General features: G+C 39.3%; 2 protein-coding genes across 5 annotated transcripts; both read right to left on the reverse strand.

Annotated features, from left to right (window-relative positions):
* Positions 1-2,945: 2,945 nt before the first annotated feature.
* On the reverse strand, positions 2,946-19,820 carry LOC131236989 (spindle and kinetochore-associated protein 1 homolog). Of its 3 annotated transcripts, none has more exons than XM_058234599.1 (10): positions 19,584-19,820; positions 19,381-19,505; positions 10,961-11,070; positions 10,776-10,854; positions 7,039-7,106; positions 5,999-6,104; positions 5,884-5,913; positions 5,632-5,745; positions 4,172-4,286; positions 2,946-3,271 (listed from the first exon to the last, which is right to left on the reverse strand). In XM_058234599.1, exons 1-9 carry the CDS (start codon positions 19,684-19,686, stop codon positions 4,209-4,211), a joined length of 813 nt encoding a protein of 270 aa, XP_058090582.1. In that variant the 5' UTR covers positions 19,687-19,820; the 3' UTR covers positions 2,946-3,271; positions 4,172-4,208. The 3 variants fall into 3 exon arrangements, with proteins under 3 accessions (XP_058090582.1, XP_058090577.1, XP_058090591.1); XM_058234594.1 differs by having other exon boundaries at positions 2,946-3,243; positions 19,584-19,819; XM_058234608.1 differs by having other exon boundaries at positions 2,946-3,243; positions 19,662-19,816.
* A 13,336-nt stretch (positions 19,821-33,156) lies between these two features.
* LOC131237009 (equilibrative nucleotide transporter 3-like) lies at positions 33,157-42,166 on the reverse strand. 2 transcript variants are annotated; one of them, XM_058234620.1, is made up of 10 exons: positions 42,058-42,166; positions 40,461-40,524; positions 40,237-40,341; positions 39,630-39,785; positions 38,983-39,126; positions 38,749-38,854; positions 36,774-36,949; positions 36,533-36,693; positions 33,843-34,101; positions 33,157-33,375 (listed from the first exon to the last, which is right to left on the reverse strand). In XM_058234620.1, the coding sequence occupies exons 1-10, from the start codon at positions 42,090-42,092 to the stop codon at positions 33,268-33,270; spliced, it is 1,314 nt and encodes a 437-aa protein (XP_058090603.1). In that variant the 5' UTR covers positions 42,093-42,166; the 3' UTR covers positions 33,157-33,267. The 2 variants fall into 2 exon arrangements, with proteins under 2 accessions (XP_058090603.1, XP_058090611.1); XM_058234628.1 differs by lacking the exon at positions 42,058-42,166 and adding an exon at positions 41,949-41,967.
* Positions 42,167-72,089: the final 29,923 nt, after the last annotated feature.

Genomic DNA, 72,089 nt, shown 5'->3' on the forward strand with positions numbered 1-72,089 from the left:
GCAACTTGTGCCTGGTGTGGGTGGGCCCCTGACAGTAGGACTCACCTCAATGCATGCATTGTATATCCACGGTATACATCTGTTTTGCCGGATCATTTTATGGCTCGGTCTCAACAACGAAGCAGGTACAAATTTCAGATAGACCACACAACATGAATCATTGTGGTCCCGAAATTTTATCTACCCCACCTTTAAAATAAACTGAGAAAGCATATGGAGAGCGTGGATATCCAGTGCATACGTCAAGGTGGCCCTTACGGTCAGGGTCCTACCGACATCGCTAGGGTCGCAGCCAAGTCCCGCTCCAATGGGACTGCCAATCTAATGGGCCCCACAATGGATGGAAGATAGTTTGCAAGACACGTCAATCAAAGAGCCTCGTCATCCATTTCCTGGGCTCGCATTCACGTGTAAAATATAAAGAATGGGTAAAGCGGCGGACGCGGATTTCCTGCGAAAGCCTTTCGCAGGAAGTTCCTGCGCTGGAAACCTGGATGGGGCCCAACGTGATGTTTTTGAGAAATCCATCCCGCTCATCCGTTTTCCAAGATATTTTTAGGATAATAGGCCGAAAATGAGCGGTATCCAATACTCAAGTGGACCTAAAATGTGAGTATTGAACGTAGACAGTTGAAATATTCATGGGCCACAGAAGTTTTGAATCAGGCTAATATTTGTGTTTTCAGTTCATCCAAGTAGGAATGACGTTATTAACGGTATGGATGTCATGTAAACATCACTTTCTACCCCAGAAAGTTGTCAACGGTAGGAATTTTCCAACCCACCTTTTACTCTAGTGCGGCCCACTTGAGTCTTGGATCCTTCTCACTTTTTGTCTCAACTCCTAAAATGAGCTCAGAAAACGGATGTACGGATGGATTTCTCAAAACATCACGTTGGCCCCACCCAGAATTCCAGCGCAGGAACTTCCTGCGAAAGGAATCGGGGTCCGAAGCGGAGTACGGTGTCTATCCACGTGTTTGACTAGCAGGCGCACGCGGTGAGGGTCCGCTTACGACTATACATGCACCAACCACGGTTTATTATTTTTTCTTCATACCTTTGTTCATTTGTTTGAAATTAAGTTGTAAAAATGTACCATTTCAATTCACGAAATGAAAAAAGAAAAAAGAAAAAAGAAGGGTTTATACAGATTAGTGGGGACCTTGACTACTATGTCAATTCACAAATGTGGATGGTCTCTCATGTAATCATAGTAGGATTTATACAGATTAGTGGGGACCTTGACCACTATGTCAATTCACAAATGTGGATGGTCTCTCATGTAATCATAGTAGGCAGTTTTATTGGGAAATGCATTTCTCATGTGACCGTTGCTCGTTTCTCATCCCAATGGAGAAAGGAATTATAATTTATAAGGTCCTCAAGCAGCAGACCTACAGTTTTCCGACGTGCAGTGTCCCACACATAGGGGGGCCATGGTTCGGCCATCTAAACCATTGGTCTAATAGACCACAGTGCGGATGAGAGCTGCCTTGACAATCTTTTAGGAGTCAAGGAACCATGGGCTACTTCAATCAATCAGACTGCCATTACAAACCAAAAGGTTGAGGAAAAATGATTTTCAGTCACAAAGCCAACCGGAAAATGATAGAGCGAGCATGCAGTACCGACACAGTAACAGGATCGAGCAACATTCAGAAGACTCCATGTGAAGTTTTAAAAGCATTTTAAAAAAAATCTAGAGATATTTTTTTTGAATAATGAATTTTTGGACTCCACATCCTTCACTGATTTGTGCTTTACCTCGTTACGGTATTTCATAATCTATTATACCATTTATGTCTCTAATGGACAGTAGGTTTAGTCGATTTCCTGCTTATCAAGTATCATACACCACTGGAGTATAAGATAACTCTTTTATTAATATCTCGTGGATCATCACATGGCTCAGTGGTTAGAACGTCAGAGCCACCCTTTTTTTTTCCCATTCGGGAGTACCGATTAAGCTTGAGGGGCAGCCTGTCCCGAGCTCTGCACAGGCAGGCTCTGAGGGGCCTACCATGATGTATGGATTTTATCGCCGTCCACCTAATTTAGTGTATAAGAAAAAATGAGGCAGATCCAAGGCTCAAGTGGACCACACGGTGGGGATTAAACGGCTACCATAGAAAATTTCTTGGGGCCATGAAAGTTTTGGATCAAGCTGATCTTTGTATTTTCTCTTCATCTAAGCCTATGACCTTATGAATAGGCAGATGGCAAATAAACATCCCTATGGCCCTAGGAAGGTTTCAACAGTGGATATCATTTTCAATGCTGCTTCCTGCGGTGTGGTCCACCAAAGACTTGAATCTGCCTCAACCTGTTTTGGATTACACCCTAAAATGATATGGAAAAATGGATTGATGGTGTGGATAAAACCCATACATCACAGTAGGCCCCTCAGAGCCCCACCTGTACCCAATCCGCATCCAGCAAGAATATGGACGATCCAAATCATCAAACCATCTCAGCATGTGAGCCTCAGTGGGTGGTTGGATCCTGAATCACCAGGGAGGCAAAAGAAACTCACAAGATATTGATACGCTGGCGTGACCACCAAAGGAATGCACGTGTATACACGCAGCGAGAATGACCTCATTTTAATCCCTTCAAACCATAGGCCCCACTGCAGATGGGGCATTTCCAAAATGAAATTGAATGAACAAATCCTAACCCTTGATTGGTGGATATTTGTTTGTCGAATAAGTGAATTTTGAGAGTCCACCTTTTCGCATTCTGACTGTCGCTTTGTAGACAACAATGGGACAGTCTACGTCTTCATTGTAGTGTGATTTTTCGGTTGAAAAGATCCACAGGAGCCCAATGGTTTGGATTGAGATTCGTCCCCTAGATGTGAAATTGGTTGTGTGCACGAGTATGGTTTTCTAACCTTTTCAAAGCGAACAAAAGAAAACAAGAGCAATTAGGTAAGAATATAGTTCTGAGAACATGAGGTTTGTTCTCTCCATTAGTGCAAACATGGCATGTCTAAATCATCAGAGCAACACATCAGGTGAAACAATAGGCTAGTGTACACATTCACGTGGCTACCCTGATACAAAAAGAAATGAAGGACTTCAAAAGGTAAAAAGTAAAAGGCTTTACAACAGCCTACGCATGACTTACACATCTGGCTTACCTTATCAGGACCAGCATGATTTGTATGCGTGACCATCTTCACGTTGGGACCCACCTTAGCCTACAGTTAGATGTCCCAGGTTGGATGCTGCGTGCAAACTGCATGTGGAGAGGGGTAGGTCTGATGCTAGCAAGTATCAAATTACAAGTTAAAAATAAATAAATAAAATTAAACAAAAGAAGAAGAAGATAGTGTTACACTGAAAGCGAGCATAATCTAGTGCGAAAAGCAGATACCTATGTTAGTTATCAAGTATTCAATGGCCACGCAAGTGGCACATGTGTATAAGATCTGGATATGTTCATCTACTGCGCCTACCATAGATAGGCCATACATGAAAGCTGCACCAACCAAATGACCCATACAACAACTGAAAGATTTTTGCTAGAGGAACCTAGGCCGTTGATTGGAATTGTTCGGAGTCCTCCAATCAGTGACTAGAATCACATGACTGGCGTGAAAGTTCTAGATCTCATACACATGTACCACATTCACAGATATTGAATGCCTGGTAACTTTTAGATTGATATAACCGGATCCTCTCTAATGAGATGGTAGTACCTTAGTAGGACATTACATTAGTTCGGAGGAATTATATCATCCTTGACACAAGGATATGCAAAGCATCCTTGAGCTTTAGTTTGTACAGTGTGGCCCATGTCTCACTGATCCAGGCCATTGGTCGGCTGCAATCATGGACAGCTCATTACCTAGAATTAATCTAGATAAGATAAGTGTAACCATCCAATTAGGGGCCAGCAAATAGATGGTTAAAAAGAGAAATACAGCAATGGTCCACATTCAAGTGAAGAAAAGAGCCAAGCTTTTGTCTATGATCCTTTAATTTTGGGAGATTCTTGGTGCATGGTTCATCGATATGGGTCTCACAAGACAATGGTTTAAATCACTGAACCATAGCCCATTTGTGCAAACTGAAAACTAGGGCATACGATCCACAACTAGAAAAGAGCAAAATAAAAAACCTACTTCTATTTTAACTAGTGGGAAAGTCAAAAGAAGACCTACAATGTTTCTGGTTGATTCACATATACACAATGACCAATCAGTGTGGCTTTGAGAGGGTGATCACACGATGATGCCCAATTCGAGTCTCATGGACGCGACCAAGATGTCGAAGGACCTGTCAAATACATTAAGGAACTGTTGAAATCCAATATAATCAATCCAATGTATGGGGTCTCAATGCATGGCTCAGTGGCAGACTCGCTGCGTTTCAACACTGAAGTCATGGGTTTGAGTACCCATGTGGGGCGTGTGTGTGGAAGGGCACGTGTAAAAAAGAAAAACTAATGTGTGCACATCTAAGTAAGTTCTAACTTGAGAATGACCACCCCTTGATTGATCCCACGAAAATGGACAAATTCATGGCTCCAAAACATTGGAAAATTAAATACCTTTGTTGCATCCAATTATCTGCTCTGATGACTTTAGCATGCATCTTAAGAAGTTAGTGGGGGAAAAAAAAAAACTAGGGATGTGTTGGATAAGTGAATTGAATTGTCAACCCTCAATTTAATCAAGATGAAATGTTGAAACTAATGAGATTACATTTCTTTCAAGTCCAACTTCATTCGATGATAATTTAAATGCAGTATGATTAGTGCATCCAAACATGCCATAGGAAAACATGTCTTTGTTAGAATTTTTGAGCATTACATATAATTGTGGCTTTCCTTGATGAATATTCCAGTGTGGCTTTTTGTGAATTTTTCCTAAAACTTGTTTTACATGCTTGTTACCTTCAGATGAAAGGATAATTCAGAAAATATTTAATTCAATGAAGGGAAATGATTGTGCTGAAGAGCTCATCTTATGTGTAAAGAGACCAATAAGCATATGCTTTTTTTTCTCTAAAGATGTATCCTCTCTTTTTGTTCCCGAGATCTCAAGGACCATAAACATCTAATAATGAGTGATTTTCCACCCATGAATTTCTATGTTTAAACATCATGTACCAGTTTTGCCTATATTGAAAATCACAGGTTTGACAGATGATTGTAGCCCTTCTTTTAAAGGGGAAAAAAATCGGCAGTCCTCGTCCTCATACCTCATCAATTCCTAATTATTTACATTAACAAAATACAATCCACAGCAATGGGATAAATATGGCCCGAACAAGACAAAAATGTGTGCATAGAGCAAACAGCAAGGGTTTTATGATTAATAGCTAGGCACAACATCAATACCATATATCTTGTAGGATTGAGCTACATACATGATTATGTCTATGAAGTAAACCAAAAGTCAGATAAGTTTTTTGACTTTGGATGCTTAATCTGAGTGCAACAGATTCCAACCATCAAGATCATGATACATGCACAAACATATGTCTTCATTGTTGTGTGTGCAATTCTCAGTATTGTAAACATGATTTGCTCATTGATACCCTCTGCATGTTAGGACGGCACTCATTGTGTTTGTATTCTCTCATATAGTTATTAAAAAAGCAATAAGCAAACACTCACGGTCAGAATTGCTTTTCCAGTGTTGTCAAGCTTCAGTCCTGGACCTTTCATATCAGTTTCAAGGAAAAAATGTTTTCCTTTTACAGCTTCTGTCATTGCAATGTCTCTTAGTTCCTGCATGTTTTCCATGGTAATGTTGTCATTGTATTTCAACTTTGCCATCTAATGGCAACAAGAATAGAAGTTGAATGCCTATAGAGTAACTATTCAAATGGACTTTGCAAATTGTGAGCTGAATTGAGATTTACTTACTAGAGCCCTTTCCCAAGTATCTTCTGCCAACTTCATCAACATAAAAGAAAGGAAATCAAGATAAATGACAAATCAATCAAAACTAAAAACTGGAAGAAGATGGCACAACACCAACCTTCTTTTTGGGGGCTGCAATAAGCTGGGCATTAGCATCTGCATATGTTGCCATGTCATTGACAGCAGCGTTCACCTTGTCCAGTGTGAGCCTCCCCCTCATATAGCTGCAACGCAGAAAAATTGAAACGTTGGATTGGTTGGGCAGCTTTGGCTGTATCTACTTAGTTGAAACATGCTGATGTAGAAGTTGAACAGCTTGAAAACATGCAATATGATGCCCTCAAATTGTGATAATAAAAATTCTCCCTTGTCAATTCAGATTTCCCTGCCCACCTTCCGACCACTTATAAGGAGAAATAAAAATGGCTGATAGAGTGCATTGTGCCCTTCTTGCTAAACTCGACAGTCTTTCTTTTCTCTGGTAGGTATGAGACAGTCAAGAATATATGAACATTAGATGCTGTGTGATCAATTAACTCAAGTCTGAGACTTATGTTACATAATCACATCAGTATTGCTGCTAGGCCCACTACATCTAGTAGACATCTGAATTCTCCACACAAATCTACCTGAATTTAGCCAGTAAAGAAGCTACTTGTAGCCTACCCTGTGAATTATCGCCAATTTATCCAACTGGTTTGACACTCCATGTTCTAGGAGTTCCATTTCGCTCCTATACAAATCCTAAAAATTTAGCGAAACTCAATCCTCTGCGGGAAAAGTGAGCATTCAATAGTATATGCAATGTATGTCCCTAATAATTAGATGCATTACGATAGATATGTTTCTAGGAACTCTCTTCACTCGTCTCTCACAACATTTTTAGAAATCCATCTCCATGCATATACTAGCATATAGTGGGGTTCACAGGGCAACCCATTATCAACAGTGACATATTGCCTTTAACTAAAGCAATTTCTTCCTTCCAACATTTAGTTGAAAGATCAACAAGTTGAGTATAGATTGGTTCTGGAGCAATTTGCTTCCACTACATACTCAAAAAATGGCTGTGAATAGTCCAAACAAGGGACATCATTGATTCACTATGATACTAAGACACCATCAAAATCACTGTTCAGATAAGGAATATCTACTCACGATGACAGAGAGTCAAGGTCCTCTGCAGTGATAAACCAGCGAGGTGCTGATGCACGGCCCTTTTTCTCCTGCAGATAAAACAAATCAATGTGTGAAAATTAACAATGATACTTTCATCAACCTAAATCAGAAATTAAAATATTAATGCACCAAATATATCACATGATATGTCCACTTAAACAGATTGAACATTCTGAGCTTATGCTTTGGGAGAAGATTGAAGCTCAGTAAGCATTTTCCATTTCAGTGTCGGACTCCTAAAATTAAGAAACTAATTAATCTTAATGTTAGTCAAATGACTATCCAAGAAACAGTTTCAATTGGGAACCATCGATTCCATTTGAAATGAATGTCATTGTCATAACTTACAGATTACTGAGCCAATGCCCATATGCTTTTATCTTCTTCACATAGAGTTGTGGAAGCTTCTCTAACATCTTGATGGAAAATGCAGGCATTTCTCATATGTCTACATATATGGCTATTTAGTTGATTAAGGAATTGCTGACAACTTCTTCATGCTTTCATCATTTGCTAGAATTCAGAAACAGTTCATCTTCGTTTCAGTCTGACTTGCTTCTGCACTTGCCTCAATTTAATCATGATATATTAAATTATATTGCTTTATTTTATACAGTGCTATATACAGGCCTTTTATTTTTTATTTTTACAGGCATTCATGCAATTAAAATTTCCATTTAATCTACGCCGTTGATCCTCAAGTCTGAATCAACACTCCAAAGTTGGTCTCCTAGGATTGGCATGTTATACTCGACTTCCATTTTGTAGGTTAAACCGTGACAAAGGATGGTGAGATGGATGAGAGCCTAGAAGAGGAAGGATAGAAATAGAAATGAATTCATTCGCGGGAACTTAGGAGTAGCACCGATAGGTAATAAGATGAGGAAAAGTAGACTTAGATGGTTTGGTCGTGTGCAATGGAGACCAAGAACTACACTGGTTAGGAGTGAGTTGGTACAAGTTGAAGGCTCTAAAAGGGCAAGGGAAAGGCCTAAAAGGACGTGTGGAGGTAGAAAGAAAAGACTTGATGACCTACGGTCAAACTGAAGTTATGGCCCTTGATAGAGTGGAATGGCGGGAACAGGATTCATGTAGCCGACCCCAATTAATTGAGATAAGGCTTAGATGATGAAAAACTAAGGGTGGTTCAAAAAAAAAAAAAAAACCCAAGAGGATCTTAGAGAATATTTCAACATCACTTTGAGATTTCCAAAATATATACCCCGGTTACGGATTGTAGTCCTAAATGGCATTCAAAACAACATAGAATAAAGATTCCATGCATGCTTCTTGTACGTATAATGATGTAGCAAGTAACAATACTGATGGCGCAAGGAGGAGGAGGGCCCACCATTGATCTGGATTGATGATGACGTCTAGGGAGGGCCTCCTAGTTAGAGGACTGTATTTTGGTTCCTTGGAGTGGACCCGATCGTCATGTGAATCCCACCATTGGATTTCATGATCGTGGCCCACTACTCTAGATGATCTAGTATTTTGAGTTTTGCTTATTATTGTTATTAGGAATATCATTGACAGTTTAGATTGCTTTGATTAGTTGTTATTTTTGTTAATTCGTCTCTAAGTAATAGGGTGCGCACATGACGCGGCTTTTAGGGTATAGGCTTTTCTTATAAATAGGCAACCTCTTGTAAGGTTTTTGGCATTGAATATTATGAATAAAATTCTGTATTTTCCTGCTTCTCTAATTCTTTGAGTTATGGAAATCCAATTGGGTGCAAAACCCTCCCTTCTTCAAAGGGCTAACTACCGTGGTGCGAAGCCACACATATTTCCTACCATCCATAATCATCATCTCTCACAGCCATCCACTCTTCAAATCCACCTTTATTTTGCAGCCAATCCTTCTATACAGCAGATTTCCAAAATCAGGCCCTGCAAGAGGGCTGAAACTTCGGCGGAGCACCGTGCTCAAACCAGTCATCTGTTTGATTTGAAAATTAGTGTGTGTGGGTGGCCCACCCCTGGTCGACCAACCCTTTTCTGACCCCTTTTAGGTTCGTGGGCCCCACACACGTGCAGGCCACAATCCACGCACGTGCATCAGGCCCGCTTACTGTCCACATGCGTGGACTGATCCCAGGTTCTCTCTTTCCTCTCTTTCACTCCTCTCTCACTATATTTCCCTAACCCTAACCCTAAATTATCCAAAATCCCAATTTCTATTCCCTTTTTTCAACCCTAGGATTTCCCGAATTGAAACATGTGAATCCCTTTGATTGGGGAAATAATCCTTTGCATATGTGGATGAATCTACTCTCCTTTGATCACTGTTTGGTTTATAATTTTAATTGATCCAGCCCTAGCATGTGTGGACTTGGACCTTTGTAGATTCCCCTTGATGGAATGCTTGACTTTATGTGGGATGTGGAAGTTTTGTGAATGTTTCTAAATTAGTATGATCTGAAGTCTGAAATCTTACATGTCATGTTTAATTTCCATGTACTACATCAAATACAGTTTGAAGGGTAGAAGGGTAGATAAATCCATGACTTCAGTACTCTTTTTCACGCTGGAGAATGTAGTTTTTCTGCTCTTAAGAACAGAAAAAATTATCTGGCCCCATTTATTTACTTCACATGTCAGTGTTCAGACGGGATAGAAGCATTTGGTGAAAGATGTATCTATGATGGCATTTTCATAAATTGTAACAGTCAACTTCTATGTGCATTTGTACTGGAAGATATCTGGAAAGGAGACAGCTATAAACTGCAAGTTGATTATCCACTCTTTATCTTATTTTATTTTCCTTTTCTTTCCTTTTTTTTTTTTGAAAAGAGGCCAATTCCCTGACAACACTATCTTTAAGCAAATGAAGAGCAGGGAGCTATTGTCACTCACTCAGCAATTGGCAAACCTCACCCGCTTTCTCTGTTGGTATCTCTCCTAAAGATTTAGGGACTGGCCAGGAGACCTGTTGTGGAAAGCATCAGCCTCCAAACTGACTAAAATCTTAACAACACAGTCAATTGAGTTATGGCAAGTTTGGGTATGCCACTTTCCAGTTTCCACATGAGAGGTGGGATGTGCCCCACCCAAATCACCACTGACTTGAAGGAAGAAAACGACTTACGGAACAATGCAGCTTTTGCATGTGGTTTCCAAGAGAAAAACACGACCCCAAATAGGCAGTTGAAAGGATTTTTATACATCTGTCAATGATCATCCCATGTAATGATGATTTGCGGTACACCCAAATTGGCCCTTATCTCTATCGACACTCATTTGGCATTCATTTCATAGGTATTGATGTCCGACTAGTGGCAACAACTGATGTTGAGAGCTGAAATTTTGAATTATTATCAACGTTCAAAATAAAGGTATATGAGAGAGTATCAGCCAACTTCAAAAACAATATGTATCGGACCATCGGTACATATCAGCTGACACCTGCTACCTGTTGGTTGTACCATTGTGAGTTTTGACTGATGAAGTGAACTATCAGCAATAAATATAATAAAAAAAGAAAAGAAAAGCTCACACACACCATATCATTTTTCAAAATACTGATACATGTCAGCTGATTTGATACATATCAACCGATATTTTGAATCATGATTATCATCATCAATCAGTTAGAAGTGGAAAACAGGGAATATTCTTCTTGGAATCAAAATTACATAATTAAATGTTTCGCTGAAAAGTTATCACTAATCTGAAAAAATACCACCCACCAGGCCACCAGTGATTCTTACCTTTGGCAATGCTGCTGGCTCCTCCTGGACTTTCATAGGCATAGAAGGGAGATTGCAGTTGGATGTTTCCTGCATCAAACTGAACCCAGAAAATCTAACTGCTCATCAACCCAACATGCAGCAGGCTGCTCTGCATATGGCAATTTCAATAATGTACTACTAGCCATGTTATCTATAACATTTACCAATTGGGGTTCTGGTTCAATATGCTGGTGGTTTCATGCAAGTGTGATGGCATATGAGCAAGCATGTGCTGCAATTTCCTTTGCTGATGCAGTGACTGCTCAATGAGTTTCTGCCTCAGAAAGATCAAACAAATTAAGAAAAGAAAAATATATAACTAAGGATGTGTGCTGATGCATAATGGATCCAATTACAAATACACAGGCTGCATTTGGATGCACTACTGAATTGAATTGCAATAATCCAGTTAAGGGACTGTTTGATTTTCCAATTTCCTATGAAATGCAAGGTAAATGAACCATCATTATCATTTCTAGTTGTTTGTTTAATGAGGAATTATGGCTCATAGACCGAGAGTCAAATGTACTTGTGAAAGAAGGAGGTAAAGTAAAATGTAATCATTACATTTTTCACATTACAGAACCACCATTTTTATAGTAATTTCTTCAAGGTGAAACAAACAATGTAACAAAATCATCATTACAGTCAAATGCATATGATGTGACCACTGAATTACAAGAGTAAATAATCATGACCCATTTACAAAGATTTACTGTTGTAATTGGAACACCAAACGGGCCATTATTTGGATGGTGGTAAATGGTTTAAGTTAAATCATTTACAGGCTATAAGCAATGTTGTCAAAAGCAATCGCATAATCGCATAATGCCATCCATATGACATATGTGATGGTTGCATATGCCATATGGATGGTATGCAATCGCATATTGTATAAAGCGATCGCATAATGGCATATGCAATTGCTTACTTTCCTCTTCTTCTTTTTTCGATTTTTTTTTTTTTTTTTCAAAAAAAAAAGCGCAATTGGTTATGTGATTGTGCGATCGCATAAGCAACCGGGCATAAGAGATCATACAAGAACGCTTATGCCATTTGACAACATTGGCTGTAAGGCTTTAAGTTGAAAATGATTTACTAGTAAGTCATTTACAATGTTTGGATAGCCCATAAATGGTTTACATCCTATAATTGTGTATTCACACCTGAGATAGTTTAGAGAAGTAATTCATTAAAAAACATTCAAATGGCATGCAAGAGTGGATTTTAAAGTGGATCATTGGGTTAAGCCCATCTCACTAAAGCTTATGGTTGATCCTCACATAAATCCAAGCGGTAGGTGAGCCATAGAAGTGGGCCCATGAATTCAAATGCTAGAGAGAGAGAGAGAGAGAGAGAGAGAGAGAGAGAGAGACATTGGAGTTCCTGGATACAATGGAGAGAGGGAGGTGTGTATCTCCCAAACTTAAAAAAAGGAGCTGTTGGAGGCTTCTTGCTGGTAAATCATTTGCTAGCAAATGAAATCCCAGCTTTTTGCTAGCAAATGAAAAGGAGAAAAAAGTGGTAAATCATTTACAACTTGCCTCATTTACCACCATCCAAACAACCCATAAGTAAAAGGGGAAATGATATAACATTTATGTTTTTTTTTTTTTTTTTTACCTAGCATTTGTGGTGAGGAAGTAGCCCCTTCCACGACCAACGTCAAAGTAGCACAATTACAATTTGGAGTCGAAACCTTCAATATCAACAATAAGGAACAGAATTACAATTTGGACATTTTCACCTTATCAGATTGATAATTATAATGTGGGTCCATTTGTGCATCCAAACATATAGTTTAAACAAGAGGAAAGGGCAAACTACTGATGATTCCTAATTGCAATTCCATTCCTTTCATGCCTAACTTCAAAGTAACCTAATTGCAATTTGGAGCCAGTCCTCAATACAGCCGCTCATGTAATTGTGATTTGCTTCTTTCACTTTTATTAGATTAAATTATTGCAATTCAATTGACAGTGCATCCAAACACACCCTAATTCACATGGGAAAGCAATGAATCGAATGTATTGGTAGAGATATTGAGAACATGAGAAATCTGTTGTGTTTTTTAGAATAAAAATAAATTTCAAAAATAAAAGTTATTTTTAGAAAGTAAATAAATATATTAATTATTTAAACTTTCCATAAATAGTGTGTATAGCCAGTCGGTAAGAGAAGGCGTTTTTGCTTATGCAACCAGTGTTCAAATCTCCTCAAGGACGGTGCTTCGCACCGTCCACGCATGCGTGCGCGTGGAGTGGGCTGTAGGGCAGCTTGGGCACTTTTTGGAACTTTATTAGGCGCACTTAGCACTTCGCACGTTCACATCGTCGCAAGGAGCAAAAAGAGCCTTAGTCTTTTTGGCACATGGTTTAAACTTTTTGGACCATGGTACTCTGAGTTTTTATTACCTTTTTTATGATTGAGAGTAATTGTGACATAATTGTACATGTGGCACCTATGCCACGTGTCGCTTATGTGGATATAGTTTTTCCTGTTGGATAACTGCTCCTGTTTGGATGGGTATAGAAATAACTACCATAGGACAGAGTCATGTCCTTTCATGGAAAGGCAATTATTTGCTGTGAATGGGTATGGATTTCTTGAAGAGGCTCTTTAGCACCTCTTCAGGAAGAAATCCATAACTTTTCAATTGATATAAATCCTGGATACTATAATCCAAAAGTAGATACTCTTAATCCTTACGATTATATCATCTTCTGTACAATTACTCTCGATCTGATCTCTTGCTGAGTTTTTTCTGAACATCTTAAGGCATATCGGTGTCAAAACTAGAGATCTATTGAACACTTAAACGTGCAAATTTTCGTGTTGAAAATCGGATTGAGAGTTCATTGTATCCTGAAGACAATTTGCAAATTACCTTTGTTTGCACTTGCTGGAGCTTCCAGAAAAAGGGCAGCAAATCTATCTTGAGAAATTGACTATTCAAGTCAAGCCTTGAACCCAATAGATCTGATCGTTTTGTTATCGTTTTCTTCTATCCTCCGTTGTGTAAAAGAAACTCTTACAAATCTAACATTCAAGATAGATTTGTATCTTTTTACAATGGAGACAATTCATTCCATTCAAGTTATGAACTAAGACTTTGTACGACTGGATCGTTTCGACGGTCAATTCTTCTCAAGATGGCAACAGAAGATATTTTTCTTTCTGACAACTCTGAAGTTATCTTACATTCTAGATGATGATTTGCCTTCTCTGACCGATCTAAAAGACGATGACTCAGAAGAAGTGAAGGTAAAACGGAAGAAAAGGAAGGAGGAAGATTTTCTATGCAAAGGTCATATCTTAAATGCCGTCTCTGATTCCATCTATAATTCATAACATAAAATATCCTCTGCTAAAAATCTGTGGACAAAATTAGATCAAAAATATAAAACTGAAGAGATCAGTACTCAGAAATTTCTGATCGACAATTATGTTTACTTCAAGTTTAAAAATGATCAGCCAATTCTCTCTTAAGTAGCTGAACTACAGAACTTGGTTGATGAATTGATGATTGGCAGTATAGATCTTCTTGAAGAATTCTTGGTCGGTGTAGTAATTGCAAAATTACCCTCATCATGGTTTGGTTATAAAAAGAAACTGAAACATAATGAGAGGAAGTACAATCTTGAAGGGCTTCAACGACATCTTCGTATAGAAGAAGAGTCCAGAAACCGAGACAAGAAAGAAAGTGCTTCGGAAAATCATTCCAAAGCAAATATAGTAGAAGATGATAAGCCAAAAATTCAGAACTCCAAATCTATTCCCCCAAAGAAAGATATAGAGTTTAAGAAAAAGGGAAAGAAAAAGGGGTAAGTGTCACTTCTGTAATAAGCCAGGACACTACATAAAGGAATGTTGACACAGGAAGAAACAGCCGAAAGCTCAAGCTAACATGACAGAAGACCAACTTGTAGTAATGGTTACTGAAGCTAACACAGTAATATCCGATGGTGGATGGTGGCTAGATACTGGTGCAACCATTCACATATCGAAGGATCGAAACATCTTCAAGACCTATGAAAGTTTTACAACTGGACAAGAAGTGAAGATGGATAATAACGTTCGTGCGAATGTTGTTAGAAAAGGAACAGTCGAGCTTCAGTTTACATCAGGTAAAAGACTAACACTAACAAATGTATTACATGTACCTGACATGTCTAAAAATCTAGTGTTAGGCGATCTTCTCAATAAGAGAAGATTCAAAATAGTGATTGAGTCTGATAAGTTGGTTATCAGCAAGAATGGTATGTTTGTAGGCAAATGATATTCATGTAATGGTATGATTAAACTGAATATTAATAATAATAATGATGATGTTTCCATTTATATAGTGGATTTTGTATCTTTATGGCATGCTAGATTAGGTCATGTTAATTATCATTCAATGAAAAGAATGATGATCCTAGGCTTTATACCAAATCATGAAATTCAACAAGAAGAGAAATGTGATGTGTGTGCCCATTCTAAAATAACAAGAAAACCGTTTGGAACTGGCATGAGAAAATCACAACCCTTGGAGTTAATTCATTCCGATATCTGTGATTTAAATAATACCTTAACTCGTGGAGAAAAAAGGTATTTTATCACATTTATCAATGACTTCACTAGATTTTCCTATGTATACTTGAAAAAATCTAAAGATGAAGCCTTTGAAAAGTTTAAGCTTTATAAGGCTGAAGTGGAAAATCAGTTGAATGTAAAGATTAAAGCTCTCAGAAGTGATAGAGGAGGTGAGTATTCTTCCAATGAATTCTGTAAATCAAATGGTATAATCCATGAATTTACGGCACCTTACACACCTCAACAAAATGGCCTAGCGGAATGCAAAAATAGGACATTAGTTGAGATGATCAACTACATGATATCAAATTCTGGATCTGAATTTGTGGGGGGAAGCATTGTTAATAGCAAACTGTATTATAAATGCTATCCCACACAAAAAATTGGATATCTCCCCATATGAATTATGGAAAAAGAAGAAACCATATCTTCATTACTTCAAAGTGTAGGGAAGTATAGCAGAAGTCAGGATTATTGATTCCAAGAGAGTAAAATTAGATCCTAGAGGAATCAGGTGTGCCTTTGTGGGTTATGGGATTAATAGTCCCGTATATAGATTTTTGGTTTTCGAACAATTTGCTTTTGCTGATAAAAATATGATTATAGAGTCTAGGGATGCTATATTTTTTGAAAATACAGTATACAAAGACTATATGAATAATCATACAAAAAGGTAAGTAGATGAAAATATAAGAACCAATGAACGAAGAACCTAATAGCTTTCATGATAAATTTAACACTTATCCAGAAGGAAATGAACCAAGGAGATTGAAAAGGGCAAGAAAAGAAACATCTTTTGGCCCAAATTTCTATATGTTCCTTATAAAAGGGGATAGAAATGAAATACGAAAGAAAATTACTCTACCACTAAGTATTGAAAGTGATCCATCAATACTTAGTGAAGCTCTCTCATCTCCCGATGCACAGTTTTGGAAGGAAACCATAGACGATGAAATGGATTCCATAGTCTCAAATAACACTTGGTATTTGGCCGATCTTCCACCAGGTTCAAAGCCTATAGGATGTAAGTGGTTTTTTAAAAGAAAGTTCAATCCTGATGGAACCATAAATAAGTTTAAAGCTCGATTGATAGCTAAAAGATTTAGACAAAAGGAAGGTATCGATTTTTTCGATACATATGCTCCTGTTGCTCGCATATCTACCATTAGGACTTTAATTGCTCTTGCTTTGCCTATACCAAAGGAAGGTATCGATTTTTTCGATACATACGTAACGGTAACGGTGGGGTCTGTTACGCAATACGGGTGCGTAACGGGCGATGCCTCAATTTTGCCACCGTAATGGCCGTTACGGGCGAAACGGCCGTTACTGACCCGTAACGGCTGTTACGGGCCTTAAAAAATAGGGAAAAAAAAGGAAAAAAAAATACTTACCTTTTTTTTCTTTCTTTTCCTCTTCTTCTTCTTCTTGGGAAGCTGCTCTGCTGCGGTTGCAGTGGCCTGCGTCGTCTTCTTCTTCTTCTTCTTCTTCTCTCTCTCTCTCTCTCTCTTCTTTCCCTCTTTTTTCTTTTCTCTCTTCTTTCCCTCTTTTTTCTTTTCGGTTTCCCTCTCTCCCTTCTTTTTTTTATTCGTAGGTGTATCGCGCACCAGCTGCTGGAGGTACGTGTCATGCTAAGACGAGCGCTAACACTCCTCGAGCTCCGAGTTGTACGAACGGTTCAAAGGAGATCAAAGTTACGTGGGCTCCACAGTGATGTATTTATTATATCTACACCGTTCATCTATTTTCAGAGATCATTATAGAGCACCACCAAAAAAATGAATTATATCCAAAGATCGTCTGGACCACATCAAAAATAGAAGCGGAGATAATGATTTTCACCGTTAAACAATTCGTAGGGCCCACCGTAACGTTTATTTTCCATCCAATCTGTTCAAGCCTTAAGACGAGCTCGTTAAATGAATGGACGGTTTAGATATAACACATGTCAGCTTGATCTAAAACTTTTGTAGCCCCCAATAAATTTTTAATGGTGAACTTTTAATTATTGTTGTTTCTTATGGTGCAGTCCACCTGAGCTTTGGATGTGCCTCATTATTGGGCTCATGCCCTGAAATTATTTGGCAAAATGGATGGACAGTGTGGATATAACTCATTCATCACGGGTGGGGCCCAAAAAACTTTGACATGTGTGCTACACTTCACAATCCGAGTCTCGCCTAATTCGGGCCCTTAAAAAATTGTACATAAGACATATATTAACTTAAAATTTACGAATTAAATTATGGACTGCAATTGCTAACTCACAATGCCAAAATCAAATTGTTTGAATAGTTTTAATTGTTAATTTGTGGACTTTTATTTTTTAAAATACGGCCTTTTGATTTTTTTCATGATTCACTATCCAATAAATGTCCACCAATTCATAAGTGGGATAATGGCAATAAATTGTATGAATTTGAGGCTAATTTGGGGCATAGATTGGTCCTCTAAGTCAGCCCTAAATTGGCAACGCCATCTACCTGAATTTATTTTCATTTTTTTAAATAACTATTCGGAGAAATGATATCAAATTGTTAAGTATATAAATTAGATATTTAGAAAATTAAATATATGAATTTTGTAGTCAAATTCAGGTTACCTGGTTCAAAAATTAATCAGACAGTCCGATACAACTTCTCACCAAAGAGTGGACCGTTACACCACCATAAACATGTTCCAATTTATAAATGAATGCATATTTGGAATGCTTAGAATATTCCGGATTTAATCCATATTTTTTCATATTTTTTTGGCAAAAAAATTTGCACTGTTACGGGCCGTTATGCCCCCGTATTGCTGTTACACCCCCGTATCCGTATCAGTTTCGGAGGGCACTGTTACGCCAACTGATACCGATATGGGATACCTTGATACTAATATTTGGACCAAATGAGGACCGTGTGAAAGAAACAAAAAGGTTTCTAAGTACCAACTTCGACATGAATAATATGTGTAAAGCCGATATAATATTAGGTATTAAGATTTATAATCTTAATGATGGAATAGCCTTAACACAATCTCATTACCTAGAGAAAGTGTTAAAGAAGTTTAACCATTATGATAGTAAACTGGCTTCAACCCCATTTGATCCAAGTATTAAATTGGTTAAAAATACTGGTAGATGTAAAGCACAACAAGAATATGTGAGTGCTATTGGGAGTTTAATGTATGCAATGAAATGTACTAGACCCGATATAGCATTCACAGTAGGAATGCTAAGCAGGTATACCAGTAATCCAGGACAAGTACACTAGAATGCGATTTCAAGAGTTTTAAAGTATCTAAGAGGAACCATAGACTATGGACTACATTATAAATCATATCTCGCTGTACTTGAAGGATATAGCAATGCAAGCTGGAATGTAGATAGCATAGAATCTAAATCTACAAGTGGCTGGATATTCACTCTTGGAGGAGGAGCAATATCATGGGCATCTAAGAAACAAACGTGCATATCTCACTCTACAATGGAAAGTGAGTTTATTGCACTTAGCGCTGCTTGTAAAGAAGGTGAATGGCTAAGATACCTATTGTTGGAAATCCCGTATTGGCCAAAACCTACTCTTGCCATATTTATCTTTTGTGATAGTCAAGCTACTCTTTGTCGTGCTATGAGTAAGACTTATAATGGTAAGTCTAGAAATATAGGTCTAAGGCATAACTTTGTTAAAGGATTGCTCAGAGATGGAGCAATCATAGTGGAATATGTTAAATCCATCCTGAACTTAGCAGATCCCTTGACAAAAGGTTTATCAAGAGATCAAATAAGGAGAACAACTAAAGGAATGAGACTAAGATTCATAAAGATATAACTTTCACTCTTAATGGCAACCCTACCTATGTTTTGAAATATAAGCTAGGTTCAAAGGGACAAGCAAGTCAAGTATGTGACTGAAACATACACTAGAAAAAGAAAATTTGAGTGTCATTCCTAAAAAGTCTAGTGCTCCGTTGTGTAAAAGAAATTCTTACAAATCTAACAAAATCCTAAGAGGGAGATAAATACCTTGGCCTTGGGGATGGCTTCTATCTCCTCTCGCAATCTGTCCTTGATCGCCTGCATCTGATATTCCATTGTCTTCACAGCCGTATCTACAGCGGAGAGATCGGCGATGCTGGTAGCTGGATACACTGCAAGAACGAAAAAGGTTATTTTCTTCGTTGGAGAGAGAGAGAGAGAGAGAGAGAGAGAGAGAGAGATGTTATTACTGTTGCGAGCAATGACGAGTTCCTGGAGCTCGACGATGCGAGTATTGAAGGAAGAGATGAGGGAATCGAGGGAAGAACCTGCTTGCTTCATGTTACTATCCATCGCGTCGGACGGACCTTACTGTTTGGGGTTTTTGGTTTCCTTGGCTTTCTTCCTCTCGAGTTTGAAATGAGCTTGTTGGGCGGGAAATGAAAGAGGCGAAGAACCCTTCGCGCTGGAGGAGATGCACGACCGCGATGGGGAGTTATATGATACTCAGGCAGCTTAGACGCTTGATACGCAAGCACTAAGAAATTGTACACGTGGCAACATTAACTCAACTTAATCAAATTTAAGTGTGGAACCCACTGTCTCTATATAAATCACGATTAAAAATTCAGGTTAGTTGAATGACCTTAACTTCTGATTCGCTGGACACTTCTTTGTTGAAAGAGGACCATTGGATTTTTTCGTTATTAACCGTCTAATAAATTTCCACCGATCCTTCGATCAGATAATTGAACAGCCGTAATTTCTGGTTCATCACACATCTAATTTGGGATCCATAATATGAATGGTTTAATCGACTTACTTATTGCCATGTGTGCAACTTCTACAGTGCCTGCGTATCATCCTTCACACTCCTGTTGCTGTAGTATCAAAGTTTTTCCTATTTGGAAATCGTCCACACGAGCTGCATGGCACACGTGTGAGAGTTATCTGTCGTTTCTTCGGTGCGGATTGGGTACAACCCCCACGAGGACCTTGCTAGGGACGGGATGGGACGGCCCCGTCAGGCGCTATGTGGGGCCCGACCGGTAACTGGGTCCTGGGGTTGGAGAGCGGACAAGGTGTTACCGGGTAACAGCTTAGTGGTTGTTTCCGGGTAGTTACCGTGGAGCCCACCTTAATGATGAGCTGTATATCTATGCCGTCCCTATATTTCTACAGATCATTTTAGAACTTAGTCCAAATAATTAAGCATATCTAAATATCAAGTGGACCACACTGTAGGAAACAAGGGTGATTAAGTTCCTCATCATTAGAAATTCCAAAGGGCCCATCTTAAGGTTTTCATAATGTTTATTTTCCATCCAACCCGTTGATAATATCAAGAAAACATGGATGAAGAAAAATACAAAGATTATCTTGATCCAAAACCATTTTGGCCTATAAAAAGTTTTTAATGGTCATTCATTACTTTTTTTTAATGGTATGGTCCATATGAGATTTGGATCTTCTTAGTTTTTGGGATCACGCTCTAAAATGATATGGAAAAACATATGGACGGAATGGATATGCAAAAAATACAGCAAGGTGGGCGACACACGGTTAGTGTAACACCCACGAAGTTGTTACCCGGTAACAGTTAATCCGTTCCCCGTGTGGGGTAGTACCCAGTCCGAGTCGACTCGGAAGCGTCACAGTCAAAGACATGGCTTCAAGTGGAATTCACCACCATTTTGAAAATGATAGGGACTTATAGCCTTACACACAGCACTCATGCATGGCTATCCAGACCATCCAAATTGAGCGAGAAATTGCGCATTTGACTATATCTCTAAAATTGGAATGATTAAGAAATCCCAATCATCCAATTGATGGTTATCAAATGGATGGCTAAAAAGAAATTTTTTTTTTTTTTTAAAATCCAAAATATAGAAAATGAAAAGTCCTCTTGCAGTTCTTAGCAAAAGAATAACCACATAATCTAAAAATAATTCTATTATTTATTTAAGAGTTGTTTTTTTACAAAAATATTAAAAGGTCAATAGTTAAATAATAAGATTTATCTCTTATAAACATAAAAATCATATTTAATAATTTTTTAGTGAAAATTACACTCAAACACATATTTATGATATACAACTATTTATAAAAATAAAAATAAATAAATAAATAAATAAACCTAATAAGTATTTTAGGGCACTTTTTTTTTTATATAGTTTAAGACCGGAAAACTTGGCTTAACTGGAAGCTCATGATGGTTAGGTCAAGTCGCAGGTATTTAATAACTATAATATTTGTACTTACAAAGAATATTTAAAATAATTAAATTAATGTAGGTATTATGAAATAAAAATAAAAACAAAAATAAATCTAACAGCAAAAAATTGTGTAGCTCAGTGGAAGAGTCCATCAGTAACTCTACAGAAGATGTGTTTGATTTTAGCTCCCTCTGCTCTTTTTGTTTTAATAGAAGATACGTTCCCCAGCCGAGTGACAGTGAACTGTTTCGAGTTTAGTCAGAGTCAACAAAGAAATTTTATTTTAAATGACAAAAGTACCCTTTTTAATAAAAGGGTAAAGCATCTCTCCCCTCTCTTGGAATCATTTAAAACACCTATTTTAAGCACCACATACAACACTAAAAATAAAAAATAAAAATAAATAAATAAACCCATCAGATGGGTCACGCCACTCGGAACTAAAATGTCTAAGTTCAGGGGGTGTGGACCATCCAAGTTATCATTTAAACCTCTTTTTTTTTTTTTCTTTTTTCTTTTTCATTTCTCCCTCATCCTCATGAGCCAAACCTGATGAATGGGGTTGATGGATTATACACTCCACGGTAGGCCCACCCAGAAACCTATGGTTGGCGTCCCATGCCAATTATTACTGTGCTGTGTGGCCCACCTGAGTCATGGATCCTATCTGTTAGTTTTTGGCCATGTGGCTGAGCTTTAGAGGAAAAACCTGACAAGCAGGGTGGATTCATCAATTTGAAGTTCGTTCCATCCACGTCAGCAAAATTCACACCTTAGCCTGACTATGTGGAATCTTATCTATATGCAGAATAGGCCCACGGATTTGTCTGTGCATGGGACATGGCGATCAGGGGTCGGATAGCTTACCTAGTTGTGACGCTGCCATGGAAGCCGGATAAGAATACCAGAATACCTGTAGAACTTAGGATCTTCCTCTCCTTCACACCCTTTCTGCAAATCAGTAAATGGGACTCGAATTTCTGCTGTGGTGTAGGATTGGGGACCCAGCTCTCTTTTATAGAGTCTGTGGAGAGGGAGTTTGAAACCCATCACAACTCTCTCTCCCATGCTCCACGTTGTAGCATCCTAGTTCAACTCAAACTGCTGTCTGCGTAAGACAGATATAACATTTCAGCCCTAGTACGCAGAGCTGTGCAGATAGACTGTGCAGCGCATCACCTGAAGTGGGGCCCACTGGTCTACTCGATCATCCAGTCCAACTATATAACAATCCAGACTGTTGATCAGTGAGGCCCATTAAATAGAGTTCTTACATTCTCCCACTTGGGCCTCAATGAGCAACGTCAATGATAGTCATATATATAATAATTTTGTAAACAAGTTTTGATATTTTAAGAAAATATCTAAATGGTTAACCAATGAAAACAGTTGGACAATATGAGTAATGCTATTCAATCTGGTCCATCAAAACAGTCAGTATCGAAACGCGATAGTCATCACAACATTTAATTTAGGCGAAGTGAGTCTAAGCGCAATCACAAATACTTTTAATCTTAATGACATAGACCACGAACTAGGAAATGTGGTATAAGGATTACACACTTTAGTGTGATAATATGTGCCTATCCTTAAGAGGTCCTGAAGCTTTTTCATATCTCCAACGAGACACAACTGTAGTTTCACTTATTCAAAATTTGCGCATATATACAAATAAGCAGAAATAAATCTTTATATCAAAATTATCTAAACAAACTGTATAAAACGAGATCTCTAAGTGTCTGTGAAAATCAAAGTACGCTCAACTCCCACTAACTGAAAACATCTGTGGGATCAATGACTCCCATGGATGTTACATGCTCCTGAAATGGCGTGATAGGGAGCCCTTTAGTGAGCGGATCTGCAATCATCTGCTTAGTGCCGATGAATTCCACGGACACTTGATGATTCTGAACCCTTTCCTTTACAACAAGATACTTGATGTTGATATGTCTCGACCTTGACGAATGTTTGTTGTTACTAGAGAAGGAAATAGCAGCCGAATTATCGCAAAATATTCTCAACGGTTTCGGGATATGCTCCAGTACCCGCAAACCTGAGAAGAAACTCTGTAACCATAGTGCCTGATTAGATGCCTCATTGCATGAAATAAATTCCGCTTCAGTAGTGGATGAGACTGGTAGATTGTTTCACGCTTTTCCACGACACGGCTCCTCCCACCATCATGAAGATGTATCCTCAAGTAGACTTCTTAGTATCGACGCAGCTGCAAAGTCTGCATCTGAATATCCGATCAACTCTAACTGATCAGACCTTCTGTATATGAGTCCGAAGTCTTTCGTTCTCTGAAGATACCGTAATACTTTCTTCGCAGTTATCCAATGTTGCATTCTTATATTAGATAGATATCTTCCCAACATTCTAGTGATAAAGGCAATGTCCGGTCGTGTACAGACTTGAGCATACATGATGCTCTCTACTATTGATGCGTGCGAAAATTCTTTCATTCGATTCTTTTCTAAATTATTCTTTGGACACTGAAATAAACCAAATTTGTTACCCTTCAAAATTGGCGACTTTCCTGAAGCACAATTTTGCATGTCATACCTTTCGAGTACCCTAGTAATGTAGGCCCTCTGTGACAGGCTGAGCAGTCTAGTGTTCTGTCACGGCGAATCCCAATGCCTATGACGTAAGAAGCTTCACCAAGGTCTTTCATTTCAAACCTTCGAGATAAGAATTTCTTCGTGTCGCTCAATATCCTGGTATCACTGTTAGCCAATAGAATGTCATCAACATACAAAATCATCATAACAAACTTACTCTCACTGGTTTTAATGTAGATGCATTCATCTGCAGTGTTTTCTACAAGTCATATGAGGAAATTACTTCATGAAACTTAAGGTACCACTGCCGCGATGCCTGTTTCAACCCATAGATGGACTTCTTAAGTTTGCAAACCAAATGTTCTGCGCCAGTAGCTACAAAACCTTCGGGCTGCAACATGTACACATTCTCATTTAAATCCCCATTGAGAAATGCAGTCTTTACATCCATCTGATGTAACTCTAAGTCCATATGAGCTACAAGAACTATTATGATCCTGAATGAGACTTTCTTAAATATCGGTGAGAAAGTTTTCTTAAAGTCAATGCCCTTACGTTGATTAAAACCCTTGGCAAAAAGTGTGGCTTTATATCGTTCGACATTACCTTTGGAGTCCCGTTTGGTTTTAAATATCCATTTACAACCAATTGGCCTTATTCCAGTGGGTAACTCTACAAGATCCCATACTTTATTGTCCTGCATGGATTTCAACTCATCTTTCATGGCATTAAACCAACGAGAAGGACCAGCACTTTATTTGACTTGTGTAAAGGATTCAGGATCCTTTTCCACCCCTATGTCAAAGTTGTGTTCCTGTAAGTATACGATGTAATCGTCTCGATTTACAGGCCTTCTCTCTCTTTCAGATCTTCTTAATGGTTCAGCTTGTTGGGTCTGATCTTGATTTTCCTCATCAGTGGTTTGTATATGAGGTTCTACGTGGTGCTCTGCAGTGACTGCAGAATCGACTGCATTATTAATGTCCACGTGATATGGATTGACTATGACAGGAATCACAGTCCTTTGTTCCTCAAATACAAAATTTCTTATGTTTGTGCTCCCACTGTATTCAGTGTCCTCAATGAATCTGGCATTCCCAGTCTCAACAATCCTGATGGAGTGGGAAGGACAATAGAATCGATAGCCTTTTGATCTTTCTGGGTATCCAATGAAGAAACAACTTATGGTTCTAGGATCAAGCTTCTTTTCATGCGGGTTATAAATTTTTGCCTCAGCAGAACAACCCCAAACATGTAGATATCGGAGACTTGGTTTTCTCCCATTCCACAACTCAAAAGGAGTTTTGCTTACTGCTTTGCTGGGAACTCTGTTTAATATATGAACTGCGATTTTGATCGCATCACCCCACAGAGATTCTGATAATGTTGAATTGCTGACCATACTTCGCACCATATCCATAAGGGTGCGATTACGTCTCTCAGCAACTCCATTCTGCTCTGAAGTACCAGGCATAGTGTACTGAGCAACAATGCCACAATCCTGTAGGTATTTAGCGAATGGCCCTGGATTGCGACTTGATTCGTCATATCTGTCATAGTATTCACCACCACGGTCAGATCTGACAACTTTAATTCTCTTATCGAGTTGATTTTCAACCTCGGCTTTATAGATTTTAAAAGCATCAAGGGCATCTGATTTCTCACTGATAAGGTATAGGTACCCAAAGCGAGAGTAGTCATCTATAAAGGTAATGAAATATTTGTGGCTACTCCATGAGGCTATAGGGAATGGTCCACAGATATCTGTATGTATAACCTCTAATAGATCTACACTCCTGGTTGCACCTTTCTTTCTCGTTCTAGTCTGTTTGTCTTTTATGCAATCAATGCATACTTTATAATCAGAGAAGTCTAGAGAATGCAAAATTTCTTCTCGCACAAACCTGTCTAATCTCTCACGAGATATATGGCATAGCCGCCTGTGCCACAACATGGAGGAATTCTCATAGTCTAGTCTTCGCTTCGATCCCACTACATTTCCATGCAAGGTATTAATATTATAGACGTGAAAGGCAATCAAGTCTAACTGGTATAAGTTGTTTACTAAAGAGCCGGTTCCAACTTTAATCGAATTAAAGTAAATACTAAAACTTTTATTTCCAAAGTGGAACGAATATCCCAACTTATCCAAACAGGAAATTGAAACTAAATTGCGCCTTATAGACGGCACACAGAATGTATTAACTAAATTTAAAAAATGACTAGACTTCAACTTAAGCCTATAGACTCCTATTGTCTCCACGTCAACTTTGACACCATTGCCTACGTATACTGAGAGCTCCGCATCAGTTGGTGGCCTAGCCTGTAGTAATTCCTGCATAGAAGTGCATATGTGAATAGTAGTTCCTGAATCTATCCACCAGGAATCTACTGACACATCGATCAGATTAGATTCAAAACAGACAAGAACAGAATGATTACCTTTCTTTATGAGCCAATCCTTAAAACCTTCGCAGTCTTTCTTTAGATGACCCGTCTTTTTACAAAAGTAGCACGGCTTGCCTTTTACCCGTTTACGTTTAGATCCATTTCCAGATTGATTCTCATGGTTTCCAGATGGAGGACCAGAGAATCCATTATTAGAACCTTGTTTCCTCTTCTTTCTACCTTTATTCCCTTGCCCATGCCCTTGTCCTGAAGTCACCATATTAACATTTTGAACCTTTATCATCTGTCTGATCCTGTCTTCTTCTTGGACGCACTGAGTGATGAGTTCATCCAATGTCCACATGTCCTTCAGAGTGTTATAATTTACCAGGAACGTGCCGAATTGGGGAGGTAGGTTGTTCATGATCAAATGAACCAGTTGATCATCAGTGAGAATAAGCCCTAGAGCACAGATCTTAGAAACAACTTCGATCTGCTCTACAATGTATTCACGGATGTTGCCTTTTCCATCGTAGGACGAGCGAGTCAATTTATTCAGAAGAATGCCTACTTCAGATTTATCAGATTTCTTGAATCGTTTTTCCATTTCAGTTAGGAAAACTTTAGCCTTATCTGTTTCAGGCATGGCACCCTTCATCGATTCAGAAATTGAATATTTAATGACTTTCAAGCATGTATCATTTTATCTAAACCATGCAACCCATCTATTATATTCAGCTTCTGTAGCATTATCAGATGGCTTTGGCGGTTCTGGTGTTATCAGGGCAAGATCTAATTGAAGACAGCCCAGTACAACTTCAATGGCGTTCTTCCATTGAGTATAATTAGACCCATTTAAGGGAGGGACTTGATGCGTATTAGTTGGAATTGAGACTGAAATATAAGAGATACACATATACTCACATTAGTTCATAGTTTCACAAAGGTAATGTTGTGAATGTAAACAAATATCAGGCAAAGTTAATCAATTCTTGCTAAGGGAGGCATCAATCGAATCATCCAGGATGAAAATGGGCCCAACCATCACATCCTAGTGAGAATCACATACATCATCATCATTCCTCCCGTGGGAGGAAATAATAACATGTTAGTGATCCTCCCGAACATGAAGCTAAGTGATGTCAGTGATGTAAATCTGAGACACTCAACACCTGTGGGTGAGATGAGTCTTTCAGTTTTACATTGCCAGCACCATTTACTTCACCCGTTCACGCGTTTGCCAAACGGTAATCATCTGTGTTTTCGTTACTGCATGCATGAAGACGTGAATGCAACTGTATGCAATCATTCTAATCCAATGTTACAAGTCTGTACTTGTAAAGTTTTCATCGATTGAGGTCACTATGGTGGCTAACACAACCGAATCCAACACTACAAAGACAGACTCAAGATTGCGATCATAATCCTGCCTCTCCATGAATTATATCTTAATAGTCTGATGCGGTCCATAAGTTAGTTGATTTTGACCTTTTGAAAATCCTTAAAGTGAAATAGGTTTCACCCGTTCACGCGTTTGCCAAACGGTAATCATCTGTGTTTTCGTTACTGCATGCATGAAGACGTGAATGCAACTGTATGCAATCATTCTAATCCAATGTTACAAGTCTGTACTTGTAAAGTTTTCATCGATTGAGGTCACTATGGTGGCTAACACAACCGAATCCAACACTACAAAGACAGACTCAAGATTGCGATCATAATCCTGCCTCTCCATGAATTATATCTTAATAGTCTGATGCGGTCCATAAGTTAGTTGATTTTGACCTTTTAAAAATCCTTAAAGTGAAATAAGTTTCACATCTTATATTCCAACGGTCCATATCAATACTTAAAGATGGGTGATGGGCCTAACTATATGGCCGAATCAAAGCTATTATTTGATCTGTACTAGTTCAAATGAGCGAAACTAAATCATGCTACTGTCATTCAAATGATAGATGGACTATATATCCTGATGGGCAGATTCATGTATGGTTGTTCATTAGTTGAACAGATCAACTCAAAGTCTAATTATAGATGGAAATTAGACAGCCCATATCAAAATAGACAGCTCATAACTTCTTGAATGTGACAGGCTAAATGCTCGTGATTGAACACGTAGATGGTTCATACCAAAATAAAACTTAATGTTGCTGTGTGAACCAGACACTAGGATTAATGGGCCTAGAACGATATCAGGGCCCATCAATCAATAGTCCGTAACCAGAAAGCTCCAGTTCGGGTCCTATATTGCAGACCCGACTATTATAATCTCAACAGCGCCCTAGACTCTTCTCGAGGCCATCTCCGAAATTTTCTCACCGAGAGAGAGAGAGAGAGAGAGAGAGAGAGAGAGAGAGAGAGGGAGGAAGAACGAGAGAGACGATCAGCAAGTCCGTCCGACGCGACAAGGAGAGATCAAGCTCCTCTCCTTTTTCAGGATTTCTTGCAGTCACAGCAACATGGCACTGTAAACGGTGTTGGAAACAGCGGTGGCCGCGACTGCCATTGGTGGTCATGAAAGCTCGAGACGCTGGTAATGGCTTCGGAAAGAGGGAGAAAGATGGTGATGAGCCATCACCTTCGTCTAGCTGTGACGCCATTCGTCAATGGCCGCCGATCCATCAGGTCAAGGTAAGAGATGAGGTCCGATGGGATCAAATCCCTAATATATTCTGAATCTGGGATTATGGAATTGAAATCCCTAATTTCTGATGCGGGAATCGGAAATCCCCAATCTGAAAAACTGGATTTAGGAATTTTCAAAAATTCCTAATATGGGTTTCTGTATTTAGGATTTCAAATCCAAAATTTGTGATCTGAAACTCTGAATTTAGGGTTTCGAATCCAAATCCCTGATCTGAAATTCTGATTTTAGGGATTGGAAATTGAATCCCCTAATATTTTAATTTGGGGATTTGAAATCGAAATCCCTAATCTACTCTGGATTTTGGGGATGGGAATCTGAAATTCCCAATTTGGGATATGGGATTCGAAATCCCTAATCGCTGTATTTGGGATTAAAATCCCTAATTTCAAAATTTGGGGGTTCCAAATTGAACAACCCAATTGATCTCTGAATTTGGGGATTCAAATTCTAAATCCCTAATTCTGGATGTGGAAATTGAATTTCCTAATTGCTTTATTTGTCTTTAGGGTTTTCGAAATTCAAATCCCTGGCCTTAATATTTCTGGATTCAGGGACTCGGAAATCCCTGATCACAACTGTTTCAGGAATTCGAAAAATCCCTGATATGATCAGATATAGATGAATGTGATCATCCATACCTATGCACAGATCGCTCTGATACCAAATGTGGAATCTTATCTATATGCGGAATAGGCCCACGGATCTGTCTGTGCATGGGACATGGCGATCAGGGGTCGGATAGCTTACCTAGCTGTGACGCCGCCATGGAAGCCGGATAAGAATACCAGAATACCTATAGAACTTAGGATCTTCCTCTCCTTCACACCCTTTCTGCAAATCAGTAGATGAGACTCGAATTTCTGCTGTGGTGTAGGATTGGGGACCCAGCTCTCTTTTATAGAGTCTGTGGAGAGGGAGTTTGAAACCCATCACAACTCTCTCTCCCATGCTTCACTTTGTAGCATCCTAGTTCAACTCAAACTGCTGTCTGCGTAAGACAGCTATAGCATTCCAGCCCTAGTATGCAGAGCTGCGCAGATAGACTGTGCAGCGCATCACCTGAAGTGGGGCCCACTGGTCTACTCGATCATCCAGTCCAACTGTGTAACAATCCAGACTGTTGATCAGTGAGGCCCACTAAATAGAGTTCTTACAGACTATGCATGTCATGGTTTTTTCACTGCTCAGAGGATTCCGACGCCTCTTAGAGGCAGTAAGATATGCTCCCTGTAAACGAAAAAAATCCTCTGAAACACTTGTTTTAATTAGCACTCTTAAAACGCCTCTATTCGGGGCCACGTTCTGGTACATATATATGAAATCTACTCTGTCCATTACGTGCACTCAATGCTTAAGCCTTGGGGCCAAAAAGAGCCAAATCCAATGCATGGCCATGCCAAGAGGCTAAAAATGGGAATAGTACCCCAACCTTGGGTTTGTATGTACCATCACCATGGTGTCTATATTTCATCAAATCTGCTCATCAGGTGTTGACTTACAATTATAGAAGGAATATACAAAATTCAGTAGACTCACGAGGGACGAGCATAGATTATTTTTTTTTTCCTTTTTCTTTTTTTACACAAGTACTCCACACATACACCACAATGTGATTTCACCAAGATGAGTACTCAAACCCATGACCTCTTGTTAAAACTATTGTGAATCTACCATTGAAGCATGAGTAAGGACCCAGACAAAAATAAAGATTTTGTGTAATTTTACATAATGCCTTTAGTGCCTCCCATCTTAATTAATTTTTTAATCCCAAGTGCTTTGCGCTCTACCTGCTCCATAAATAGACTGCATCAGGTCCCTGTTAACAAAAGAATAACTTTAGGTTAAATAAAATGGTATTTCTCGTGGTGGAAATTAACATCATGGCATTGGCGGATGGTACTGTTGTGTTTGCTGCAGATGGGTTTGATATAAGACTTCTTGCCGATAGCTTCTCCAAGCAGTCTTCTGCAACTTACCTGGAGAACTTTCATGGCAGCACAGCACTTGCTAAAATCCTAGCCTCTAGCTGCAACTCGAGAATTTCCCATTTGGGGTCTTTCTGGATGACTTCCTCCTTTACCAAACCAATAGAAGGATGAGTAGGCAACTTAGTTGACAAGTGCCCGAAAGTGGGAGGCATTCTACTTTCGAAAGACATGGACTTTCTCGCCATTTTACTCATCTTGTTCCTGATTTCTTCAAAAAGAGCTGCTTCCTTTGTGCAGTTTCCTGATGGTGTCAGTTGGAGAGAATCAAACAAGTCATCGGTCTTTCCAGTTAATGCAGCAAAATTCTCAGCTACACCATTTTGCCATTCCATTTCAGTGAGTAGCGACGCCTTATGTTTGGAAGATGTTCCTTCTTTACGTCTGGAACGAGGTCTGAGATTCCTTTATCTTTGGCTGATGACAACTTCTACAAAAGAGGTTCAAAAGGTTTATTTCTCGCAGAAGAAATAAAAGCTAAAGATCGGGAAGTCTCTGGAGAGAGAAGGGAAGAAAAAGAAGGTACCAGCAAAGAAGAGGGTGATGACGAGTGCGACAAGCTTAAAGGGTAATGATTTGGATATGCTAGAAGAAGAATAAGACTACCCTGATTTTGAAATATGATTACGGAGAAGAATAACAAGGATAGGAAGAAGAAGCAGCAGCAGAGAGGGCAGATGATTTACATATGCTGGAATAGAAAGAAGAAGAAGAAGATGGTGATGAACTAGGAGTCTACAACAGGTTTAACCCACTGTATGCTTGTCATTGTAAATTCTATGATACATTTGGGTGTTCTTATAGTTGTCTAGGGAGCTTGAGAACCTTGGCTTACTTCATCTGTTAGCTCTATCTTACTTCAAGTATCTTAGAAAGTTAAAGGTCCATCACTTCACTTCAAACATGCTCGACTTGAAAGAAAAAGCAGACCACACAAAAACACATGCACAGGTAGATGAAATTAATCTCTATGAAAGTTTGCTTGTGGAATACAAACTGTTGATTATTTTCATGCTGACTGTCCATTAGATATCAACTAATCAACTAGTTAGGGCATCACTACAGTATAATTGTCATTTTATAAACTGTCCATATCCAGGCTCGCTATTTGAAAGGTTTTATTTTAGTTAGAAATATGTAACATGTACAATTTCTAAGTGCCTGCATACCATCCATCACACCCTGCCAGAGTATCAAAGTTTTTCCCATTCATGTTTTTTGTTTTAATACAAGATACTTTATTATCACTCTTAAATTTTCAAATGGGGAAGAACGTTAAAAATACTAATACTTCATATTACAACAGTGACTTTTGAATGAGTGACCTGTTTATTATCATCCCGTCCACCCAGCCACATGATATTAAATTAATTTCTTCTGGGATATGGCCCAACCCACATTATACTAATTTTAATTTCTTGTGGAGGATGACCCACCACAGCTGTGCTTGCTGCTGGGGTCATCACATGTGCGTTGCACTACTGCACGGGCCTGGTTCATCCCAACAAAAGGAAGAAAAAAAAAAGAGTGGAATTTACATGAAGGATATTGTCATTACTTTCTAAACATACATTCAGTATATAAGATTTCCTTAAATAGAAATTCTCATCACTTAAAACCCCTCTATGGAAGAATCATCTCTGGACTGAACTATCAATTAAGTCCCCAAATGATCTGGGCTATCTATATTAAAGCGATTGATCAAATGGTTAAAATTTCTCATCTTGGGGTGATGCTTGCATGGTTGCCCATGAAATATGCATTGGACCTAATAAACAGTCTAGATCAATGGATTGGACAGCCCAAGTGCCCCAAAGAAACTAAATGAAACTAGGGAGCACAATTAAGTAATAGTTCTCTGAGAGCAACGGAGCATTTCTTGGGAACGTTTGCTAAGAATCACTTAGAGAGGAACAATGGCCACATGTGGGCAAAAGGATTTCTTGACAAAACTTGCAGCTACTTAATGCTTCTATTTTATTCTAGTGACATGATCAATTCTGAGAATAACAAATCCATGCAGTTTAAAATCTTTATTGGCATAACAATCAATTGAAAATGACATTTTTCTATGTACAAAGTAGCAGTTCCAAAAAGATTTTGGGAAAAATCCACAGTACAACAGAATCTCACCACCCTTTGCCTATGAGCCACAGCCAATCAAGTGTAACCCCTGCAAATATACCTGCCAGAAGGAATAATACAAGCAAGTTTCCCAATGCATTCTGCTCAGGTCCCTGGAAAACCAAAACCCACACATCCCACATAAGAGCCTATTCCCAATTTTTCCTAAGTTCGTGGTAATAATAATAGAAGAAATAGCAATGTAATGCTTCTATTATGCATGCTTCATGGAAGTTTTGTGGAAGCACACCTCACATGCACCTCACATGCCATGGCAAATGGACCGTTGAACTGGAAAACTACCATATGAATGGTCCATAGACCAAAAAATCGGGGATCAGAATATGCTAACCATTTTCAGATGAATCATCCATTTGAAGCTGCCTGAATTGATGGCTACCATGGTCCGAAGGCCTTGGCTTTTGGGGAATAGTCCATCTGGGTGCTCCAACAAATCAACAGTTCTGAACTTCGTATGCATTTGCCATTTGTATGGTGCAGATATTGTGGTCAGTGGCACTTCTCAAAACAAGCATGAAACAGGACATCATATCGAACAACCAGCACAGAATTAACAAACCTTGTAACCCTTGGGTGCTGCAGTTAAAACACAGACAGACAAGTAACCGTTGCTTAATCCTAAGAATGATGTCAGCATGATCATCCATCCTTGGTCTCCGTATTTGCCGGTGAAGTAAAATGCCGGGATGAGTAGGAAACGAGAGAGAATCGCCAGCATGAGGCCTCTGCGTGAGGCGATCTTCATGCATTCTATAAGGGGAATATATCTCCCGATAAGATCCCAAACATTATACATTGCTATCAAAACAAGCACATACCTGAAAGACAACATGAAACTAGACATAAGACCCATGACTAATCATGATTACATTTTATACTCCAAGAGCACTGATTTATGAGATCCTAATGTAAATATCACTACTTAATATCATTATGCCCATAATACAGATGGTGATAAAATTACAGGGGCTGATAAGGTAAGCATAGATATGACTCCATGGTACAAGTATCATATTCATATCTGGTAAGGGCCTGTTTGGATTCATGAAAAGCATGAGAAAGGAAATAGTGTTTCTTGGGAAACCCTATTTCCAGGAAACTGTGGGAAAGGAAATATTGTTTTCTTTGTTTGTTTTTCAACAAGATTTTCATTGAAATTTAGAATCTATTTTCAGAATTGTTATTTAGCAAGACAAAAAATTTTCTTGAAAAAAATAATTTTAGTAGTCAGTAGCATGTGCTAGATTAGCACGTGTGGCACATGTGGGATACTTAGAGATGAACAGTGGCACATGTGGCATACACGGTATACGTAGGCACTTTAAGCTAAATTGTGGCATGCATGGTACATGTGAGGTGCTTGAAGTTATATTGTGGCACACGTGACACAAGACACATTAGCACATATGACATGTGGGCACTAAAGCTAGATGATGACACTTGTGCACATTGGCACCATTGGCATGTGGTATATTTGGAGGATTGAAGGCGGACAATGGCATGTGTGGTATAATGGCGCATGTGGGGTGTTTTAGACATGTGGGTCACAAGTAAGATGAATGGTGGTACTGGTACATGTGGCACAATAGCACATGTGGGGTGCAAGAGAGGATGGATGGTGACACATGGCACATTAGCACATTGGGGGTTCTTTATACGTAGGGCACAAGATAAGATGGATGGTAGCACATGTGTCATAGTGGCATGTGTGGGGAATGACCAAAGATAGACAATGTCTCATTTGGCACATGTGACACATGTGAGGCGACTGAACATATATAGGAGAGCATTTGAGCTTTAACCCTTGAGAAACTCATTTTCCTTCCACCGTGCAAAAATGTATTTCTTAGGGGTGGAGGTGGGAAAATAAATTTATTTATTTTCCAACAAAGATAGAAAGTGGGAAATGGTGTTTCCCACAAATGAAGGCTTAACAAATAATGGAAAGTGAGTTTCATGGGAAACACTATTTCCTTTGCCATGCTTTCGATGAATCCTAACAGGCCCTAATTTAATATCATGGGAAAATCTCTATGAGTTTGGAATGTGGCGAGCTGAAAATACTCAGAGATTGATGAACCATGTACATGTGTCCATGAACTAATGTTAAGACACCCCCCATGGATTAAGCACAGAAATATTTCTAAATATACTTAATACAGGACGTTTTTAATCTTTGACACAGTATTCAGATTGATAATTTCTAGTATTTGAGAGAGCTTACGAAATATTTCCTTAAGCTGGAGAAGGTTGTTTGTAGATTTTCAGATGCCTTAACATTGGTCAAGTAACTTGAACCCAAGAATGCATCGCAACAGTGCTACTGTAACTTACGATACTTTTATCCTTCAAAGACAGTAGACTATACAGGTCAGAGATGAAAGTACATGTGTGGGTTCGTGTCAAGAGGAATTATATGGACATGCTCATTAGCAACCATAGTGCTTGCCGATGTGAGGATTCCATACTTGCTGAGCAATGTTTCCATGATCCAAACCGTTTATATGATAGGGCTCACTGTGGATGGGTACACTCAAAAAATCTCCCACATCGGAATATTTCAACCCTTTGATCATTGACCCATTTTCCATTGAATTATGGACAGCCTCCTTAACTGTCTTTTTCTGGGCTATTGATCGATAGGTTACAATATTATCTTGAAAGGCTCCAAGGAAACTCCCATCAGATTTTTATTTTTTTTCATCAGATCAATGGTTTTGATCACCAAAATATGGTCTCATATGTACAGAATCATGCGTGGCAGCACTGTACAGTTGCTGATGAATAGGACCCTATAATTCCTCCAATGTCAAACATTTATCAACCATACCCAAACATGTATTTTAAAATAATTAAAATTACAAAAACATACTCGAAAACATATTGCCTGTTTACCTACCAAGAATAGGACCTTCAATAGGAAATTAAGAATGATTGGTGAAACAGGATTCGGAAAGCCTACCTAAATAGCTTGGACGTATGAAATAAATTTTATTAAAATAAACTAATCTGTTAAGCATATATATTACCTACAGCTGTGTCCTCATACCCTAAGATTTGTTGGTCAAGGCAGTCACTTAGATCTACAACACTTCTATATCCAAGTCACGTACGTTATCACAAATGGATCAGCATCTATCTACTGTCACACAAAAATAAATAAATAAAGGAACTCTGTGCGCTCAAAAACACAAATTTCTAGGGAAAAAAAACACATAAGAAAGTTTTGAGTTAAATGCTATCATTTACCAAGTACCCAGGTTGTGGTTGCCAGTATCCTCAGATAAAAACCCGGGAAAAATTGATAGTGTCAGCACATATATCAGAAACATATCAGCTGCATAATCAATGTTTTGTGACAGCAGCTGTCTATTACTTAGGCGTTCAAGTTGTTTCGGATCTTCTTCTACCTACAATAAATCAATATCTGATTAGAAACTCATGCATCTTGGATTTCAAATGCAACAGATTGTGGATGAAAAGAATGTACTCTTGAATTAAGCTGCATTTGGATTCCACCGGCAGCAAGGTCAGCCGAAACAGTTGCAGATCCTTCGGAAGCTGCTTTTGAGCGATAGTATTTCACAATTGGCAGTTTGGGAAAGATGTATGCATAAAGGAGAACACATAGTAGCTCAAAGCATGCTGAGATTGCTAAGAACAACACTGCAAGAGGAGATTATAAGGAATGGTTAACAGGGAATCTTTCACAAAGTCTTCAAATTTCAAAACCCCTTGTAAAGCAAAGAAGATGTACAAATCACGCCATATGCCATGATGGCAAGCCTTATAAGAATTTGCAAATTCCGCAACTAGATCACAGCCATCTGTATGCTTCCATGTGTCCCAAGCTGGCAAATGGATGCAGAAAATCTGAGCTGTCCATCAGATGTGCCCACCATTTTAGATGTCTCACCCAAAAATAAGTTGGTCCATTTATCAGGTAGGTCAATGTATGGAAGAAACTAGCTTATAAAATAAACTTCGCCAAGTTTTTCTAGCTACCATTTGTTTCATATACTGGGGACCTGCTGACAGGCATAATTCTTGGGCTAAAGCAAGTACATAGGAATCCACCCAATGGAAGGCTTGGATATCACACACGAGCACCACGTTGGCACGGGCAGTGTGTACAAGGGCTCAGAATATTAATTATATTCACAATACGCGTGCCCATGTATGTCTGCTCAAGTAGCAATAAATATCTGAATGAAAAGCCTCTACTGAAGGGTTGATAGTAAAAAAATATCAACAGCCATAAAATACTATGAGGTAGCATGTTATTATCCATAGTAACATAAGAGATTGTGAGGGCCAGCACCTTCTTATAGAGGAAGTAGGGATGGTGGGGTCTGCACCTTTCCATTCATAATCATGACCAAACACAAATCAAAATTCCATGTGTTTCAAGTTCAAATAGTGATTGCAATTTGGAGGATTACTTCTCGAATATAAATAGAGTTAGACTAACCTGTTTTGATCATTTCAATAAAGAGGAAATGACAAGAATGAATGATGTTTCATTGTATTCACAACAAGCAAGCAGCCTCCAAATTGCAATTGAGTTATTCTTGAGTCCAACTTGAGATTGACATAATAGCATTTTGAAGCCAACCCTAAATGAGAATATTTGAAGCAAATTACAATCTGGTTATTTCAACTTTATTTGACAGGCAATTGCAATTCAATTAGATAATGAATCCAAATGCACCCTTAGGCTTTATTGAATTAAATAATTGCAATTAGATTCGATTGAGCCTCGAGATACAAATTAAAACTAACATGAGCTAATGCAGATCTTTCAAATAAACAGAGGAGAGCAGGGCAGGAAAGCAAAAATAATGAGTGGAACGGGATGACAACAGAACCTCTCAAGACTTTACTTCTGGGGGCTCGTACTTCTGGGGGCTCGTTTGGCAACATGGAATGGAAGGATTTCGTGGGTATTTGCTTTTTGGTTGTTTAGTAGCAAGGAATAGAGGGGTTTGGATTTCAGACGAATCAAAATCGCCAAAAGAACCCTTTTTGCATTCCCACCTCAAAGCCGATTTGCAAAAACCACTCAATTCCACAGGTTGCAAAATCCACTTGATTCCACAGGAATTAAATCCACACTAAAACAAATCCTAAGTGTCACAGCATGGCAGAAGTGGTGTAACACAAGTTCTCTAATTTATTTTGATACAAGCATATAAATGAAGGGCGCATTGGAAGGCTTTCTCGTCTTGTATTGACCAAAATGCATTTAGAATATAAACCAAGAGCTCATCGCAAGGCTTTCTGATCATGTATGGACCAAAACACCCTTCTAAAGGGGGAACATGGAGGTGAGATGCAGCCCACAGACACAGCACAGTCCATCAAGCTTAATCATATTATGACCTACTAAAATATATAACACAAACTTATATTACTAAATATATCTTCGGAGAAACAACATCTTGGATATAAGGCATGTTACATACTAGCTCCTTTCCGAAGACCGTCTTTGGAACTTTCGAATGCCGCCTTTGTAATTAACCTCAAAGCAGATGTTAGAGCCCCAGAAGCAGCCAAACCAGCCAAAAATGACTGTAGTTCCACAAGGACAAGCAAATTCGTACAGGTTGTGAAAACAATCTAATTAATTGAAAAGAGAGAAAAAAAAGAAAAGAAAAGTGAAGAGCACACCAAAGAATGTGTAAAGGCTAATATTGTACTTGGATGAGTTCCGGAGTCATGAAGGACAGATCGCCAACCATTCCCCCTTGCACATGAGCTTCTGCAACTCCAAAAGCTCCACTAAGGACACATAAACCAATATAGGTTCCGATCCCTCCTTTTACAGATGTTGCCAAATCCAACTATAAATGGCAAAAGAATATACGGAATGAGGATGTCATTGAAGTGATGATATAGTGCTACTTGCAAGGGTAGCCATCAAATTTGACTCTAAGCAGATGTGCCAACATGGCAGGTGGGCACAGGATCCAGGTCATTCATTTAGTTGGACCGGCTGATCATGTACTGTGGCCAAAAGATAGGGCAGTCCAGTAATCAAGGGAATCACGTGTGTCAAGAAAATGGACGGCTAAAAGAAATTGAGCAACAGTCCAATTCCACATACATGCCTGTTGAGACTGGACCAATTTCAAGCAGAATCGGGGCCACCTGATTGCTCGACCTTAACACACATGCCACATCAGCAAATCTGGGGAAAGCAGGATTCGAATTACTACAATCACAAGCAGCCATAGCACTGCCCATTTGAAAAGTCAAACAGAAGTAATCAGACACTGCTGGTAAAGTTAAAGAAAATGCAAATGATGTATCAAACGGAGGCGGAGATTAAGAAAAAATTACTTACAACAAGAACTAACAGCGAACTGATGAAGAAAAGAACATATCCAGTTAAATGGCGCCACCTGGTATTAATCTTCGCCTCATTGTATGCTAGTACCGCAATTGTTCCAAGTGCAAATGGTTGATACACAAGAGTAAGTACTCTAGCAGGGTGATACTTCTACGAAAGGAAACAAACACCAGGCATCATCAAATTCAGTGTACAAATCCTCTACTATCCTAAAGTACAATTTGTATTGGGTCCCTACTCATGCCTCAGTGGTAGACGTGAGTTTCAACACTGAGAGGTTCGAGTGCCCATGTGGTGTGTGTGGGTGTAAAAAAAAAAGTACAATTTGTGTTAATATGGCTACATTGATGAAAATGGTCACCCCCCAAATCAAGATACCATCTAAGATGATGGAAAGAAGCAAAAAAAAAAAATCCATAATGCAAATAAGGGTGTCATAAGCATATAAAAGGAATGTTACCATGATGTAAACAAGTAAAAGGAGCAATTTGCACTACTACATCTTAATGATTCATGTATCATTTAGCCAAAAGGGCATCACATAGAAAACACGGAAAAGAACAGTATAAGCAATTCTGCAAGAAAGGAAATGACTACATACTGGGAACAATTCAGCATGGTAATCTTCGATTGTCAATATGCTGTTCCATGGAAAAAGGCACCCATTTCCTAAAAGCCAACATACAACAATTGCGGTATACTTTCCCTGGAAATCATGGAATCTCAATGTTAGTGATTTATTCAAATGATTCTCAATTCATCAACAGCATGACAATATCCATTTTGCCCTCTGTATAAACTGACTACAAATTTTAAGTGACAAACCTCGTGTCTGGTAGCAAGCCCATTTTCATTGTAGGAAGACATGGCCACTTCCCAACAATAACACCTTTTAAAAAAAAAAAAAAAAAAAAAAACAGCAGCATGACTACTAGAATCTCACGTGATCTTTCAAAGTAGCACTCTTTCTATTGGAAATGAATTAAAACACTTCCTCAAGCCTTGATTATGCATGTTTGACAAAAAAAGCAGACGGTATAACAAAATTTCTAAAATTTATGCATAAAGCTTTTTATAATTAATCCATACACCTATGACATAACAACCATTTTCCAAAAATAAAAAATTAAATTAAATTAAACAGAAAAAAAAAAAAAAAGAAAAGAAAAGAAAAGAAAAAACCAACTGAATTTTGTCCTTAAAAGATATCAACTCCAAACTATCATAACTGCAGACCCTCCATTCCTCTACATTTACACGCTGTTTCTTTGAGCAGTGACAATGAGTTCATCTAGGCAGTGAAGAAATTCCATAGAATGACAGGACATAATGAAGCCATGATATCTAAATCTATTTGGGAAACATGTTCAGCTAAGAAAAACAATGTTATTTCCTGGACTAGAAATCATGGTGGCTCCCACATTTCCATCATCAGAACTGTCCACAGGTAGGGCCCATGATGCGCGGGCCACACCACCCAAAATTCATTTCCATCGGAAAATCCTGGTCCTACAAGTTGTGGATTTTCTACAATTGATTGCGGGCCATCGCAAAGTGTCCATTTTCAGTTCACCGATTGAATATCCAAGATCTTCCAATGGTGAAGTCATTTTGGGCGTCTCCCATCCATAATGGGCCCCACAAGACGTACACTCAGGATCTCCAAAACGTGGGACCCACCTGTACCATTGCTCGCCGGAGCAAAAAACACCATCCCATTCCAAATTTCCTGTAAGGATAATATAATAACCCAGCCTAATAATAATAAGAGGCTTTCCGAACAGGGAAATTTCCGATTCGAAACTTAGTTTGTACATATGGAGCCCATGGACGGTCTATCCAAACTATTGATCTGCAGGTCCCCATCATGGATAGACGATTCCCCCAAAATCTCCCAAATTGGAAGATCCTAGCCATTAAACCTTCGGCCTTTCCTGCACTGAATGTCGTTTGCCGGAGTATTTCTTTCTAACCATGTATTTTTTACGCCAAGAACGGGAAGTTTAGTAGAGCTGGCCAATCGAGATGGCACTCTGCGAATCATCCACCCATGATGGACCGTCAGATCAATGGCTTGGATAGACCTACCATGGGTCCCACATCTACAAACAAAATTCCGAACAGGGAATATAGGGAAATGTGCAAGAATACCACATCTCAACCCTTCAAAAGAAAGAAAATCAGAAATCTTTCAACACCCAATTCAAAAATCCAATCTCCTTCTCCACTAAAACCAAACAACAGAAAAAAGAAAGAAAGACAGAAAGAAAGCTTCTATACAAGAGATGTAGAAAAAGAAAAGAAAAAACATACAGAAATCAATATTCAAACAAACAGAACATGAAATTTCATGAAGAGGAGAGAAAATGAAGACTGAGAAACAGTTGATGGGTCGCAGAAGAGATGAGAAGAGCTTGCTTACAACAAAAGCCGTGTTGGTGGAGAATCTTGTTTCATTTGGATTCAAGAATCTCTTTTTGACTTTTAAAGCTGAAAGAGATATCAGATATGGAAGGGTCATACGAGGAATCCGGCAGCGAGAGTAACTTGATTCGCTGGCAGTCTTATGACGACAGCCACTGTAAATCAAGGCATGCATGTAACTTAATCTGGAATGTGGGGGCCGGCCACCATGTCGTGTATATTCCACCGAACTCCTTCATCACATTAACCACACCCTAATAAAGGGACATGCCGACTGATGAGTTTTGTGTAAGCTTATGAACAGATTGGATAGCAAATAAACATTATAGTGGGCCATATCAAGGTTTCAACGGTGGCCATTATTATCACCATTGTTTCCAGTAGTGTGGTTCACTTGAGCCTTAGATCTACCTCATTTATGACTGCGTATTGTAAAATGATATGGCAAAATGGATGGACGGTGTGGATTAAACCTACCCATCAAATTGAGCCCCTCAGAGGCCCAGCTTGTGCCGAGCTGGGACAGGCACGGATAGTACCCAATCTGGGTCTATTCTCTATTAAAGTGACGATGACAACCATTCCTCTGTTAAGAGGTACTCTGGCAGTCTTGATACTCCGGCATTTAAAAAAGAGAATAACGCCCCAAAACAGCATAAAATACCCAAACTCTGTGGGGTCCACCATGTTTTATATGCACCTTTCAAAAGTCGAATATATTAAACAATCCTAACCATGATTTTTTATTTTTTATTTCACTCTACATGGACTGGATTGAATTAGTGCTATATAAATACAATATAATAGAGAGAATTTTAGAAAGAATTAGATGCTTCTTTCTATTGATAAGTTTTAAATCTCCACCGTTGCTTTTAAGGAAGCTGAACGGATGGCTCGGATGATCTGCCATGTGTACCATGGGGAGATGACTCTACAACATTACAGTCCTTATCACACGTGACAACATTACTTGCAAGCGCCATTTTTTTATGGGAAGGTCCCACCATGCAAGCACATTGGATCAAAACTCTTTAGTTTACTCATTATGTGCACACGTAATCTTCAGTTCATGATTTTTTTTTTATTAATCATCCATCTATGGTGGACCCAACAAACCAATGGTCTGGATCACTGAACTATGGGCCCACTCATACAAGATGAAAAGCCCAAGAAATTGCACATATCCTCGAATCGAGGACGAGACCCTACTAAAAAAGACATCCTGTGAAGATTGCATGATTTTTTAGAAAATGACTCGGGTAGGCATGGAAGTAAAAGAAAATAAAAGTAGTGCACCCCTGACTTGGGTAGGCATGGAAGTACGTAACTTGCTTCGACTTAGCCCTAAATGAAATGACCATTCGTCGGATCTAACCGTCCATCAGGTGATCTGCCATAATTTCACCATAGATCTTAAAAATCAGTCTAATCCAATATTTAGATGAGCCACACTGTAGGTACTTCTGTGAAAGCATACCTAGGCCTCTAAATTCACATGTTGTGGCCCAATTGAGGAATGACCTGATTTTTAGGACATATTTTCAACCTGACTCTACTCATCAGATGAGTAGATTGGATCCCATGTACGCACCACAGTGGACTCCACAAACAATTTCGACGATTTTAACGGTGGGACTCCCCATCTCAACGGTTCTCCATGGTGTAGCTCACTTGACATATGAAAGGACATGATTTCATCTGGGACCCGTTTCACATACAATATGGCATCCGTCATGACCGTCTGCAGATCTGGATATCACGTTTCACAGTGAGAAAGACTTTCATACTCTGGCCAAGCTTTGATGAATGATACGCTGGAGTTAAGAAATTATACATGTGCCATATAAATAATTCTAATTGAACTCAGCCTAGTTATGTGATCCAGTGTATATGGATGTGTCATCAACCAAAATTACTCGATCACACAACTTGTGGATTGGATTGGTATTTGTTAGACGGCTGAAATTAAAAATATCCAATGATATTCTTGTTTCATGAGACAAGTGTCCATGAATTGGTGGTTAGGATTATACAATCATGCATTTTATTTCGACATTGACTCATAAGAGTGGGTTAGTGATGTGACGCATGGAAGGATGTAAGGTCCGGCACAATCCTAAAGAGGATAAGTATTCCGAATCCACGGAACTTCTCTGACTCCTACTCTTTGAACCCATGAAGAAAAGAACAAGAAAATAGAAAATAAATTCTATAAAATTCGAAATTAATTGTTGAATGAAATAAACGAGTTTACAACCCTTTAAATAGGGATACCAAGCGAGAGAAATTTCAAAATCATACAACAACTAAAAGCTCTTAGAATTTGTAACCTAATGGTCATGATGTCTACTAGTGTGCAATGTTTTCCGCTAAAAATTGTAAGTGTCCTATTTGGCTTCACCAAGCTATTCACCTAATTATTTTAAGCACTTTTCATGCTGGACATAACTTTTAAAGTCCAAATGAAGAGTTATAATAAAATAAAAATGGAATTAAAATGGGGAAATGATCGTCGATCTAGTGGTATTTCGCAAATGCGGTTTGCATAACCCAGCGTAGTGGGGTTAGTTGGCTAAAGTAGCTCGTTTTACCTCAAAAATCATATATTTTACGCCGTAACTCATTCCAGATTGCAAGATATACTCGATTTAAGGTCTAATGGTCTGAATCACTTTTGTCATCGACCGGGCCTTTTCTGATCCATCTTGGCCATGAAATTGCCCGTGACCCACTCTACATCATAATGTAAGGCATGATAATGGTACACCTAGAGTAGGATACGTGTAAGATTAGTGGGCTCATTTGGGTGGGCCATTTGAATGATAAGTGGAGGAGACTGTAAAGGTTAAGACAATCCACTTTTAGGAAGCTGTTGACAATAAATAATATTATCTTCCTAGCATTTATTGGAATGAATTTATAGAAAAAGAAGTTTGAAAACTTTTATAGCTGTTGAGAAAAAAAAATAGGCATTTGTTTGGAAATTTTATAAGTGTGAGGCTTTATGGGGCTCTAGGTCTATTTTACATTAAATTTGTATGGTTTGATGCAATTTCATGTAGTTTCAAGCCTTAAAACTTTTATAGCTGTTAATAAAATAATGGGCATTTGTTTAGAAGTTTTATTAGTGGGAGACTTTGTAAGACTCTAGGTCCATTTTACTTTAAGGTTATATGGTTTTGATGTAATTTCATGTGATTTTAAGTTAGATTTTTTTAAGTCATTTTATTTATGTCATTTTACTCTTGATTTTTTAGGACATATTAGTATCGATATTAGGAGATTTGTTCAACACTTAGAGATATAACTTTTTATGTTGAATTACAGATATGCTAGTTCATCGTATTTTGAAGATAATCTGTTATATCATTTCCTTTGCACTATTAGCTATGTGAGTTAAAACTGAACCCATAAATCTTGTCTGTTAGTATCTGATTGGTCATATATCAAATTTCATTTAGGTTTCATATTATTTCTACAAATTGAAATTTGATACAATCTTCTTCTTGGAGTTACTCAATCTCATTTAATGCGCAAGAGATTTCCTAGAGTTGTTTTAATGATTTTGATTAGATATTCTTTTATATGCACCTTTCAAAAGTCGAATATATTAAACAATCCTAACCATGATTTTTTATTTTTTATTTCACTCTACATGGACTGGATTGAATTAGTGCTATACAAATCCAATATAATAGAGAGAATTTTAGAAAGAATTAGATGCTTCTTTCTATTGATAATTTTTAAATCTCCACCGTTGCTTTTAAGGAAGCTGAACGGATGGCTCGGATGATCTGCCATGTGTACCATGGGGAGATGACTCTACAACATTACAGTCCTTATCACACGTGACAACATTACTTGCAAGCGCCATTTTTTTATGGGAAGGTCCCACCATGCAAGCACATTGGATCAAAACTCTTTAGTTTACTCATTAGGTGGACACGTAATCTTCAGTTCATGATATTTTTTTTATTAATCATCCATCTAAGGTGGACCCAACAAACCAATGGTCTGGATCACTGAACTATGGGCCCACTCATACAAGATGAAAAGCCCAAGAAATTGCACATATCCTCGAATCGAGGACGAGACTCTATTAAAAAAGACATCTCGTGGAGATTGCATGATTTTTTTAAAGAAGGGGGATTTTTTTATGCTCCGGCAGCAAATGATGCTTATGCGCACGCACTAAAATAGTGTGAACTCACACACGCTAGACTAAGTAAATTCTGTAATTGATCAAGCGAGTAACAGTGATACACATGTGGGAGCGGATCAAGCGAGGCTTTTAACGTGGGGCCTACCTTGATGTACGTATTATATATCCACACTGTTCATCCATTTTGAAAGAACATTTTTGGATACAAGACAAAAATTGAAGCACATCCAAGCCTCTGGTAAACCATATCATAAGGAAACAATGATAATTGAACACCACATCATTAAAATCTTCCCAGGGCATTAATAATGTTTTCGTAATGTTTATTTGCCATCCAACTTGTTAGTAAGGTCATAAGAATTAGGATGACGAGAGAAAACAAATATCAACTTAACACAAAACCTTCCGATAGTTTTAATGGTCCACCATCACTGTTTTTTATAAGTATAGTTGTCTTGAGATTTGGACCTATTTATTTATTTTTTCTCTTTTGGCTTATGCCTTAAAATAATTTGTTAAAATGGATGGACAAGGTGGATACAGAATACATACATCAAGATGGGCCCCATGGTAAGGATTACATTGTCTTGGGTGAGGCTTGGGCCACACTTAATCCACTCCCTACGGCTCATGTAATGGGTCATTTAAATTGTCATTGGATGAAACAAAAGATGGTCAAAACAAATTAAATTAAGAATGCTGTTGATAATAAATAATATTTCTTTCGTTGAAGAATCTATAAGGAAGAGTCTCAAGCATGAAAATTTCAGAGTAGTCATGCTTGGTAGAGGAACCTTTTTGTTGGAAACTTTGTCGGGTCCTTACTCAGGAGTTTCAACACTGGTTGAGGGTTCGAGTACCCATAGGTGGTGAAATCCCACCATTGTGTGAGTGTGTGGTGGTGTGTGCGCGTGTGTTTTTTTTTTAAAAAAAACTTCATTTTGCTTTAAATCTATATAGTTTATGTTATCCTAAAATATGTATTTAATGTTTATACTTCTAAGAGACTAGAGTCTTGTAAATGAGTAATCTTTTTAGTAGTATGTGTTGGGGGCCTTGCACAAAACCTTAGGATCTAGCCTCCCTAAACAAATCAGAATTATGGGATAATAAAGCAATGAAAATAAATCAAAGCATCAATCACACACCACACGAGATTTTTACGTGAAAAACCCTCAAAGAGGTAAAAACCACAGGACCTCGTTCAGATCAACAATCCACTATGAAGTAGAACGTTACAACTTTCTTCACTCACGTAGGAACGGATAATCAATAAGAGAAATAAAGAAAACGGAGAGATCTCACCGATTATGAGGACATAGAAGCGCTGAGATATCACCGATTATGAGGACATAGAAGCGCTGAGATATGGTAGATTACATCTACGAGCATAGCCTCCCTTCCACAAGCTTCCTCTATCTCTTTCTCTCTCTCTCTCTCTCGCTCTCTCTCTCTCTTTCACCTTTGATAGCCCCAAACCCTTTAGTAAACCCTTATAAAGCTTTAGAAAATCCTCTTGCGCCCTACCTTTTTCATACCCTAGAAAATCCTAGGGACTTCTTATTTATAGTTTAGGAAACTTTCTTTCGCACCCTTGCGAAATCTGCCTCAAAATTCCGCATCCCACATAAAATCAGACTCAAATCTGCGTAACCAGGACTGGTCGAGCAGGCTGCAGGACTGGTCGAGCACTGTTCACTCGAGTGGTCGAGCCGACCCTCGACTGGTCGAGCACTGCTCATAGAGCTCGCTGGACTTTGAGTCGAGTGACCCAGGACTAGTCGAGCACTGTTCACTCGACCGGTCGAGCAGGCTGTAGGATTGGTCCAGCAGCACAATGATTCCACTGTTTGTGGCATCTGAACCGCACCTCATCTCCTTTGACCTGAGGAGGAAAAACCCCATCAAATCTTTCCTTTTTCGACGCAGGAGAAATTTACCTTCTTCAAGCCAGCCAGGTTTCTACAAACCTCAAACTTGCCCTTGAGCAAAGTCTTGGTCATCATGTCTGACTCATTATCGTCTGTATGGACCTTCTCAAGCTGTAACACATTTTGTTCCAAAGTATCCCTGATTCAGTGATACCGAATCTCTATGCGCTTCGACTTGGAGCATTGACTTGGATTCTTGCTCAAGTGTATAGCACTTTGACTATCGCAATAGACCATGTGTTGCTCTTGCTTCAGGTTAAGTTCCTGTAGGAACCTCTTCATCTAAAGCATCTCTTTACATGCCTCTGTGACTGCAATGTACTTGGCCTCTGTCGTCGACAATGTTATGACCTTCTGTCGCTTGCTCTACCAAGAAATCGCTCCCCCTGTAAACGTGAACATGAACCTCGATGTAGACTTCCTGAAGTCCATGTCGCCTCCATATTTGCATCTGTGTAACCCTCTAACACAGGTTTTCCGTCACTATAGCATAGGCTCAACCTAGTATCCATTTCACCGCTGCCCAATGTTCTTTTTCAGGATTGGAAAGATATCGGCTGGCAACACCAATCGTATATGCTATTTCTGGGCGTGTACACACCATAGCATACATCAAACTTCGTACAGCTAATGCGTAGGGTATCTTTTGCATCTCTTCCACCTCTACCTTCGTCTAGGGACACTGTCTGTCGCTCAATCTGAAGTGATCATCCAATGGAGTACTAACCGGCTTCGCTGCATTTATATTGAACCGCTCTAGGACTTTCTCAATATACCGCTCTTGTGACAGTCAAAGCTTCCTGCTGCTTTTGTCACGGGTTATCTCTATTCATAGGATCTATTTAGCCGGGTCCAAGTCTTTCATCACGAACGACTTGCCTAACTCCTATTTCAGCCTATTGATCTTCTTGATGTCATGATGAGCATGTCATCAATGTATAATAGCAGAACTAAGAAATCACCATCTGAGAACTTGCACGTGAACACATAGTGGTCCGACTCCATTCTGTCATACTCATGCTTCAACATAAATGAGTCAAATTTCTTATACCATTATCGTGGAGCTTGTTTCAGCCCATACAAGTTCTTCCTTAGCCTACACACCATATGCTCATTGTCCTTAACTTCGAACCCCTCTGGTTGGTGCATGTAGATCTCTTCTTCTAAGTCACCATGGAGGAAGGTAGTTTTAACATCTAATTGCTCTATCTCTAGATCCATGCTAGCCGCCAACCCAAGAAATACCTGTATAGATGTCATCTTCACCACTGGTGATAATATCTCCTCGAAATCTACGACTTTCCTCTGACCGAACCCTTTTACCACAAGTCGGGCCTTGAACCTCGTCTGTGAATTCTTTTGCTCAACCTTCTTTCTGAACACCCACTTGTTGCTCAGAGCTTTCTTGCCCTTAGGCAATTTCACCATGTCATAGGTGTGGTTCTTATACAAGGATTTCATCTCCTCTTGTATAGCTTTCAATCACTCCCCCTTACGCTCGTCGGCTAGGGCTTAAGAATAATCTTCTGGCTCTCCTCCATCAGTCAGCATAACATACTCATGTAGCGAGTACCTCTTGGACGGCTATCTGTCCCCAGATGACCTCCTCACCTGTGGCTTAGTAGGTTAATCAAGTGGGGGCTGCTCCCCTAGTCCATCTTCTAAAGAAACTTCCTCGTCTATTGCACCTTGCTGTACTCCCCCGTTATCATACACTACGAAAGGAATAATCAGATCCATGTCATTTAGCTCACCTAAACTAGACTGGTTCTTCTCTAGCTTACCAATGTCTTCTATACAATGATCTTCAAAGAAAACCAGATCTCAGCTCCTGACGAGCTTTTTCTCGGTCGGATCCCACAATATATAACTGAACTTTTCATCACCGTACTTTAAGAACACACACTGCCTGATCTTCATATTGAGCTTGGACCTCTCGTCCTTTAGTATGTTAACGGATGCCGTACATCCAAACACCCTGAGATGACTATACGATGGATCTTGTCCAGTTCACACCTTCTCGGGTACTTCTCCATTTGACGAGGCTTATAAAGACATGTTTATCAAATACACTGCCGTGTGCATTGCTTCTCCTCAGAATGTCTTGGGCAACTTTGCATAGGATAACATGCATCTGATTCTCTCTACAATGGTGCGATTCATTCGCTCAGCTACACGATTATGCTGGGGGTCTTGGGAAGCATCTGTTCATGCTGTATACCCAGGGACTTACAATACTCGTGAAAGTCACCGATGTATTCACCACCATTGTCAGTGCGGATGCACTTCAATGATCTACCTGTCTCTTTCTTGACCATAGCATGAAACAATTTAAACACACCAAAGACTTCGCCCTTGGTTTTAAAGCATAAGCTCAAACCCTCCTAGATGTATCATCTATAAAAGTAACAAAATACAATACTCCACCCAAGGTTTTTGTCCTCATAGGACCACAAACATCAGAATAAACTAAATCTAATGCATGTACTTGATTAACATGAGAAGCAAATTTAATGAATGAAACTTTATGTTGTTTCCCTGATAAACAATCAAGACAAGTTTTGAGAGGCATACCTATCACGTTTGGAAGAAGCTGTTTCCTCGCGAGTAACTAAAATACTTTTTCACTCATATGGCCTAGACGCCTGTGTCACATGTCAATATTTGAATCTTCCGCTGCGTTCAACCCATCTTTACACACTCTGACACTTGTCTTGTAAAAGGTGCAATACTTCTTTCCTCTGGCTGCAATCAACGAACCCTTGATGAGCTTTCAATGCTCACAAACAAACCGACTTTCATAGCCATCATCATCTAACCTTCCTGTCAACATCAAGTTGAGGTGAAGGTTTGGGATATGCCTTACATCCCTGAGAACCAATGTGCAGCCCACATCACTCTTCACACAACTATCACCGACCCCTACAATCTTCGATACGTCAGAATTTTTCATATTCACGGTCCCATAGTCACCTGACTTGTAGCTTGTGAAGAAGTCTCTGCGTGGAGTCGCATGAAAAGAAGCCCCCGAGTCAATCACTCAGTCGGTATCCTGACTCGTAGCCGTGAGACAAACATCATGATCTGCTGAAAGAATAATTACAACGTTGCCATCTGAAACGACTGCAGTGGAATCTGATTCATCTTCCTTTTCCTTTCCTTTTCCTTTCTTGTTGTTCTTATTCTTACGACATTCATGCTTATAGTGGCCCTTCTTGCCACAATTCCAGCAATCAACATCTTTCTTTGTGCTCGACTTGCCTCTTGATTTATGTCGGGCCTTCCTGCCTTTCCTGTTCTTTTTTCTCCCTCGTTCCTATGTCACAAGGGCCTCTTGCTGAGTAGACTCCTGAGACTTTCTCCTTGTCTCCTCATTGAAGAGACAGCTAGTAACCTGTTCCATGTATATCTTTTTTTTCTGGTGCGGAGTTACTTAGAGACACCACCAATGTCTCCCAACTATCAGGCAACGAACTAAGAAATAGTAAAGCCTACAATTCATCATTCAGGACCATCTTCATAACGGAGAGCTAGTTCACTATATTGCTGACCTCATTTATGTGCTCGGCTACAAAACCACCATTATTAAACTTGAGATTCACAAGTTGCCTTATCAGAAAGATTTTGTTAACAGCTGTCTTCCTCTCATACAGCCCTTCTAAGTTCATCCATAAGCTAGTGGCTTAAGGTCTCCGTAGACACATGGTGGAAACAGAATCATTCAGCCATTGTTTAATAAACCTCACCGTCTTCCAGTCCAATTTCTTCCAATCATCATCAGACATATCCTTAGATTTTGCTGACATACTTAAAATTAGATAATATAAGTCATTGCAATAAAGCAAATCTTCCATCTTAGCCTTTCATATGGTCCAGTTAGAATCATTGAGGCTGATCATCCTTAAGGAGCCACCTTCCATAATTCCAAACCGATCCTACACCGTTTAATGAACTTGGCTTTGATACTACTTTGTTGAGGGCCTTGTACAAAACCTTAGGATCTAGCCCTCCTAAACAAATCAGAATTAAGAGATAATAAAGCAATGAAAATAAATCAAAGTATAAATCACACACCACACAAGAGATTTTTACGTGGAAAATTCTCAAAGAGGTAAAAACCACGGAACCTCGTCCAGATCAACAATCTACTATGAAGTAGAACGTTACAACCTTCTTCACTTACGTAGGAGCGGATAATCAATAAGAGAAACAAACAAAATTGAGAGATCTCACCGATTACGAGGACGTAGAAGTGCTGAGATATGGTAGATTACCTCTACGAGCAAAGCCTCCCTTCCACAGGCTTCCTCTCTCTCTTTTTCTCTCTCTCTCACCTTTAATAGCCCAAAACCCTTTAGCAAACCCTTGCAAAGTTTTAAAAAACCCTCTTGCCTTACCTCTTGCATACCCTAGAAAACCCTAGGGACTTCCTATTTATAGTTTAAGAAACTCTCTTTCGCACCCTTGCGAAAGCCGCATCAAAATTCCACATCTTGTACAAAATCGGACTCAAATTTGCGTAACCAGGATTGGTCGAGCAGGCTGCAGGACTGGTCAAGCATTGTTCACTCGACTGGTCGAGCCGACCCTCAACTGGTTGAGCATTGTTCACAGAGCTCACTGAACTTTAAGTCAAGTGACCCAGGACTGGTCGAGCATTGTTCAGTTGACCAGTCGAGCGGGCTGCAGGACTGGTCGAGCAGCGCGGTGATTCCACTATTTGTGGCATCCGAATCGCACCTTATCTCCTCTGACCTGAGGAGGAAAACCCCATCAGTACGATATAAGAGAGAGAGAGAGAGAGAGAGAGAGAGAGAGAGAGAGAGAGAGAGAGAGAGAGAGACCAAATTTTATTAATCCAATCCTCACTTTATAGTTGTAAACTTGTGTTTTAGTTGAGCTTGATTCTCTTGTAATAATCATTTGATGAAAATCTATGAATTGGAACCTCCTATATTTCCTCATAGTTCTTGTGACATTCTTTTATCTTTGCATATTCTTCTCTCCTGCTCTCCATATTATTTAGGATTAATTAAAGCTTGTCCTCTAATACCTTTGTAGGCAACACTTCATTGGCATACAAGGTCTTGCAATGGTGCCAAAACGCATTGGTCATGACCAAGGCTTTTGCATGAAGGATGATGCTAGAAAAGAATATCTAATCAAAATCATTAAAACAACTCTAGGAAATCTCTTGTGCATTAAATGAGATTGAGTAACTCCAAGAAGAAGATTGTATCAAATTTCAATTTGTAGAAATAATGTGAAACCTAAATGAAATTTGATATATATGACCAATCAGATACTAACAGACAAGATTTATGGGTTCAGTTTTAACTCACATAGTCAATAGTGCAAAAGAAATGATATAACAAATTATCTTCAAAATGCGATGAACTTGCAGATCTGTAATGCAACATAAAAAGTTATATCTCTAAGTGTTGAACAAATCTCCTGATATCGATACTAATATGTCCTAAAAAACCAAGAGTAAAATGACATAAATAAAATGACTTAAAAAAATCTAACTTAAAACCACATAAAATTACATCAAAACCATATAACCTTAAAGTAAAATGGACCTAGAGTCTTACGAAGTCTCCCACTAATAAAACTTCTAAACAAATGCCCATTATTTTATTAACAGCTATGAAAGTTTTAAGGCTTGAAACTACATGAAATTGCCTCAAACCATACAAATTTAATGTAAAATAGACCTAGAGCCCCATAAAGCCTCACACTTATAAAATTTCCAAACAAATGCCCATTTTTTTTTTCTCAACAGCTGTAAAAGTTTTCATACTTCTTTTTCTATAAATTCATTCCAATAAATGCTAGGAAGATAATATTATTTATTGTCAACAGCTTCCTAAAAGTGGATTGTCTTTACCTTTTCAGTCTCCTCCACTTATAATTCAAATGGCCCACCCAAACGAGCCCACCAATCTTACACGTGTCCTACTCCAGGTGTACCATTATCATGCCTTACATCATGATGTAGAGTGGGTCACGGACAATTTCATGGCCAAGATGGACCAAAAAATGCCCGGTCGATGACAAAAGTGATTCGGAGTGTATCTCGCAATCCGAAATGAGTTACGGCGTAAAATATATGATTTTTGGGATAAAATGAGCTACTTTAGCCACCTAACTCTGCTACGCCGGGTTGCGCAAACCGGATTTGCGAAATACCACCAGATCAACAATCATTTACCCATTTTAATTCCATTTTTATTTGATTATAACTCTTCATTTGGACTTTAGAAGTTACGTCCAACATGAAAAGTACTTAAAATAATTAGGTGAATAGCTTGGTGAAGCCAAATAAAACACTTACTATTTTTGGCCAAAAACATTGCACACTAGTAGACATCACAACCATTAAGTTACAAATTCTAAGATTTTCTAGTTATAGTATGATTTTGAAATTTCTTTCTTTACTCGGTATCTCTATTTAAAGGGTTGGGAACTCGTTTATTTCATTCAACAATTAATTTTAAATTTTATAGAATTGATTTTCTATTTTCGTACTCTTTTCTTCATGGATTCTAGGAGTAAAAGTAAAGAGAAGTTCCGTGCATTGGGAATACATATCCTCTTTAGGACTGTGCTAGACCTTACATCCTTCCATGCGTCACATCACTAACCCACTCTTACGGGTCAATGTCAAAATAATACGCATGATTGTATAATCCTAACCACCAATTCATGGACACTTGTCTCATGAAACAAGAATATCATTGGATATTTTTAATTTCGGCCGTCTAACAAATACCAATCCAAACCACAAGTTATGCGATCGAGTAATTTTGGTTGATGACACATCCATATATACTGGATCACATAACTAGGCTGAGTTCAATTAGAATTATTTATATGGCACATGTATAATTTCTTAGCTCCAGCGTATCATTCATCAGCTCGGCCAGAGCATGAAAGTCTTTCTCAATGTGAAACGTGATTTCCAGAACTGCAGACGGTTACGAGAGGGACCAAAAGAGAAATGTGCTTTGATGCGGTTCATACCAAAAGTCCACATTCATTTGCGTAGGCCCAAGGAGGGCATGACTTTCCCTTACGTGGAGGAATGAATTCACACGCACGAGATCACCCCGTCCATGAGGTATGCCATACTGTATGTGAAACGGGTCCCAGCTGAAATCATGTCCTTTCGTATGTCAAGTGAGCTACACCATGGAGAACCGTTGAGATGGGGAGTCCCACCGTTAAAATCGTCCAAATTGTTTGTAGGGTCCACTGTACTGCGTACATGGGATCCAATCTACTCATCTGATGAGTAGAGTCAGGTTGAAAGTATGTCCTAAAAATCAGGTCATTCCTCAATTGGGCCTTAACACGTGAATTTAGAGGCCTAGGTATGCTTTCACAGAAGTACCTAGGGTGTGGCTCATCTAAAAATTGGATTAGACTGATTTTAAGATCTATGGTCAAATTATGGCAGGTCACCTGATGGACGGTTAGATCCGACGTATGGTCATTTCATTTAGGGCTAAGTCGAAGCAAGTCACGTACTTCCATGCCTACCCGAGTCAGGGTGCACTACTTTTCTTTTCTTTTACCTTTTGGTCTGCACGTTACCAGTCATGAGTAACCACCGTATTCTTTAAGGAAATCATCACGTGCGTCGGGACAAATAGAAATTGCCAAACCGTCGAGCTATGCAGGGCCCATTTATGATTTTCAAGTGGCATCGAAACTGTTAATCTGGTGTAACTCCTCATTTATACCTGAAATCCCAAGAATCATCTCAGTCCAATCTCGGATAGGGGCACACCACAGGGAGCAATGCAAGATCACGCCTAAAACCTGTATATTCTCGTGGTGTGGTACACCGGAATTTTGGAATGGCTTGCGTTTCAGCGTATCCCTTCATTCTGATGGGCCGCACCAAGACAGGGGCAGATGAATGGACCCGACATTCCACCCCGACGTTTCTATGCTGTGCGTCTCCCTCCTTCATGTCTCCATTATTCCCTGTGGTGTGAACTACTTTAGTCATGGATCAAAATGGATTTTGAGAATCCAGCTCTAACATAGGTGATAACATCTAATGGACGGGTTGGATGGCACTTACGGTGAACACAAGGAGATGCACGGTTTGGATTCCATGCATAGCGCCTTATACAACTCGTTCCAAGTTCCAACGCATCTTATCATGAATATCTGGAAATGATTCAGTTGAGATTTTAGCTACGAATGATACATTCCATCCAAGTTGGTGCGCGTCGGACGCGGATTGGATACTGACAAGGTCAGTAGCCAAATAGGGAAACGGATTGGCTACTTCCCCTGACACCAGCCAATGGCTAGTGGTCGTGCTCTGTGGGCCCCACCATGATGTATGTGTTTCATCCATGCCGTCCATCTATTTTTACAGATCATCTTACAACATGAGACTAACAATGAGGTATATCCCAATCTCAAGTGTACCACATTACAGGAAACAGTGTTGAATGAGCTTCAAACATTGAAAACATTTTGGGGGCCATAAAAGTTTTGGATCAAGCTAATTTTTGTTTTTACCCTTCATCTGGGCCTGTATGACCTAATCAACAGAGTGGATGTCAAATAAACAGTACATTGGGCCTTAGGAGGATTTTAATGGTGGATATCCAATCACTATTGTTTTCATGTGGTGTGGTCCACCTGATACCTATAACCCGCTCTTGTTTTGGATTAAGCCTTAAAATGATATTTAAAAATGTATTAACGGAATGGATGAAACACATACATTATCGTGGGGCCCACAGAGCACCAACCAGCACCCACGGGGCTGGTGTGAGGGGGAGTAGCCAATCCGTTTCCGCCAAATAGCTACTGAAGTGACGTCACCAAGCTCAGTGGACCCTACCATGATGCGTTTGTTGTATCCATGCCGTCCATCCATTTGGAGAGATCATTTTATGGTATGATAAAAAATGATATAGATCTAAAGTTCAAGTAGACCTCACCGTAAAAAACAGTGGGGACAGTGACAACCATAGTTTAAAGCCTCTTATGAGTTACGGAAGTTTCCAATCAAAAGATATATATATATATATATATATATATATATGTTAACTTATGAACAGGTTGAATTTCAAATATACATTATGGTGTGCCCTATAAATGTTTCAACGGTGGGTGTTACTTCTCCTACGGTTTTATGTGGTGGGTCCGCTTGAACTTTAGATCTATCCAAATGGTTGGACGGTATGGATACAACACATGCATCATGCTGGGTCTACAGTGCTTGGTGACGTCACTTCAGTGCTAATTTGGCTACTGACCTTGTCTTGTATCTAATCCGCGTCAGTGCGCGTCACGGCCGCGACTTAGCTGTCAACCGGGATATGTGAGTGTATCTTTACGTGGGCCCCACCTTATATGTCTACGCTGTCAATTGAAATAGATACGAATCTTAGGTGTACACCCCATAATAAACGGTGGTTATTGAACGCCCACTCCTGAGAGCTTCCTAAGGCCCACGGTAATATTTTATTTATTTTCCATCTAACCTATTGATATTGTTAAGTAAATCGGTATAAAAGAAAAATCAAATATCATCTTTATCTAAAACCGTTTTGCTTACAAAATATTTTTAATAGTCATCAGTGGTGTTGTCCATCTGATATTTGTATCTTTTTCATTTTTTGTATCATGCCATAAAATGACTTAGAAAAACTGATGGAATGCGACCATGTGGACCGTGTTGCCTAGATAAACTTATTTTATGATTAATGTATTTGTTTGGCAGTGAAACTGCTTATCCAAATAAGCATATGAAATAATGTAAATCATTTAATACTCGATTCCTTCTCACATCATCATATTTGTGACAGATGATGTGTATTTTTTTCCTTTCAATCCATACTTAATTCAATGATCTGGACGGTTTTGATTGATTTAAAACATCACGGATTTACAAATATTTTTAGGGCCCGTTTGGCCGGATGGATTGGAAGGGATTGAAGAATGGTGTTAGGGTGGATGGCATGGATTTCTAGGTAATAATGGTGTTGTCGGTGGATTGTCTTGAGATCCATGGGATTGCTGTATCCCTGGATTTCTATATCCAGTCTGTTTGGCACGCCCGGCCAATCCCGGGATTAAACATTCTCATCCCTTCCAATCCCTCAAACCAAACACGTCCCAGGCACATTTGAACGGATTAGGGTGGATTGGATGGGATTTAAAGGTAATGATGGTGTTGTCAGTGAATTGTCTTGAGATCCATGGGATTGGGATCAGATCACCGGCCCTGTTTGGCACGCCCGGCCAATCCTGGGATTTAACTTCCAATCCCTTCCAATGCATGTGTATTTACTACCGTTCCACAGCCTCTCTCAGCCATTTTTACTTACTCAAAAGTCAAAAGTCAAGAGTCAAGAGTCAATAACCCTAAGCAACGAGGCTTGCTTTCGTATGGCAAGAGCTTGCGTATGGTAGGAGTTAATTAGGGTGGGGGTTGCTCATTGCCAAGGTGGGGGAGATGACTTATTTTCATATGATCCAAACCGTCCATCAATGCGCCAATTCATGTTTAATCTCAATTAAAAAAATATTAGATTGATCCAATACCCATGCAGGCGAAAATATATGAAATAGTTTAAAATTTTAACTTGACATGGTGAGGCCCACCTTAATTTTTCAAACAGGATAATATTTTTGGGATTCCATAATTCTAGTAGGGCTCATAAAACGAACAGAGTAGATGGTGAGCCCAAACATAACTAATGGTATGCATCCTAATGCCAACTATTTCAAATAGTGTGGCCGACTTGAATATTTGATAATCTTAATTTTTGGGATCCATTGTTAAAGTAGGTTGGAAAACTATATTGACGGTTTGGATTAGATAAAAGGTTCATCCCTATTTCTGCTAACACGACGCAACTAAAACGCCTCTCTTATCTAAATAGTTGAATTTGACAAATTTCTAGGAATCGAGGCTATCCTGCTATCTCTATAACGGACACGGATTCGGTGGATCCAGGAACCTCCGAGCTCGGTGGATCCATGATATGACTGTGGGGCCCACCGTGATCATCGATGTGTGTGGTTTATGTCCATTCCGTCCATCGTTTCGCCAGCTTATTTTTGGGCTTTCAGTGCTGGAGCCCAAAAATGAAACAGATTCAAATCTCAGGTGGACCACACATCATATAAAACTTAGCGATAATTGAATGCTACCATTAAAATGTTCTTGGAGGCCACATAAGTTTTGGATCAAGCTAATATTTGTGTTTTCCTTTTGTGTTTTCCTTATCTCTGTGACCTTATCTACAATTTGGATGAAAAATAAGCATAAAGGGGAATTCTATCACCATCTATTGGGGTGTAGTTCACCTGAGATTTTTGGATTTGCTTCATTTTTTGGATAATGCCATAAGAAATGGGGCAAAATGAATAGACCATGTGGATATAAAACATATATACCATTATGGCCCTATGGTCTGCTTCCATGCCCCCAAAGCTTTTAATGGTGAGCGATCAATCACCTTTATTTTCTATGGTGTGGTCTAATTGGGATTTGGTTTGCCTTCATTTTTAAGCTCCTGCCCTAGAAAAAGCAGATGAATGGAGTGGATATAAAACACATACATTGTAGTGGGCCCCACCGTCATGAATAAGTAGTTCCTAGATCCATTGACCTGAGGAAGTTTTATAAAGGTGGGCATTCAATGACCAATGTTCCTGGTGAGTCCATTTGAAATTTGGGTTTGATTTTTGGACTCATGCTCTAAAATAATCTGGCAAAAGGGTTGGAGTCCTTACCTCAATCCTAGACTCTTAGGAGTTTCAACACGAGGTCTTGGGTTGGATACCCATAGGTGGTGAAATCCCACTATCAGTGTGCGCGTGTGTCAGGTATGTGCGTGAACAAAAAAATAGCTGGCAAAACAGATAAACAATATAGATATAAAACACCTAGGTCATGGTGGGGTCCATAGCCATATGGATCCATTGGCTCTAAAAAGTTTTTAATAGTGGGTGAGTTACCTGTGGTGTGGTTTACCCAAACCTGCTTCGATTTTGGGTTCGTGCCTTAAAATAAGCTAGCGAAAAGGATGAATGATGTAGATATCAAACACTCATCATGGTGGGCTCCTCAGTCACAAATCCACTGGCCTCAAGAAATTTTTAATAGCGGGATCGAGCATCCATTTTTCTTGTGGGCGTTCACAAATCTATCAACTTTGGTAATTCCCAAGTCCATCAAAATTGTGTCCCTATGACACATCATTTAAAGAAGGAAAAATAGGACCTGGATTTGGTGGATCCATGACTGTGAAGCCATTGCAATGTATTTGTTTTATATCCATGTGGTCATCCCTTTTGCCAAGTCATTTAGGACATGAGCTCAAAAATCAATCAAATCCAAATTTTAGGTGAACCACGCTATAGGAAACAACCAGTGGGAAATAGATGCCCACCATTAAAAGATTTTTGGAGTCCGCAAAAGTTTTGGATCAAGTTAGTATTTTTGTTTTCTCGACTGGTTGAAGGACCACTTTCGACTGATCAAGCCTGTCCCTCGACTAGTTGAGCGTCCCAAAATTTCCAAATACACCGTTGATGGACTATGAGTCGAACTGTTTTTGACCAGTCGAAGGGACCTTCGACTAGTCAAGCCAATCCCTCGACTGATCAAGCATCACGGTGAACCAAGATTTAAGATATCTGTTTCACAACAATTGAATATATGAATTTAATTTATCGAGAGGTGTGTTGTGTTTTATAAAGTATTTGTTTTTTTTCAAAAAGCCTTTGTATTTCAAAAGTTTCTTCATAATCTTTTCATTCAAAATTTTAATTAAGTCTCTTTTATTCTATGATCTTCCTCTTTTAATCTCACACTAAAAATTTACTAAACTTACAGGTGGTTTATAAGTAGAAGTTAAAATAAGGTTTGGGCTTCTACGAAACATGAGGATTTTGGGTTTGCACTGTTTCTTTGTAGTTTAGCCGAGCCAAGCCATGTCCATAGTGCTAGCAGTGTGGTGTACATGCATGCAGGTGTCTCTCCAGGCCTAGCAGTCATGTCTACTTCCAAAGGGTGCATTACCACCCTCGAAGATGACCTTTCAAAGTCTATTTAAAAACTTAATCTCCTCCTATTTCAACATAACAATTTCTATTTATTATAATCCGCAGCAAACCTTTGGATTTTGTAATTATTTTCTCCTATGTTTCAGGTTGAACTGTAAGGTGGTTCGGGCTTATATACAATTACTGCATGTTATGCTCAGACAATTGTCTTTCCATCCTGGATGTTGATTATTCAAGATTCTTGTGCACTAAGGGATATTGTTTAAGGAGTGTAATTAATTCAATTTTAAATGAGTGATTCCAAATCACGCCTTTACTACCACAAAATTTAATAGGTTCTCTCCTCTTTATTACTGTTTAATAACATATAGTCTAAGTAGTTAAAAATCCAAAATCTAACAATGCAAACTATATCAAAGAAAACAACTTAATTACTTTGTACTTCGTATTGAGAAAAACTCCGTTCCATTCAATATTAACCTTTGTGATTTAGACTTATCAAGTGTGATGGATGACATGCTATTACTAAAAAATTACTGAAAAATTACATATGCGAGATACAAACAATTCAAATTATGCATACTAATTTAGATGTATCATGCTATCAAATTGGTGGACAATTCATTAGATGATTAAACAAGAAAATATATAATAATCCTATTTCAACAAATCACACCAAATTAGAGGTCAGGATTGTTCAACCAATCTGATTTTCTAGTGTAGCAACAGTGGGTTTAATAACTTAATTGTTCAAGTTGAGTTAAAATATGCCAGGTGTACTTCTTCATGCCTGCTCATCTTCGTATGCAGCTACAGTATCAAATAAAATTTCTCTTTTGGTGGCTTGGCGGACCTGTCCAATGAAATCAAGTCGCGGCATCATATGGTGTTTACAATTAATTAATTATAAATATTATATATGAAAATTTGAATATTCAAGCCTGCCCCAATTAGTAAATGGGACCTGAACCTCATGCCTAGGTGCGGCCCGCATGCCTTTTACCTTTAGCTCAAATCCAACTTAAATGGGTTGCGTAATGGCTGACGCAGCTGCATATTTAAGCTACACATCTTTGATGAAGAGGGTGACTATGATGTTGGGTATGAAGATAAAATTAATGAATTGGTTGGATGCATTATCATTCATGGATGTGATGATATTCAAAAGACTTTTGATGACAATGTTATGAATTTGAAAGACGAGGATCTTTGGCTTCATAAGGAGTTTTCAATGTTTAACAAATAAGACACTATTGTAAAACAAATGTATTAAATCTTGGTTCACCGAGATGCTCGACCAATCGAGGGACTGACTCGACTAATTGAAGGTCCCTTTGACTGGTCAAAGATAGTTCGACTCGAAATCTAGCAACGATGTATTTTAGATTTCTGGGATGCTCGACCAGTCGAGTGATAGGCTCGACCAGTCGAAGGGGTCCTTCGATCAGTTGAAGCCCAGCCTCGACTAGTTGAGGGTTATGCAGGCGGTGCGCGGTTTATGCATAGACTGCATAAATTTGAGGCGATTTTTAGGGAGGTACGTAAGTGGAGTTTCCCCATCTATAAATAGGAGTCCATATATAGGGCCATTCTCAGGTATTCTAAGGCTTTCTAAAGGGTTCCTAAAATGATTTTTAAGGTTTCTAAAGGGTGTAGTAAGGGTGAAATTTAAGGTTGCTTGAATGGGTAAGTCCTTTTTCTTTATAATATCTATTTTCATAGTGGAATTTTGTCACTTTATGCTGTGGTTTTTTCGCGAAAGGGTTTTCTACATTAAATCTTTGTGTTCTCTTGTATTTGCTTGGTACCATTGAATTGCTATCCTAGATCCATATTTGTGTGATTCCATAGACTAAATCCTAACAAGTGGTATCAGAGCTATCGTTGAGGCACAGATCTGAATATGAGGAATTAACATCAGTGGGAAGCACTAGGTATGAGATTGAGAAGAACTCAGGGAAAAATAACTTTAAGTTATGGAAGATCAAGATGATCAATTCCTTAATCAAGTAAGATGAAGATGGTACTCTTGAGGAGCGAAAGTCTACTATAACTGATGATGATTAGAATACTTTTGATAACAAGGCTTTATCTTCGATCTGTTTATGTCTCACGGATGAAGTTCTCTACAATGTCATGAGGAAAAAAATTGCAACTAAGTTGTGTGCGAAGTTAGAGAATGTCTATATAAAAAAATCTTTTGAAAATTGCCTACACTTGAGGTGGCAGTGGTATAACTTCAAGATGACAGAGGGTGGAGATTTGGAACTTACATCAGTAACTTTAATAAATTGGTTTGCAAATTGCTGAATATTGAGGAAGTTATAAAAGATGAAGAACAAGCATTTATATTGCTGAATTCTTTTCCGGCGTCGTATGAGTCATTTAAGGACATAATGTGTACCACCAATAAAACCTTAAGTGTCGACACTGTTATCTAAGCCCTTCAAAAGAAGGCCATGAGAAAGCTTAGAGATGACATGGGGACATCTTCTGATGCACTGTTTACGAGGGGTAAGAATTCTGAGCAAGATATGGAGTCTTTAAGGTCAATATCCAAATCCAAGGGCAAGGGCAAAAGAAAGTTAAAGTACTTAAATTATGGGATGGAAGGACATATGAAGAAGGATTGTACAAATCCTAAATCTAAGAGAGAAGAATCTAATACTTCATACCGGGAGGCCAATATTGCTGCCACCTCAGATGGATCGAGTGGATGTGATGGTGATGTTTTGTCTGTGTCTACGATTAGACACTTTTACGATGATTGTAACGACGAGTGGATTCTAAACATAGGGATATCTTTTTACATGAATTCTCATCGGAGTTAGTTTGCCAGCTACAAGGAGTACGATAATTGATAGATATTTATGGACAATGACATTGCCTGTAATGTTGTGGTTGTTGGTATGGTGCGCATCAAGATGTTTAATGGGACAGAGCGTACGTACCCTGACTGATGTGAGGCACGTTCCTGACATGAAGAAAAATCTAATTTCTCTTGGTGTACTCGAGGCTATAGGGTGTAGGTTTACAAGTATTGATGGTGTTCTTAAAGTATTTAAGGGGGCACGGGTAATCATGAAAGCGCAACGACTTGATAATGTTTACCTTTTGATAGGGAGCACTTCAAAAGGTAGAGCTGCAGTGACTGTAACAGATTTCACTTCTGCACGTGTAAGACCCGTATCTTAGCCTGTACTGTTCCGTCAATTCCCGCGATCCTTTTCGGCGAATTCTGACAATCCGCAACCGATAATCGACGTTTACGCACAACCCTAAGTCATATCCTGTAGAATTGAGTCGGCTTAATTCGAGACTTGTACCATTGCGACTGCACCATCGCCGCGGTTCCAACGCTGCGTCTTACGCACCGATCCGATACCCTGGTAGGAAGATGTGAGCCGACGTTTATTTCGAAGAAAACGCCGCGCGTTTGCAATCCCAAGAAAATCAATCAATCAATCAATCCATCAATTAATCACTTTATGTCAAGTACACATCACCTTTCACCCCATCCCCAAGCAACCACCAAGTCAACTCTCTCTCACCCTCTCTCTTACACACTCATACATGTCAAGTACACCATCACCTCACCATCACTCCATCAACCATCACCTCTCCTTACAACTCTCTCTCTCTCTCTCTCTCTTTTTCTCTTCACATTTTCCAAGCAACACTAAGAGAGAAACATGTGGACGTTCAAGCTTTTCTAAGGTGAGAAAGTGAGTGTGTGTGGCCCACTTTCCATTCCAAAACCCATCATCTTAGCCATTTAAACCTCATCTTCCACCATCAAAGTAAGACACAAGGAGTTTGGCTTTCCAACGGACCAAGAAGATCAAACGGTGGGTGCTCATTAGGCTAGATTTTTCATGTTTTGATGATGGGTCAAGTGAGGCCTACTGATTGATGGTATGAATCTCACTTTGGACCCTAGGTGTGGCCGATGGCCCACCTTGATGCTCATGATCATTCCATGATGGAGCCATTCTCCGTGGACCCCATCATGATGTTTATTTTCCTTGCATGAAAAGAGGTCATCTAGACCGTCCATTTTGGGTGGAGAAGGGATCTCCACCGTTGATCCTTGATTTAGTAGGCCCACATGTATTGGGACCCACTTGATGTATGATTGATTTCAAGGGAAGGCCCATAGTGTTGGGGTCCCTCCATCACACGCGTCCCACTCTCTTTCTCTCTCTCTCTCTCTCTCTCTTTCATTTATTAATTTTTTTTAAATTATTTTATGTGTGATGAGGTGGCTGTGTGGTCCACCCGAATGGACCCCACCATGAAGCATGTGTTTTAGCCAAGCCATCTAGTAAGTGGGGCCCGCCTTAAAATGTGTTTATGCAAACCGTCCAACGTTCAGGGACACTGGACGTGGCTGGACAAAGAAGTGTGCGTTAACGGTGGGGTGTATTACAGCAGCAGAAAAACAAAAATATCAGCTTGCTTCAAAGCATTGAGGTGGCCACTCATGCAAGCCCCACCTTGACGTATGGATCTAATCCACGTCGTTTATTCCATTTCCCAGCTCCTTTTAGGCGTTGACCTGAAAAACGGAGTCAATCCGAGGTTCTGGCGGGCCATAGCATAGCGAATGGTGGTTTTCACCATTGAAATCTTTCCTGATATTTCTATACATCGAAAAATACTCAATATTAGGCTCATTGGATCTGTTATGAGCTGCAGAATTCAATGGCTGGAGTGGATTCACTTGGAGCGAGCCCCATGTATGAAAAACCTCGAAAAAAAGAGATTTTCAAATACACACACACACACACACACACACACACATATAACATCAGCAGCTGACGCTGCTACTGTCAGAGGATCAGACAGGGCCTGCGCCAGGCGGGCCGACGAGCGTTAGGCAGGGACCTACGACTCCAACTGTGGGCCCCACCATGATGTGTATTTGTCATCCAACCTGTTCATTGGGTGGGCCCCTTCCTGGAGTGGGCCCCCTCTAAAGTTCAGCCACATCCAAGATTCAGGTGGCCCACATCATAGGAAACAGTGGTGATTGTACGTCTGCCCTTGAAACCCTTTTATGGGCCACAAAAGTTTTGAATCAATATGAAATTTGTTTTTCCCATTCATCCTGATACGTATTCATCCTGATACGTGTGACCTTATCAACAGGTTGGATTGCAGGTAAACATTATAGTGGGTCCCATGTGGAGCTCACAGTGATGTATGTGTTTTATTCCCACCGTCCAGGCGGACGGTGGAGCCCACAGTAATGTATGTGTTTTATTAACACCGTCCACTGCCGTGGACGGTGGAACCCACCTTTAATGTATGTGTTTTATCATGCCGTCCAACCATTTTGCTGGCTGCTGGATGGATAATGGACCCTACCATGATGCATGTGATGCATCCAAGCCAACCAGCCCCTTTGAAAGATCATTTCATGGCATGAGCTAAAGAATAAGTCAGATCTAAAGTTCATGTGGACCCCACCATTTAAAGTAACGATCAATGACATCCATCGTTCAAAATTTCTAAGGGCCATAGTAGCTCCCTATTAAGCTGATATTTGTTTCCACTTCATCTATCACTATGTTAATTCATTAACAGTTTGGATGGAAAATATATGTTATGGTGGGCCTTAGGAATTTTAATGGTGGAAATCATTATCACCACTTTATTTGGGTGTGGCCCATTTGAGATACATATGGGGCTCATATTGATGTATTTGAGGCCGTTGTTGAGGCCCACATTGATGTGAATGTAAGGCCCATGTTATGAGGCCCATTATGATGTATTTCAAGGCCCAGGGGTTATGGCCCATTGCAATGTACATAAGGCTCATTGATGTGGCCCACTTGATTTATATAAGGCCCATATGATGCGGCCCATTTGATGTATCCAAGGCCCATGGGTTAAGGCCCAACGGGATGTCCTTAGGGTCCATTGCAATGTGTGATTCCCCCATGGTTTGTGTAATGATGTTTTATGGCGGGCCATGCCTTGGGAGCAATGTCGGTTTGACGTCCACATTGTAATAATGTTGGTTAAATGTTCGCATTATGACTCTCCCTTAGGCCCATTGGTAGGCCCATACTGGTTATGTGTAGGCCGTCTAGGCCCATCTTCGGTGTAAGGATAGTTCATTACTTTATAACATACTTAGTACACTTTCATGATTCATGTGCGTACGCATCATATGTATGCTTGATATGAGGAATGTTTGATCATAGCATAAGCCGTTGGGTTGAGACATTTACGAGACTCCTTATGAGACAGAGTGCCACACATGAGCGGGTGGTACGCGCGGGATTGCTGCATGACTGACGGTGTGACTCATGTATTTCGCATTGTGTGTCGTGATTCATTGCACGTCCTAGCGGCATCGGGGCCGTGGCCTTCACAGGCACATCGTGGATGGTCGTATAGGATACCGAAAATATTGGCTCTAGCATTGTGGGCACTTAGGATGTCCTTGGGTGAAAATCCTAGAACCTTTTTGGTACCAGGAGTTGCTCCAACGTCTAGACCGAGTGGATACATGAGCACCCGAGTGCCGAATACCAGTAGGCCGCGTCTCCCACTGTATCGTGGTCTGTTGGAGGGGGTGTGGCCTTATCCGCCCGAGTGAGGGGGTTATAAACTACGTTGAGTTTGACCAGCTCACAAATGAGTCCGTTATCGACGAGCCGGGTAGGTATTGACAGACTACTGGTCAGGTGGATAGTGTGGTCTCTTTCACTTACTTGGCTGTGCAGCTAGGGAGGAGGCAGTTAGTGTGAGTGTACTAGACCCTGGTGATATCCAGAGAGGAACTATACTGATATGTGTACTTGATGAGTACTGACATGCTTGCTTTGTATTTGGCTACACAGGCCTCGCATTGCATGACCTTGGTATGACCGATAACATTCATGCCTTGCATTACATAGTTTTAGTATAGCTGATAGCATTCATGGACTTACCCGCATATTTCCGCATTACTCTGATATTGTATGCTTGACACTCACCTTACACACACTTTCACTACCCTCTAAGCTTTCTATAAGCTTATACACGATAGATGCATGCAGATAGCGTTAGGTTGCAGCAGCGTTGAGTTTGGAGCGTGCGACCGAGCTTCTGGAGTTTCTTTTACTTTCATTATATTGTATTTTCCCTTTATACGCATTGTACTTAAAGTTTTTGATATAATGGATATGTGGTGATGTTGTTTTGTGACTTGGTTATACTTGTGGTTATACTCTATTACAAAAAAAATTCATACTGAAAATCCTCCTTGTAGGATCCCAGGATCGGAACCTGGCGTATGAACGCTAGGAGCAGAGAATGGGGTACTACGGAGCCTGTCAGGGCCGGATTCGGCGATCGAGAATTTTGTGATCCCGGTTTCTGAGTTTGGGGCGTGACAGCACATGTGTGACATGTTGAGCATGGCCACGTAAGTAGGCAGGGCATGAAGGCTAAGACATGCGGACAAAGATACAGAGTAATGGAGCAGCCACCTATGAGAAGAATTACACGGTATAATCACAGGATATCGGTGAAGTACATATGCGACTCCAATATCGCAGGAGATTCATTTTCTATTCAGATGGCTCTAAGTGAGCTTGGTGCTGAGAAGTGGAAGGTGACTATGGGCGATGTGATGGACTCATTGTACCAGATCGACACATGAGATCTGGTGAGTTTCTAGTGGGCTGGGAAGCGGTTGGATATAGGTGGATCTTCACGAGGATACAACATAGATAAAGAGCGAGGTTGGTAGCGAAAGGTTATGCTTAGAAATAAGGGATTGACTTCTCAGAGATATTCGCGTCAACGATATAGCAGGTGTCTATCGGATCCGTGATTGGCGTTGATTGGCCAATACGATTTCGAACTGGAAGGATGGATGTGAAGTTTGCATTTCTTTACGAGAAATTGGAAGAGCAGATCTACATTAAGCAACTAGAGTAGTTTGAAGTTAAAGAGACTGAGAAAAAGAGTTTGCAGGAGGTCGTGGTATGACTCGTCGCCTAGGTAGTGGTATAAAATTTGATTCCTTCATGCTGAGTTAGAGATTCTATATTCATGATAGGTAGATCGCCAATCACGTCATGTCTATAATCAATGTACTAAAGACTCGGTTAAGTGGGACATTCAGGATGAAGGATCGAGGGGCTGCAAAGATGGTTTTTGGCATTAAGACTGAAAGAGGAGTAGTCTTTGGTTATCTCATGCAGAATACCTTGGGTAGGCATTGATCAAGTATGTAATGGACCAGGCAAAGCCGGAGAGCGTTCCCTACCCAATCACGTCATGTCTCCTCAAGTTTTCTTTAGAACATGTCCCAAAACATATGAGGAAAAGCGGGATGTCTCATGAGCCTTATTCGAATGCGGTTGGCAGTGCATGCCATGGTCTGTATTAGATCGGTTATTTCACTAGCTATCGGTGTTATGAGTAAATACCCTGACAAGCAATATTGGGTAGCGGCGAGATGGTATAGAAGACTACGTCTTACTTTTGAGAAGACAGGAACGAAGTTGGAAGGGTATGTGGATTTAGATTACGTAGGCAGTGTGGATTCCAGGAAGTTGACTTCAAGTTACTCGTTTGTACTAGTGGGTGGAGCAATTAGTTGGATGTCTATGTTATCCGACATGTGCTTGAGGAATGAGGTGTAACACTGAAGAAGATTCACACTAGCATGAATCCAGAAGACATAATCACCAAGGTTGTTCCTGGAGAAAAGTTCAAGTTCTGTGCAACTTCTTTGAGCTTGGCGATGGCGTAAAAGAAGAACGAAGTGTGCACAAGAAGCGTTGATTGAAGCTATGAAGCGATACAGAGATAAGAGAAGAGGTCAAGAAGCTACACGGTTAAAGATTGAAGACATAGTGGAGATTGTTGTAAAACAGATGTCTTAAATCTTAGTTCACCGAGATGCTTGACCAGTCGAGGGACTGACTCGATTAGTCGAAGGTCCCTTCGACTGGTCGAAGACAGTTCGACTCGACGTCCAGCAAAGATGTATTTGAGATTTTCGGGACGCTCAACCAGTTAAGGAATAGGCACGACCAGTCGAAGCCCATGCTCAACTAGTCGAGGGTTACGCAGACGGTGCGTAGTTTATGCGTAGACTGAGTAAATTTGAGGCGGTTTTTAAGAAGGTGCGTAAGTGGGGTTTCCCCATCTATAAATAGGAGTCCCTATGGCCATTCTCAGGTATTTTAAAGCTTTCTAAAGGAGTTTTTAGGGTTTCTAAAGGGTGTAGCAAGGGTGAGATTCGAGGTTGTTCGAATCGGTAAGTCTTTTCTCTTTGTAATTTTTATTTTCATAGTAGAATTTTGTCGCTTTGTGCCGTGGTTTTTTCTCGAAAGGGTTTTCCATGTTAAATCTTTGTGTTCTCTTGTCTCTTGTATTTGAGATTTTCGGGACGCTCAACTAGTTAAGGAATAGGCACGATCAGTCGAAGCCCAGGCTCAACTAGTTGAGGGTTACGCAGACGGTGCGTAGTTTATGCGTGGACAGGGTAAATTTGAGGTGGTTTTTAGGGAGGTGCATAAGTGGAGTTTCCCTATCTATAAATAGGAGTCCTTATGGCCATTCTCAAGTATTCTAAGGCTTTCTAAAGAGGTTTTTAAGTTTTCTAAACGGTGTAGCAAGGGTGAGATTCGACGTTATTCGAATTGGTAAGTCCTTTCTCTTTATAATTTTTATTTTCATAGTGAAATTTTGTTCCTTTGTGCCGTGGTATTTTCCTGAAAGGGTTTTTCACATTAAATCTTTGTGTTCTCTTGTGTTTGCTTGGTGTCATTAGATTGCTATCATAGATCCATATCTGTGTGATTCCGCATACCAAATCCCAACAGACACTACGAACTTGAAAAGCTACAAACCACCTAAGTGAAGAATTGTACATTGGAACCAAAGGCCTGTTTATTTTTTTTAAATTCCATTTTAAAATAATGTAGGTAGGTCATCAATATTATTTTTAATATTTATTTAAATAAATATAAATCAAAAGTCAAATGCATATGTAATAAAAGAAAAGAAAATGTATTTGTAATCATTAAAATTTTATATTATAAAATCTTAATCTGTATAATATTTTATAGTTAAAACAAGTAATGAAAGCATTTTATTATTATAATTAAAAATAGACGACACTATCATACAAGTATAACAAATTGTAATTGTTACACATTTTATTTCAATTATTGAGGTAATTGAAAAAACAAATACACCCTAAAAATTGTGGAGAATTTTTTGTACAATGAGAAAATTACAGATTTTGTTTTATAATGTATCGGGAAATAGTCTAATTAATGTGGACAATAATAATAGTAATAGTAAAAAGAGTCAGACCATGGTGTATTGTCGAATGAAATCAAACTACTAAAGAAAAGATGCACTTCCTAAAGGCATTACATTTTGATCTCGAGGCCGGATTCTTCCAAAAAAAGGATAGAGTGATGCAGCTGCATGTTTAATCATAAGCCCAGCCCATGTTCAGGCTCATTAGCTCACCAGATCAACCCACTAGCCCATTTTGACTATGTCTTTGGATGTTGCATGTGCACTTGGAGTTTTCCTTGGATAGATATTAGTCTCATAAGTAGTATTTTGTTATTTGGGTAATTTTCGATTTTCAGCCACCTCTAGGCTTACCTGCATCAAGGGTCACGCCCAACCCAACCCCGGCTAACTTTCAAACTAATATTGCTTTACTCAAGGAGAAAAACTTTGATACTGTGGCAGAATGTGATGGATGGTACACAGGCACTAAAAAATTGCATACATGGCATGAGTGTAACTTAAATCGTTTAGAAAGTAGGACCCACTTTAGATTTTTTTTTAAGCAATGAGAGATTTGGAGTGACGCTTTTAAATAGTTGATTAGTTGATAACTACTGGCTA

This window comes from Magnolia sinica, chromosome 1 (assembly GCF_029962835.1).
Source record: "Magnolia sinica isolate HGM2019 chromosome 1, MsV1, whole genome shotgun sequence".
In the NCBI taxonomy this organism is placed as follows: Eukaryota; Viridiplantae; Streptophyta; class Magnoliopsida; order Magnoliales; family Magnoliaceae; genus Magnolia; species Magnolia sinica.

What these genes read in the sequence shown, in the direction of transcription:
- LOC131237009 (XM_058234620.1), bottom strand. Translation starts at nt 42,092, where the DNA reads ATGAAACAAGATTCTCCACCAACACGGCTTTTGTT. An exon ending in TGACTCCGGAACTCATCCAA is followed by an intron (nt 38,855 to 38,982) that starts GTACAATATTAG and finishes GTGGAACTACAG; the next exon opens with TCATTTTTGGCTGGTTTGGC. An exon ending in CGGTCTTCGGAAAGGAGCTA is followed by an intron (nt 36,950 to 38,748) that starts GTATGTAACATG and finishes CTCCTCTTGCAG; the next exon opens with TGTTGTTCTTAGCAATCTCA.
- LOC131236989 (XM_058234599.1), bottom strand. Translation starts at nt 19,686, where the DNA reads ATGGATAGTAACATGAAGCAAGCAGGTTCTTCCCTCGATTCCCTCATC. An exon ending in ACTCGTCATTGCTCGCAACA is followed by an intron (nt 19,506 to 19,583) that starts GTAATAACATCT and finishes TCGTTCTTGCAG; the next exon opens with TGTATCCAGCTACCAGCATC. An exon ending in CTGGAAAAGCAATTCTGACC is followed by an intron (nt 4,287 to 5,631) that starts GTGAGTGTTTGC and finishes TGTATTTGACAG; the next exon opens with GTCCTTCGACATCTTGGTCG.